At 35.2% G+C, this 68,678-nt stretch overlaps 2 protein-coding genes and 1 long non-coding RNA gene across 3 annotated transcripts; 1 reads left to right on the top strand and 2 right to left on the bottom strand.

The window, feature by feature from the left end:
- Window positions 1-9,179: 9,179 nt before the first annotated feature.
- LOC138321704 (probable serine/threonine-protein kinase drkC) lies at window positions 9,180-43,519 on the top strand. The gene is made up of 14 exons (XM_069265601.1): window positions 9,180-9,590; window positions 14,704-14,842; window positions 16,407-16,543; window positions 17,313-17,421; window positions 17,790-17,850; window positions 20,810-20,956; window positions 21,505-21,700; window positions 22,118-22,264; window positions 31,325-31,478; window positions 32,743-32,853; window positions 33,033-33,102; window positions 33,508-33,695; window positions 34,700-34,828; window positions 34,940-43,519. Exons 1-14 carry the CDS (start codon window positions 9,325-9,327, stop codon window positions 35,048-35,050), a joined length of 1,965 nt encoding a protein of 654 aa, XP_069121702.1. The 5' UTR covers window positions 9,180-9,324; the 3' UTR covers window positions 35,051-43,519.
- LOC138321753 (YEATS domain-containing protein 4-like) lies at window positions 43,520-55,767 on the bottom strand. Its single transcript, XM_069265696.1, has 8 exons — window positions 55,710-55,767; window positions 54,623-54,691; window positions 54,236-54,355; window positions 53,159-53,225; window positions 52,129-52,223; window positions 47,005-47,097; window positions 44,883-44,970; window positions 43,520-44,159 (listed from the first exon to the last, which is right to left on the bottom strand). The coding sequence occupies exons 2-8, from the start codon at window positions 54,659-54,661 to the stop codon at window positions 43,978-43,980; spliced, it is 684 nt and encodes a 227-aa protein (XP_069121797.1). The 5' UTR covers window positions 54,662-54,691; window positions 55,710-55,767; the 3' UTR covers window positions 43,520-43,977.
- Window positions 55,768-59,358: 3,591 nt separating this feature from the next.
- Window positions 59,359-62,680, bottom strand: LOC138310138 (uncharacterized). Its single transcript, XR_011206360.1, has 3 exons — window positions 62,447-62,680; window positions 60,552-60,656; window positions 59,359-60,270 (listed from the first exon to the last, which is right to left on the bottom strand). It is a non-coding gene; the product is annotated as an uncharacterized lncRNA (long non-coding RNA).
- Window positions 62,681-68,678: the final 5,998 nt, after the last annotated feature.

Here is a 68,678-nt window from a genome sequence, read left to right as displayed (position 1 = left end):
CTTGTAACCTGTCCGTGCTATGTACTCTGCCTTGTTTTTCAAATGTTTCCCTTTCGCTTCACTTTACTTCCTTTTCTCTTCTGTCTTTACGATTCAACCCACCTTACAAGATGCGCAATCATATTACCGCTGGTAGACCTCCTATTCACATTAACCGTCTTTATTTTTCAACCCCCATGACAGGTAACGATGTATGTGCATGGAGGGCTGCCATCGGATGTTTCTATTGTAAAATATCTTGCATATCAATCACCTTTGTTTTTAAGAAAAATCTTCCGAATATTTTCAAAATGTTTCTTTCCAAACTCATTTGTGTCCATTTAATATATGTTTTGCTTCTGCAGTTGTCCCACTGCATTCTTAATCCATATAATTCGTTAGCAATTATTTTACTAATAGCTGGGGATATTCATCCAAATCCAGGTCCTGACTCTGATAGCAGTTTATCTGTTAGTGCTCTGAGTATCCTAAATTTGAATATCCGCAGTCTGCGGAATAAAGTGAATTATTTGAATTCATTGGTAGACGATATTGATATTTTATGTGTTACGGAAACACATCTTGATGACTCTATTCCAAATTCTGACATCCGAATAGATGGTTTCTCTGAACCTTTTCGAAAGGATAGAAATATGTTTGGTGGCGGTGTCGCTATGTATATCTCAGAATCCCTTTTCGCCAAGCGAAGACTCGACCTTGAATCTGATAACACTGAATTAATATGGTTACAGTTAAAATGCAAAAATATTCTCTATCTAATTTGCAACTTATACAGACCCCCTAGTAATGATAGTACTGACCTGTGGCAGCATCTGCGATATTCGATTGATGCTGCATTTGAAGAAACTTCATATGTAATTATCACAGGCGATTTAAATGTTGATTTTTCTGTAAATGTCAGAGGTGATTTAGGTTATATTCTGACAAATTATAATTTATTAAATGTAATTACCGAGTCTACCAGGCAGTCTGCTACGTCTTCCACACTTCTTGACCCTGTTATAGTTAGTGATTTGGTTGATGTCATTTTTTCTGATGTTGTAAATATTGAGCGAGCAGTTAGTGACCATGATGCAGCATTTGTAATAATTAAAATTCCAGTAAAAGTTAACCACTTTTATAAAAGAAAGGTGTGGCAGTACGAGCATGCTAATGTTGAGGAACTAAAGACCATATTAAGCAGTATCCCGTGGTTTGATATTTTGAACAATATGCCAAATGTTAATCAAATGTGTAGTTTTTTTACTGAAACATTTCTTGATGCTATAAGTAAATGTATTCCTTGCAGAGAAATTCTGGTCAGAGATACAGACAAACCGTGGATGAATAGCCTCCTCAGACTCTATATGAGAAAAAGAGATAGACTTAAAAAAATATTTTTTAACCATAGGACAGATCGAAATAGGAGTAATTATAAGCATATGAGAAATAAAGTGAATAACATGATAAAAAGGGCAAAAGAAATTTTCTACGATAATATCGATACAGTGATAGATAATAACAATAACAATCCCAAGATATATTGGAAACTTCTTAGAAATATACTTAAAGGACAGAAGAACACAGAGATATCCCCGTTATTGGACTGTACCACTAACGAAATGATATATGATAACGACAGTAAATGTGAAATTTTAAATAATTATTTTAGCTCTGTTTCCAACTTACCGGCAAATGAATTAGATAAAGATTTACCATTATTTGATAGTCGTACTGGCTCTGTTTTATCCGAAATAAATATTGCTCCCAGTGAAATCTTAGACATCTTAGATATATTAAATGTTAAAAAAGCGTCAGGCCCTGACGGTATAAGTCATAAAATGTTGAAGTTGGCCTCAAATGAAGTTTGTGTGCCTCTGTCTATGATATTTAATTTTTCCCTTTCGTCTGGTGTATATCCTGACGCATGGAAAATTGCTCATGTTATGCCTATTTTTAAATCTAATGACCCCAGCATTGTGTCTAATTACAGACCAATATCTCTTCTAAGCTGTATAGGTAAATTATTTGAGCGTGTAGTACATAAATACATCTATAATTTCATGATTGATAATGACTTAATCTATAAATACCAGGCAGGATTTTTATCCATGCATTCTACCTCACATCAGCTTATTGAAATCTACCACTCAATAATTACCTCCTTAGAAAAGTATGAACATTCCATTTTAATATTTTGTGATTTTTCGAAGGCTTTTGACAGGGTATGGCATAAGGGTCTCATACATAAGCTGAACAATTACGGTATATCAGGTCAACTTCTTCGATGGATAAGTAACTACTTGAGTAACAGAAAACAAGCGGTTTTTGTAAAACAATCATTATCTTCTTTTAAAACAATACTTGCTGGTGTTCCTCAAGGTTCTGTACTTGGACCCTTGTTTTTCCTGATATACATAAATGATATCTGTTGTAATCTTGCTTCTCTAACTAGGCTTTTTGCAGACGATACATCACTCTCTTACTCATCCTCGAACTTACTTCTAATCGAGAACGAAGCACAATCGGACTTAAGGAAACTAGAAATTTGGTCGAAAGATTGGTTGATGAAATTCAATCCCATTAAAACAGAGGCTCTAGTCATATCTAATCGTCAGTTACCGTATAACCCGTCCCTTACTTTTGATGACACTCCCATTCATTTTACTAATAATCACAAACACCTCGGTGTTATTATAACTAACGACTGTAAGTGGAATATCCATATAGAATATATCACAAGTAAAGTAACTAAATACATAGCAACCCTACGCAAACTTAAACTAATTCTAAAAAGAAATAACTTGGAAAAACTGTATCTCACTTATATAAGACCTTTGCTTGAGTATGCGTGTGAAGTATGGGACAACTGCGGAGTAAATAATTCTTTAAAACTTGAAAATATTCAGTTAGAAGCGGCAAGGATTGTTACAGGGCTTCCAGTTTTTACTAAAACTGAGTTTTTATACCGCGAAACCGGTTGGCTGCCACTTTCTAAGAGACGTGAAGCTCGTAAACTTTCGATGTTATATTCAATAGTCCATGGTATGGCACCAAGTTTCCTCATAGATATATTGCCTGATGATGTTGGTAATTTAACCCCTTATAACTTACGAAATGCATATCAAATAAGAGAACACTACTATCGGTTACAATTATCTCAAAGTTCATTTTTTCCCTCTACTATACATCTTTGGAATGTTTTAGACCATAACATTAGAAATTCTCCTTCCATAAATTCTTTTAAACTCAATATGATGAAATCCCTGAAAACAAATTCAAACTTTAATTTTCCTTTTGCAACATATGGACCAAGAAAACTTAATATCCTCCATTGTCGTCTAAGAAACCGAGCAAGTTCCCTAAAATATGACCTTTTTAGAGCAAATCTTACCGATTCTGCATATTGTCAGTGTGGACATCCCTGTGAGGACAGCTATCACTTCTTTATTGTTTGCCCTTTGTATGCCAATCATCGAGCACTTCTCAACACTGATTTATCGTGGTACGAAGGCGCCATTAACATTGATATTCTATGCAAAGGTGATCTTAACATTTCAATCATTAATAACATGAAAATTGCAAAAGCTGTACAGCAATTCCTGGTAAGAACGGGTAGATTTGATTGATCGACTCTCTCTCTCTTCATCTATCTTTTTCTCTCTTTCTATCTCTCTCTCTTTCACACTCTCTCTCCCCCTCTCTCTTTCGCTCTCTTACTTATTTCCTATATCATTACAAGTTGTCAAGATTTTTTTTCCCATTTTTCATCGCTTGTTTTACATATTATAATAGTATCACACGAATACTAATAGTAGGGACTAATCTCTATCTTTCTCCCTCTCTCTTACTAGTTTAATGTTCTTGGTGTTTTATGTGAATTCATACTATTTTGTTCCATGTAATCACGTGACTATTCATTTATGTATGTTTATATTTTCTATATTTCAGGAGAAGTCGCATATAAGTTGGTAAAACTTAATGACTTATCCTTTTGTCATTTCATGTCAATAAAATATGTTTAAACTAAATGTGTAATGGCGATTGAACATTTTCACATACATTTGACTACAGTGGGCTTTTCTGGCATGTCACAGTAGAACCAGCCATCTAATTTCAATAAGAACTTGTTTGTTTTCGAAATATGTGCAAGTTTTAATGTACTCTTAGACTGAATTGTCCCTTTAAAATATTATTCAATCTATACGTTGACAAAAATTCACCTTTTATTTTCAAAATGGCAGCTGTGGTCAGGATCTTCTCGGGATCATTCATTTTATATAGTGTTATATCAATGGAAACAATATCATTTATATCAGGAAAAAATACAACAAAAATCAAAGTGGAGCTAAAATTAATCCCTGTATTTTTCACTTTATAGGAACAATTCAGTCTAAGAGAATATTAACAGTTGCACATACATCGGAAACAAAATAATTCTAATTGAAATTAGATTAGTTGGTTTATTGTGATGTGCCATATAAAGTGTTCCAACTCGCTCGCTGTCCGCCATTACACATTATGGTCGGACTTCTTTTATGCCGAACTCTTGCCCTTGCTCTTGGAGTAATGTAACTTTTGTCTAGAAATATTCAAGTCGTCCCTACCTTAATCAGTAAATTTTCTTGTCTAAAAATTCATTTCATCAACTTCTCGGTGGTTATGTATTTCGTTTTTGAACGTACGTGACACTGATTCGGGTATTGGTATAGCATACATATTTACCTTCTAAGTCGTATTGCCATACCATTTGGAATTTCAATGGTATCAATTAAAATACTTTTTAGAACGATTATATGGAATTGTCTCAATATTTTATGCTATATGTTTCATAAAAAATGATGAACATTGAATCGCTCTATGCCATATCTTGCTTAGTGGTTATGTAACAGAATTAGCATGACTGAATTTTCCCTTTAAAAATTTAGAATCTGATTTAATTGAAATCGATTCCAGGCAAATTAGATCAGTAGTAAATATCTATAAGCAGTTCAGTTTTGAATAATAAAAGGCTGTGGCGGCCACCTTGGATGGTCGGAAAAAATGAAACCGGTCGACACATCTACAGGTCGCCAGAAATGACCTGGCAAAATTTCATGACGATCCGACTTACAGTTTTCGAGAAAATGGTCGGTTTGCGGCGGAAAAAGAAGAGCCAGAAGAATAAGAAACGGAGTAAACACAATAAATTCTTAAACAACTAAATAATATTCATTTGCGTGAAAATTTTTTTAAAAGGGAATAGATGTTTATTTTGTTCAGATTGTGAGGGTATAATGATAATGGAACACCTGTCGCCGGGTTACATAAAATTTACACGTACTCCATTATCATTATACGCTCATATCCACAACGAATAAAAAAATGTCTGCGGTTAAAGTTATATGTGGCGTATTTTCCATACTCACGAATCGAGATAAGCTTTTTATATGTTTTTTCATCATCAAAATTACTAACAATTTGAATATTACAGTACTTTCAATGCGTTGGTTTTAATTTTACAAATACAAACAAGAACAGAAAATGATTTTTTAGCAGTACTGCCAAATTATTAAATGTACATCTCTATCTATAGTGAAGCGAAATGAGTACCTACGGTCAGACCACGAAGCCAAATTGTGGTCTACAATTTCATTTCACATTTTTCAGTGTTATTAGTAATTGTAAAGTGATTTCTGCAGAAAAGTTTCCATCTACATACCTAAGGCATAAACACAACAATTTTACAGTACATAATTTCTGTGTTGTAATTAACGTTTATAATTAGCATGCAAAAAAAATCGCCCAGTTATATAGTATATATATAAGTATATATCAGTATATATATATAACTTTAATATTTCAGAAAGCATACGTCAGAATAAGGATTGAAATAGTAAAAAAAAATAGCATTAGTGTTGTGAGTTCTGCATGCAAACATAAATCACAGACGTAATTGAAGAAACTTTTCCCTATCAAAGCTAGTGTCTTTGGATTCTTATGTATACTTTCAAAATGTATATTAATTTAGTTCATCCCTTGAATCAAGGAGGTCAATGAACAAACAATAGGCTTTGTGAAACATCTGTGATATTTCAATACAAATGATCTGGTAGAAGAAGAGCATATCTCATCCAATAACGGTTGAAGTTCGAAAAATTATCTTAGAGCGAAATGGTAGATATCAATGCTCGTATTTGTTTTCAAATCAAACATGTCAATGTGCTGCATCCTTTTGATTGAATTCTTGATCATAGCTGTCGTATACAGGGAGACCGGCCATTTTTAACACGGAGAAATGTTTGAAGTCTTTACACGTAAGGAATACTGCAGCCAAGATCATTGAAACAATTGAAATGAGTTTCATTTAGTGGCCGAACAAAATCCAATACGTGAATTACATAGGCTGTTCCGTATTCATCGATCTCAGGCAGAACTTATAATTCATCAATGTGTGATTCTAGAACTTTAGGTCCGTCTGCATTCGATGTCTTCTTCAATGGCCCATCGTCATATCAGACAGCGAAGGTGGTAGGGTAGCTAATTCTTATGTTAGTTCAGAGCTTATGTCACGTTGCATCGAACAGCCACAGTCGACGAAAACACATTCTCTGAGTCAGACATAAACGTGTCTCTGCATCCTGCTTTCAAAGTAAAAATAGATAGTAATCGTCATTATATCAAATTCTACCAGAGGGTTGGGGGTATAACACCATATGGACCGAAACAAATGCTCTTATTTTTGTATTTGATATGTAGTTTCTTTGACAATCTCTGATAAGCATGTTATAACAAAAACAGCATTAGTCATAAGACGTCACCCTGAAGAAATCAACGTTTGGGCAATGAAGTTTGACAAGGAATATTAACTCGATGTTTCTAAAAATAGAAACAACGAGTTGATATGCTTTATATCGAACTACACGTAACCAATGAGAAAATGGAATATCAGAACAGATTTTCAAAACAAAATCAGGCAGTCGAAAATGGATTTTTAAAGCCTAGATTTAGCCAATCATGTAACTAGCAGTAAACTCCTGGTGACAAGACTAAACAACTACAAAAACTACACAGCTCCTTCAAATGCCTTCGGTTAATAGTTTATGTGTCGCCTGCAACGCAAGGGCGACACTTAGGTATCACTATGTCGGCGTCGGCGTCGTCGGCGTCGTCGGCGTCCGGGAAACGGTTTCCGTGCGATAACTGAAGTATTTATTGTCCGATTTCAACCAAATTTGGGATATAGCTTTATATCAATGAGATCTTTGATGAGTTCGATAATGGTCAAAATCCGTCAATATTTGCAAGGGTTACTGGACTTTAAAATCGTCAAAACAGAAAAATCCATGGTTTCCGCTCGATAACTTAAATATTTATTTGTCCAATTTCAACCAAATTTCATAAATTGTTTTATATCAATGAGTTCTCGGATGAGTGCGATAATGGTCAAAATCCGTCAATATTTGCAAGAGTTACGGAACTTTAAAATCGTCAAAACAGAAAAATCCATGGTTTCCACTCGATAACTTAAATATTTATCGTCCAATTTCAACCAAATTTCATAAATTGTTTTATATCAATGAGATCTTGGATGAGTTCGATAATGGTCAATCTTGTGTTTGTATGAAAAATATCTATTCTAAAGCTTAAAACGCAGTGTTGGTAAACATATTAACCGCCTTATGTTTACCGACTAGAAAGAAATCCCTTTCATGCAATATCAAGTAACGTTAAATCAGGAGATCTAGAACTACTTGTTCACAGCAGGTCGTAAGCAGCTTAGAAACGATCAGATTGATACATGTCGATTTCATCTTGATATAAATAGAGAATACATGCAAGTGTTGGGAAATATAAGCTGTATTTTGTCGAGGATTAAGAAATAAGGATGTGGCGAGCCTGCAACTTTTTTTCTTTCTGTAGAAACATTTGTAAACATTTCTTTGCTTCATTTGTGTGCCAACAAATATTCAAGCATATACATGTCTAAGTTTAATGCTATAAAGAGGCTCCAACGCCGACAGAGCACAAACGATACTCATCATTTGAACAATAACCGATGTTTAATCGTTTATATATGTGTCTAATTATCACAAACAAAAATAATGTAAAATAATTCAATTTGCTTCTGGTGCACGCGCAATCAGTACTTCATTCCACATATAGGACACAGTACTAGTGTCATGCATTTTTTTCTGGACGCAATTAATTATATTTTTAATATTTTTATCCTGATGTAAAATTAGAAGCTCAACCTTTTTAATGGTGGTACATTAATGGTGTGAAGTAAGTAACTTTTGTAAATGAAGAAAAATACTATTTCGTCTGCTTCTGTTTTTGTTAGAGAAAAAATACCATTTGCCAGCGATGAAGCACATATAATAGTACATTTCCTTAACCAATCTAACGGCACAAATAGAGAGGGCAACTGACCTTTTCGTGTTTCAATGAATTGCATTATGAAATGGCCAAGAGTTAATTATTACATAGGGACACTACACCAACATACCGCATCCTCCCGAAACACACAGTATACACTATACGTAACAGAGGCTTTCTAGTATGTACATTTATAAGCGTAGCTCTTCTATAGTAATTCATACAATACTACATTAAAGACAATTAACTCTAGTCCGCTAAATCTGCCTATATCACCAGGCTTTTATCATTAAAAGAAAATAAAAAAAATGTAATAATATAGGCAGGTTTAACTGACTAAATCACCTCCTCCAGAAATAGGGAAAAAAAGAATTTATTGTTATATAATGTCAGAATAGTCCTTTGTCGCTACTTTATGATTTATGAATGTACAAATGCACAGTACACGTAGCCAGAAACATATAAACATATATGTTTCTGATGTAGCTGCCAATGTATTCTTTGCACAATTACTTGTAACACGCCACAGGTTTACGACGCGCGCAAAAAAAAAAAAAAAAAAAAACCTAAAAATTTCAGTTTTTTTTTTTTTTTTTTTTTTTGTGCGCGTCGTAAACCTGTGAACACGCGTACGTCATTTCTCACTTTTTTCGTTTTCCTGGAATCGTGATATCTACAAAAAAAAAAGTTATATTCGACTGACCATAAGCACAGGAGTTTCTGGATTTTTTCATATTTTTATAATAATTTATGTTATTGACAGAACGTGTCATAACATATCCAGTATACCTGATTAGTTAACGAGTGTCCGGAAGACTGAGGTCCGGTTTCTATTTTTCTATTATAGTCGCACTGGGTTGTCAGATTACACTACGCTATATACTGGTCATGAGAACGAAGAATGATATCCTGAGGTTGCAACAAACAGATCCGACATGACAATATTCATACGTAATAATAACCGCTTACTTGAGCTGTATATATTGCATGACTGAGTTGCAGATTTGCGATTTGACGGAGCGTCAGAACGTCTTAAAACTGGGTCAGCAAGCAGCTGGCAGCGATATGGCGAACTGGGTCAACTTGAGTTTGTGCGTTTTTACTTTTTTCTCGGGTGTTTGTGCACTTGTCAGTCAACCCAGAGAACTGACTGTGAGCCAGCTGAGTTCTTGTTCTGTCTCGATAGAGGGACGTGGGATAATTAACTTAGAACCTTTGGATAATATTAAAGACGATCCGTCAAAACGACCGAGGTGAGTATAACAAGTTACAATCGATGTGTGATCAGCTGTTTGCTTGTTTAGTGCTTCCGACCTCAATACTTTCGTCAAGGCCGTTTTCAATTGACACTGTAACTTTATGCGTATATGATATCTTGATTTTTTTCAGTTTGAAAGGTACCGTTATCAATCCAGAAACATATATTAAATATGTTTGTATGTTTTAGATCAAGCATCGATTTCATCTTTTAAAGATGCTCCACCGCCGATGTACCATAAACGATACTCATCATTTGAACTATAATTGGTGTTTAATCGTGTATACTGTATGTATGTCTAATTAACACAAAAAATAATATGAAGTGATTTATTTTGCTTTTGGTGCATGCGCAATCAGTGTTTCATTCCATATAGGATATAGTGCCACAGAATTTTTACGGATGCAAAAAATTATTTTTGATATTTTTATCTTGAAGTGAAATGAGAAGCTCAAACTTTTCAATGGTGGTAATGGTTTAAAGTAAGTAACTTTTGTAACCGAATAAAAATACTTAATCGCCTGCTCCTGTATTTGATAGAGAAAAAATGCCGTTTGTCAGCGGTGGAGCATCTTTAAACAATAACATTTGAATCTCGCTTGGATAAGCATTGGGGGCAGCCTGAATGCTACTTTAATCATGAGATAGATAATAATGAACTTATTAATAGTCGGGATGTATAGTATGATTAGCGATCTGGATATATAGCCATTATGCCTGCGTCCAGTATTATTATTATTATTATCAATACTTAATTTAATTAGGTTTCTTTCCAGGTATTTTAAAGGCCCACTACCTTTCCAAACGACTTTTAATTTTAAAAATAAGAATGTAAAACGAGATTGATAATTTTGTAGAGCCGCAGAAGTTACTAGCTTAATTATCGTTAATACTGCACTCATCATCATCTTCAGAAAATTTTAATTTAAATAAATAAAATGTTAATTTTGATAACGCAGGTTGTTGGATGTTTCCTGCCGTCGTCCTAAATACTGGGTGGTAGTTGACTATCATTGCGCCATATGTTTGTTGTTACATCATCTTAAGTCATAGATATAAGGCCTTTTATCATATTATTGATGATTTTAAGAAACTCTTAAATTTTGCTCCGGAAAGGTAGTGGGCCTTTAAAATGAATAGTCGGGCAAAGAAAACCAGTCTAAATGCGTTCATTGGCCTTCCAAAAGTTCTCACATATTAATACGACAGTCAAGTTCTGCTTACGTTTCCCAGTTCTGACCATTGAAATAACGAAAAGTTGAAAGCATTGAAAGCGAGGCTGTGTGGAAATGTAACCACCGACATAGTCAGATGGGAGGAGGACGTTTTAGGATTCTTATACTTTAAATTAATTTCTTCGTACGCAGACAGATTTTGACGAGAGATTTTATTTTTCTATTTCATAAGAAATTATACTGGATACATTCACACCATTTTTACCGACTTTAGCCATCCTTGCCCGACTGTTCACTTTAACTATAAACTATCTTTTATAATCCTTGATTATCTTTTATATAAACTTTATTTATTTTACATCAATTACGAAACAAGTTATACAACTTATGCAAATCACTCTCGATGGCCCGGATGTAAGCGCGCGATTGATGAGGAATCTTGATTATCTTTTTATCATATGGCTAGTGCTCGGTGCATATTGATTGCCTGTATGCATATTTGTTAAGATTTCTCTACACTTCGTAGACCAAATTTAAACCACATGCATTTTAAATTATTATTAACGATTGACTCATGATCATAGATTACAAATTCAAATAGCTTTAAAGTAAAACGTGTTAAATTTCTGTTTACTAAGACTCAGGTCGGGGAACAGTAGGCCTAGGGTGACCTCATAGATAACTAAAGGTACATTGATTGTCAAGTTCTACATAAACATGTACATAATCAAAAAATTAGACTTTTCTTTCATATTATATTGTCATCATGAGGCTGTTCATGAGTAGATTGGTTATTCATTAATATTAATTATAAATATGAACAATATATTTGCCTATGAACATGTAAAAAAATGAGGCCACAAAATTTAAAACGGACAAATTATATTATATATATATATATTGTAACAACTACCAAAAAAGCTACATACAAATTAAATGTTTTAAAAATTGCTCAGAAGAAATTTAAGATGCTCTACCGCCGACAGAGCATAAATGATATTTATTATTTGAACAACAATACGTGTTTAATCGTGTATTTAATGTCTAATTAACACAAAAATTAAAGGGACAATTCGCTCAGGCTAATTCTTTTACGTAACCAAGAAGCAAAATGTGGCATATATGTATTGTTCTATATTTCTTATGAAACATATAACACAAAATATTGGCAAATTCCATGTCATTGCTTAGTATTTTAATTGATACCGTTGTAATTACAAATCGTTGATCAATACGATTAAGCAGGTACAATATGTACGCTGTACCCATACCCGAGCCAAAGTCACGCACGTTAAACAAATGAACTACATAACCACTGAGGAGGTGATAGAATGACTTTTTAGGCAAGACAATTTACCTAAAAAGGTAAACACGCTGCTGTCAGAGCGATTTGAGCAGTTCTAGACAAAAGTTGCTTTACTCTACAAGCAAGGGATAGGGTTCGGCATACAAGATGTTCGACCACAATGTGTAATGGCGGACAGCGAGCGAGTTTGAACATTTCACACGCATTTCACCACCATAGGCTTTTGTGGCATATCACAGTAAAACCTACTCATCTAATTTCCATTAGAACTGTTTTTTTCTGATATATGTACAAATTTTAATGTTCTCTTATACTGAATTGTCCCTTTAATATAAAATCATTTGTTTTGCCTTTGGTGCATGTGCAATCAGTATTTCATTCCATATAGGATATAGTAGTGCCACAGAATTTTTTCGGGATGCAATTAATTATTTTTCATATTTTTAACTTGAAGTAAAATTAGAAGATCAAAATTTCCAATGGTGGTAATGGTGTAAAGTGTGTAACTTTTGTGACTGAAGAAAAATGCTAAATCGTCTGCTGCTGTTTTTGATAGTGAAAAAAATACCTATTGTCGACGGTGAAACATCTTTAATTAAAATACTGGTACTAGCATATCTTTCACTTTCTTGTAAACAGAATGATTTTGAACAAAGTATGATAAAACTGGTATGATAAAACTGGTTTTATTGAGGTACTTATAAATTCATTTGAAGTAAATAAAACTGCAACATTGTACAACAAATGCAAGATTATAAATACAACATTTTGTAAAAATATTAATTTGCAACAATGTTGTATGTTGTATTTATATATGCTATGAACACATTGATTCTACTACATGTATATAGTATAATACAAATAATATTGCTTTTAAAATTATTAAAATAAATATATTACAAAAATAGAATGAATGACATTTTTTTTGCTTTCCCTGTAGTTATATAAATATGACTCATATCACTGATATGTACATCATTTACATTAATAGCTGAGCCTACAGTATATCATCATATTTAATATGTAGGAATATCTGTATTGGTCTTCAGTAGCACATATATAGTAGCTAGTTTATATGAAGTCATGGTCCTGATCAGTAACCTTAAAAATTAAGTTTAAAAGATGATTTTATGAAATTAACTCTGGTACATGGGTTCTTTAGAATATATAGTAATTTGTTTCTTATTAAGTTCGATTCCCCCAACAGAGTTATTCTTCTTCTTCTTCTTCTGGTTTTCAAATTAGGCTCTGTGGAGATTAGGGTAACTTTATGTGACGGCACCCGTCACAATTTGATCTTGTTTGATATCCTTTAGATAGAGTCGTGTAAAGATAACTTGGTATATATATATAGTCAACAGAAATTCTGAAGCAAAGCTCAGTACATGTGAAATAGAAGTGTTTACACACAATATATATGCTTTTATTCTTGAATTTATTATTTATGAAAGGACTAGAAGAGAGAAAGAAATTAACAACTTCACTCAAGTATTCATTTGTGAAACATCTCAAAAAACAAACAAAGTTGCAACAACAGTTTCTATAAAGATGAGGTGAATAAATTTGAATTTACTGACAGTAAATGAAATTCTCGGTCACGATCGATTTTTCACAACAGATTCACATTTGTGTCCTTGGTATATACATAGTGAGGTGTTTACAACAGGTCTTGTGTACACAGTTGTCCAGTAAATTTATTTATGGACACCAATAAAGTTAACAACTCCATTTCACTAGAGGCTTTTACAGTGCTAGATTAAAAAACCTAAATCATTTTATCATCTTTGATGTATCATATATAACAATATTTGCAGGTTTTCTGAACAGGCAGTTATAGGTTGGATTATAAAATGATCGATTTTCAGCATGTAGAAAAATAATGACCTAGATATTTTAAAATGAAGAAAATCTGACTGTTACATCTATTGATTTCTGAAGTTTTTATGTGGTGTTTGTATTGCTGGATAAGTCCTTATAGTCAGTTATACACATTGACTAAACAAATGTCACACACACATAAGTCTTATAGGGATCTGAAGATTAAAGCAATGACTTAAAAGTGCAATACCTATACCAATATTATTATACAATGTACAGATTTTATGGAGGTTTTTACACATGCATCATTACAATTACTAAATAAAAGATAAAGTATACTGTATTCGACCCAATAAGTACCCAGGGCGTTTAAAAAATTGAAAAAAATGAAAAAAGGTGCTTAATAAGATGAATTTATTGCAAACCTATAGTTTTGTGTAGTCTTGGTCCTTATTTATATTGAAATTGAAGGCCTCAAAAACGGGAAGGGGGGCTTATAGGGACATGGGCGCTTATTGGGTCGAATATGTACTCCAATTGCAACTGTACAACTTTATAGACTAATATAGAATTCTTCCATGGATAAGAGCCATATACCACCTAGCTGCCGCATATTTAGATAACTATATTAACTTACTTTACTATGATTAAAGTCAGTGACAGCATTGAATTGATGAGGTTTGACTGTATGTAACTAGGTATAGGTAAAGTATATGAGAGTATTCAGTATTTTGACTGTATGTAACTAGGTATAGGTAAAGTAAATGAGAGTATTTAAGTATTTATGGCCATTTTACTTTTCATTACAGATTCTATGTTGTATATCAGAATCAAGACGACTTTTACAGATTGACCTACAACTACACCTTTAATCCTTGTACCCACTTTAATGAACCTGACGATCCACACCAAGTCCATGGATTCGGAGATAAATGTATCCATGTTGCTGTAAGTTGCTTTGACTTAAATCCATAAAACTATGAAGTCCTAATTTGTCACTGTAGCATGCTGGTATGAAGGACATATATAAGTTTGTTAAAAATATTAACCAATAACCACCTTGACTTTTTATAAAGGTCACAGCTGGCCAAATATGATTTAAACTTTAAACAAATTATAATTGTGTCAATAATGGTCCCAGAGACCTGTGTTGTTGGGCTTAAAGCATATGTTTGCCATGGGTTGAAGGTGATACCAAGTTGGTTGAAATGAAAGACTTTGACTTTCGTTGAAGGTCACAGGGGTCACATATGGCAAAATCCTAAGGCAAGTTCCTTGTTGATAATGAGTCAAATTATTGAAGCAGCCTGTAGACATAATATTGCACCAGTAAACAGTCTGTGATGCTAATTTTTTTCGGTCCTAGTCATTTGGACTGGTAAACTAAAAATTTTACTTGTCTAACTAGTTAACCACTAGTCCAAGTTAAATATACAGCCATTTTGTTTCAGCACTTCATGATCAGTTCACAATTTTTTACCAAAATCGCAGTCTGCATCGATGCTTTCATGAATACAAATTCTCGCAAAATGATGCATCCATACTGAAAAAAATTGCATAAAGAATGCACTCAAGATGTGTTGAAAAATGCAATTGACCACCGCTCTTGTAAATGTAGCATTTAACAATATTAATCGAATGGGGAGCCACTAGTCCAATCGGACTAGTTGGTTACAATTGGCACTAGACCGGCTGTAAAATTACTAGTGCTTAAAGTCGCAGACGGAGTAAACGTCCTTTCCCCTCCTTGCTTATGACCAATGAAGTTGAAAAAAACAAACTGTACTCAAGATTTACTGATTACCATCAATGCATTAATCTTAAAACAGGTTCAATAAAAATGAATATTTTTTGTCCTAATTTACAAAAAAAAAAAAATTACTTATAAGAAAACCTACATTTCTAATCTCCTCTGTATAAAAGCATGGTTAGCACCATCCTCGATACTCCAGGGGTTCCGATCACTTACGATCTCTTCAACCCTGGACTATCTCATAGTAAAACTGGAGGCAACAGAACAGTACAGGTAATTTAGCCATTTGATGTACATCAAAAGAGTCGTATAACAGTACACTGTAGTCGACTGTGTGGTTTGACGTTTGGCGTCACGCTCTCTGTAGTCTTCAGAGGAAATCTTTGCTGGCTTGTGATTGGTCAAATGTTTTCTGCTGAGCTGCCTTCAATTTTACTATGAGATAGTCCAGGGGTGTAGAGATCGTAAGTGATTGGAACCCCTGGAATATCGAGGATGGGTTCACACAGAAATGGAAAGAGAGGTAACACCATTTCCTCGTGGCCCCAAATAGCCAATTTTTATACAATTGCTGTTGTGTATAAAAGACATTGTTTACCCATTGGCTGGTCTTTATAGACAGGTTTGCCTTGTATTGTTACAGATATATACAGTTGTATCAACATTTGATTTTTTTACAATTGCTGACTGATGTTGATAAACATTCCATTTCACTGACATTATTTTGTATCTCTGTAATTTAATGTGTTTTTTTTTCAGTTGTGCAAGTTTAACAAGGATGCAAAAAGATATTACTACTATCCCTATGGACTTCAGAAATCAGCCAAATTTTCAGCCAAAGTTTTGGAAAATAAATCTGATTCCGTCCAAGTTTTCCTTTCTTTTACTGGAAGTGGGTATGTCTTGTTCAATATGGCTATGACTATTTTTAAGGAGTATATTTTCTTATTCTTAAAAGTGATTTTTTTTACCATTTTAATGAGTTCAATAAAACAAGTTAGTGAAATTCATTGGTGATTTGATGTATTTTCATGAGTTTCATGTAATACATTGTAAATTGATGATTTGATATACCATATATTTCAAGGAGTTTCATGTAATTATTTTAAGGCCTTGCACTACTATACCATACCTTTACAAAGCAAAATGTAAAAGTTTCTTAAAAACATTAATAGCATAAGAAAATACATATGGATGGCCTAAGATGAGGTATCACCACCAAATGTATGTAAGATTTCCTGTGTAACATAGGATAACTGTGGAGATTAATTTCCCTGTTTTGCCGTCTGGCGCAGGGATTAGTCAACTACCCCGTGGTATTTTAAAAGTACAACAGCGGGAAACATATAAGACTACTCATATATTTTATTTATAAGACTACTCATATATTTTATTTGTTCAGAAAATGTTGCTGAGTGTAGTATTAACAGTAAGGTAATAACTTCTGCAACTGTTACAAAATTACCAATCTACCTTGTCATTTCCATTTTAAAATTAAATGCAGTTTTGGAAAGGTATTAGGCCTTAACAGAGGCAATTACATTATTGACTTAAAATCTTGCTAATTTTATTTATGTATTGTATAGTCACAATGTAAGTATATGTATTGGTTGATACTTTTGTGTCATATGACATTTAAGACAGCAGAGATTTTGCTGCTTTAAGGTCAGTGGAGATGAAAGTGACAAACATTCAGCTGAAATGTAATCGATCTCTCGTAGACCCAGGAGATGCTGTCTTCTCCATACAAAAGGATGATGAAAGGTTTGGCATTGTAAGTGCATGAAATTATGTATTATAATCAGTATTTTAAGGTTAAAATATTTGTATGGCTCATTATCTGGTAATGGCAATGAAAAGAATAACAGATTGAATTCTTTTTGGCATAATATAATCTGGGCACTGATGCCATGCAGCTGATATTGTGTAAAATGTAAATTCAAGAACAATTTGCTCCTGATTTGTAGCACCTACAAAGTTTATATACATTTGTACATACCGGTATGTATAGAGGTTTGAGTGATATGCTGGAGGTTGATTTCCCCATATTTCACTTGCAAGCAATCAAGATATTTTGGCAAAGATTTAACATTATTAGTGTCATAATTGTCCTATCAAGGTCATTGTATTTTGTATTTGTAGACAGCAGAACTTAAGCACCTATGTTGTTGTCCAGATGCCTGTGTTAATGGTTTGCCAACAGGTAAGGATACACCATATAATACTAGCACACATGTTTTTTCAGGTTGTTTTAGGCATATATAGTTTATATCAGTAATTTAGCTTAATTAAATAACACTAGACAAATGCTATTTTCACCAGTACTGGTCTTCCTATTTAATGAATATAGCAGATTAAATACAGAAAGCAGTCAAGGTGATCATCATGTTACGGTATATACATGTAGATCTTGAGATAGCGTCACAATGTATAATAGTGTAATACACATGCAGTTTTGTACATATTCATGATATAGCTGTTTGACATGGTTGAATTGGGCTTGTTACAAAGTTGTTGCAATATTTCAGTTCAGTGACGTAGGAAGATGAAACGTAATGGGGGGGGGCAAAGGTCCTCAGGATTTGTAAAAAAAAAAACCCCCCCCCGCCATCGCACCTTCAGGAGGAGATTAATTTAACTCCCAATATATGCTTTACCGTAAAAAACTTGTGTAATTTGCGCACTTTTTTTGTGCAAAAATTCAAGTTGGGGGAGGATAGATTTTAAATTTTACGGGGGGAAAAAATCTGTCCATTCTGAGGGACTGACGATCTATGAATGTTGAGGTACCGCTCTGTGTATGGTAGCCATATATGATAAAAGGTATTAAAGATTGTAAAAACAATGCCTCACCTATTAAAGTGGATTATCTAAGGCTAATTAAAGTGTTAAGTTATGAACTTATGATCACATTGTCTTGTTTCCATTTGCCCTGAGATTTCAATGGCGACTGACTGAGAGCATGGCTTCTACTGACAGCAAGCGATGTATACCCCGTGCACCTCGTAGTATAATGGGACAGCCACAATCAGTGACTTTGGCCGGGTCAATCTAGTTTACCTGTATTTTTTTAGGGGAGAGAGACTGTAGAGAAAGTCTGTAGAGAGTGTGTGTGTGTGTATACACAAACATACGTATACCCCAGCTGCAGGCCGTGTGCAAAAAGTCAAAACACACGTGGGATTTATAAGATGCCTAAACTGACCTATATTTAGGACTTTTAATAAGTGGTTTGCAATTTGATACTGCAGAATTAACAAGCTACAAGGTTAGTGTGACATATTCAACCGTATTGATAAATATAATTTAGCCATCAGCTTTGCACATGAAACCTTACGTAGGGCCCAGCTGTAGGCCGTGTGCAAAAAGTCAAAACACACGTGGAATTTATAAGATGCCTAAAACTGACCTATAATTAGGACTTTCAATAAGTGGTTTGCAATTTTATTACTGCAGAATTAACAAGCTACAAGGTTAGTGACATATTAAACTGTATTGATAAATATAATTAGCCATCAGCTTGGATCTGGTACCGTACAGGTAGTGAGTTTACTCGCAATGTGATTGTTGCAAGCTAACATACGTATCCGCTAGCCGATTGTTGTTGATTGTTAATGATCTCAAACACACTAATTACTTATTGTGACAATTTTAAACAAATAGATTCAAATATTTTTAAATGTTCCTGATTACTATTCATGTGTAATATCTCAAAACATTGACATGTGCACGGAGTACGGCGGACTGGACCGCCGATGTTTTAGACATCTGCAAGATATTTTAGTTTCAGGTTAAGGTGGCCAATAAAAGAAAACAAACACGATGCGGTTTTAATATGTTATTTTTTTCTTAATACAACACTTCTTTGTGCAAGTTGTCAAGCATTTTAGGGGCATATTTTGCATTGAAATTGTCACCTTCATACATCGATTTTGGGACTCCCTGGACATCGTTTTTTCCCAAAATTTTTGATGCGCAAAATATACTGATAGTAGATTTTTTTCAGCATTTTCAGCCCTAAAAAGTACCTGCGCAAATTACACTGGTGCGCAAATTATACAAGTTTTTACGGTATGTACATTTTTCATATATAATTAAATTTCATCCTTGTACACATTTATAGACAGTGGGGTTGCTAAAAGGAAATTAACGAATAATTAACGAAGATTTTGGTGTTTTAGGGGTCTGAGGGTGACCCCCGGGAAAAATATTGTAATTTAGAATGGCTGAGATGAGTTTTACAATGTATTTTTGATGATTTTGCGAGCACCCGAAAGCGTGAGATTTTGGTGTTTTGGGGGGGGGGGGGGGTGTCCGTTGGTCCCCCGAAAAAAAAAAAGATTTAGAATGGCTTAGACGAGTTTTACGATGCATTTTGATAAATTTGCGAGCGCCCAAAGGCACAAGAATTTGGTGTTGGGGGGTCCAGGGGTCTCCCCCCGGGAAAAAAAATTACCGATTTAGAATGGCTGAGATGAGTTTTAGGATGTATTTTAATGATTATAAAGCGTTCTTAACATGGTAATTTTTCGATTTAAAGCTACCTGCATTTAGAAATGATAATTGTGTTATCATAACATTATGTAACCCTACTCGATCTGAATATACTGCTTCACACCATCGGCACATTGTTGTGTAACATAAAAAAATGAATTAATTGTCCCCCCCCCCCCCCCCCCATTGGATTGGATCATGGTAATTTTTCTAGCCTTATTAAGCACTTGTCACCTTGGCTGACCAGTTGTTATTATTTAATTAAAAATCATTATCTTACGTCAGGTGAAAAAAATAGCCCTTCCAGAGTGTGACCATCCTTCAATTCTCATCACTTCCTTAATTGGGCTCTCTTTCCTCACTCCACCAAACTCCTCCATCCAAAATTTTTTTCCTCAATTATTTCCTCCTTTTTTCTACTCTTATCTCTCTGTAATCATTTCCAAGCTTTCCCTCATCTTTCTCCTTGCCCTTAGGTTATATAAAATATCCCTCAATCATCCCATTCTAATTCTCCCCTCTGTCATCTCCCAATGTCTTGCCATATCTCCCCCTAATATTCCCAAAACTTTAGTTTTCCCTTATCTCCTTATTTTCCCCTTTTCTCTCATCATTTCTCCACAAATAGATCTGTTGATAAAGATTGGTAATGATGTGTTTTGTTACAGCACTGCCCCCGGAGTCTCCATCATCTGGCAGCTCCAAACTGTTAGTGATCGTAGTGGTGAACGTCGGAGTACTATTTTTAGCCTGTGGGGTGGGCATCATGTGTTATATGAAAGGAACCCACCTCCAGTTCTACTCCAAGTTACCAGGTACATGTAACATTTATCTTAAGGTCATCGCTGAACTTCAAGTCAACATTTATCTCAACGACAGCATTGATCAGAAGGTCACTGTTGATCTTAAGGTCACTGTTGATCTTAAGGTTACTAGATCTCAAGGTCACTGTTGATTTCAAGGTCACTGTTGATTTCAAGGTCGCTGATGATCTCAAAGTCACTGTTTATCTCAAGGTGTTTAATATATATACATTTTGTATTAACACTTCTCTGGACATATTTTCATTTTTTTTTCAATTTCTTAGTTAGGAGAAAATGCTTGTAGTGATTAAACTTGTAGTATATCTGAATGAAATTATGGTACATTTAATGTGTAGAGCAGTTATCACATATTGTAGGTCATTTTTACCTTCAACCAAAGGTCAGTTGTCGAACATGTTTTCAAACATTTACTGGTAACTGTGTATGCAAAGCTAATACATATATCATAGCTTGCTCTGGTACCTTTCAACTGTTGAAAATTAGAAACAAAATTTGTGTATAAAGACAAATTTGTAGTTTGAACCTTATTTCCGTTTCAGGTGTACAGCAGCCTGCTACCATTCAGTACCATATGGGGAGTATTGAGCAGAAAATGGACGGCAAGCTGGGTGATGGAGCACGACCTTCAGCATACAGGGACTACGAAGTGGAGAGTTCCAAAGTGGAGAAGAAGTTCCTGATACCCGTGCTGGAGGACTGTGTTATACATAGTCAAGAGTTAGAACTGGCTCAGAGGTATACACAGTATCTATAGAACAAGCAGAAAAAAATCCAACAAAGAGTTTTTTTATATATTCTTATTTCTTTTAAATTTTGAAGAAATGGTCGCAAAATATACCCACATACAGGGGAATGAATGATGACAAACAATTAATTAATTTATAAATCCATTATTCAGGTACCATGTAATTATATAAATACTGGTAAGTCTATGTTGATTTAGATCCAGTTTCTATTAATATATATATATTTCATCTAAAAAAATAGTACCTCTTAAAAACATTTGCATTAAAAAAACATATTATTTTTAACTTCAAAAAGCTCTTATTCTAAACCTATTTTAGTACATGTAGACCTGTAATGTGTTGTTTTGTATCTGGTACAGTAGGTATTGGACATTACTTTAGAGGATTTTTACCTATTACCTTACAGACTTGGAGGGGGAGTATATGGTGACACACATGTTGGACACTGGAATGATACAAAGGTCGCTGTCAGTCGAATTACAATCAACATCCACGCCAACCAGGTCAACACAGAGATGTTGAAATTTCTGAGGGACGAGGTTTGGTTTTTGAGGTAAGTTATACAGGTGGATGTGTCTATATATAGGCTCTCGTTAGGTGGATGTGTCTATATATAGGTACTTGTTAGATGGATGTGTCTATATATAGGTACTCATTAGGTGGATGTTTCTATATATAGGCACTAGTTAGATGGATGTGTCTATATATAGGCACTCGTTAGATGGATTTGTCTATATATAGGCACTCGTTAGGTGGATGTGATGTGTCGATATATATATAGGTACTTGTTAGATGGATGTGTCTATATATAGGTACTCATTAGGTGGATGTTTCTATATATAGGCACTTGTGAGGTGGATGTGTCTATATACAGGCACTCGTTAGGTTAATGTGTCTATATATAGGCATCTTGTGGATGTGGATGTGTCTATATATAGGCACTCGTTAGGTTAATGTGTCTATATATAGAATCTTGTGAGGTGGATGTGTCTGTATATAGGCACTCGTTAGGTGGATGTGTCTACATATAGGCACTCGTTAGATGGATGTGTCTATATATAGGTACTCATTAGGTTGATGTGTCTATTTAAAGGTCTCCCAAAACACCCACCTCTCACAACATACACGCAACACACTGCATACATAAGAGTCCGTCCTTATATGACCATAGCTGTTAATAGGACCTTAATTAATCAAACAAACAAACTAAAAATAGGTACTCATTAGGTGGAAGTGTCTATATATAGGCTCTCATTATGTGGATATGTCTATATATAGGCATTATGTGGATATGTCTATATATAGGTACTCAATAGGTTGATGTGTCTATATATAGGTACTCATTAGGTGGATGTGTCTATACAGTATATAGGTACTTGTTAGGTGGATGTGTCTATATATAGGTACTCGTTAGGTGATGTGTCTATATATAGGTACTTGTTAGGTGGATGTGTCTATATATAGGTATGCCTTAGGTTGATGTGTCTATATATAGGTATTTTTTAGGTGGATGTGTCTATATATAGGCTCTCGTTAGGTGGAAATGTCTATATATTGGCACTCGTCAGGTGGGTGTGTCTAAATATAGGTACTTAATAGGTCGATGTGACTATATATAGGTATCTCGTTAGGTGGATGTGTGTATATATAGGCACTTGTTAGGTGGATGTGTCTATATATAGGTACTTGTTAGGTGGGTGTGTCTATTTATAGGCACTCGTTATGGATGTGTCTATATATAGGTACTCATTAGGTGGATGTGTCTATATATAGGCACTCGTTAGTTTGATGTATTTATATATAGGTACTCATTAGGCGGATGTGTCTATGTATAGGTACTCGTTAGGTGAATGTGTCTATATATAGGTACTCGTTAGATGGATGTGTCTATATATAGGTACTGGTTAGGTGGATATGTTTATATATACGTACTCGTTAGGTGGATGTGTCTATATAAAGGCACTCATTGGGTGGATGTGTCTATATATAGTTACTCATTAGGTGGTTGTGTCTATATATAGGTACTTTTTAGGTGGATGTGTCTATATATAGGCACTCGTTAGATGGATGTGTCTATATATAGGTACTCATTAGATGGATGTGTCTATATATAGGCACTCGTTAGGTGGAAATGTCTATATATAGGCACTCGTTAGGTGGATGTGTCTATATAAAGGCACTCGTTAGATGGATGTGTCTATGTATAGGTACTCATTAGATGGATGTGTCTATATATAGGCACTCGTTAGGTGGATGTGTCTATATATAGTTACTCATTAGGTGGTTGTGTCAATATATAGGTACTTTTTAGGTGGATGTGTCTATATATAGGATCTTGTTAGGTTGATGTGTCTATATATAGATGCTCATTAGATGGATGTGTCTATATATAGGCACTCGTTAGGTGGATGTGTCTATATATAGGCACTCGTTCGGTGGATGTGTCTATATATAGGCTCTTGTTTGGTGGATGTGTCTATATATAGAATCTTGTGAGGTGGATGTGTCTGTATATAGGCACTCGTTAGGTTAATGTGTCTATATATAGAATCTTGTGAGGTGGATGTGTCTATATATAGTTACTCATTAGGTGGTTGTGTCAATATATAGGTACTTTTTAGGTGGATGTGTCTATATATAGGATCTTGTTAGGTTGATGTGTCTATATATAGATGCTCATTAGATGGATGTGTCTATATATAGGCACTCGTTAGGTGGATGTGTCTATATATAGGCACTCGTTCGGTGGATGTGTCTATATATAGGCTCTTGTTGTGGATGTGTCTATATATAGAATCTTGTGAGGTGGATGTGTCTATATATAGGCACTGTTAGGTTAATGTGTCTATATATAGAATCTTGTGAGGTGGATGTGTCTATATATAGGCACTCGTTAGGTTAATGTGTCTATATATAGAATCTTGTGAGGTGGATGTGTCTATATACAGGCACTCGTTAGGTTAATGTGTCTATATATAGAATCTTGTGAGGTGGATGTGTCTATATATAGGCACTCGTTAGGTTAATGTGTCTATATATAGAATCTTGTGAGGTGGATGTGTCTATATATAGGCACTCGTTAGGTTAATGTGTCTATATATAGAATCTTGTGAGGTGGATGTGTCTATATATAGGCACTCGTTAGGTTAATGTCGTTAGGTTAATGTGTCTATATATAGAATCTTGTGAGGTGGATGTGTCTATATATAGGCACTCTACCACTAAAAACCTTTGCTAAAATACTGACTATACTGGGTAATCCATGTGTCAGATGGCTGTCTTTAAGGCCATTTTTGAAGTATGTTACAAGAATGTTAATAATTATATACGTACAGTATACTTTTCATTGTTAAAGCGAATAGTCAGGCAAACAAAGGCTAAAATCGGTAAAAAAGGTGTAAATGTATCCAGTATAATTTCTTATGAAATAGAAAAATATAATCTCCCATCAAAATCGCTCTGTATGCGAAGAAATTAATATATATTATAGGAATCCTAATGTGTCCTCCCGACCGGCTATCAGTGCAGTTCAATCTTAACGCATTCGCAACATCCACCAGCTCTCCCTAGTAAACAAAACATGGCTACCGTAGTTTTGAACCAAAAGGTTTCCACTAAAACAACCAACTAACTCCCTTTAAATGCGAAAGGAAAGGAAATGGAGCAGCGACAATCCCAACATATGACTCTGTAAATACAACTTGTTATAGTGAAGAGAACAGTTCAAACGAGCACGCGGCTCTGGACCGCTACTGTATGTACCTAGGCCTATTACCCGGTACTCCCTGCTCAGCTGACAGTAAGTGAGTCTTCGTATTTTGATCATTATGTAATTAATCCCTAGCATTATTTTTTCATGAATGAGTGGTCACATATGGTCACATGTTTCATACCTGTTCCCCAATCGCGTAAAACGTAAACCTGCGGAAAATAGCGGTTCTTTCGTGGGGCCTCTTTAGGGGTAATGCCCTGTATATTTATAAAATGTACCGTTGTAATGCATGTACAGTTAGAATGTAACCGCTAGTGCATTATCAAGCTAAGATTTGTTTCAATTAATCTATAATATTATGCTACCGCTCAATTCATACAGTTCTGTTGTATATATTTATAGATTTTTAATTTGTATAATTATTGCTCTGTATATGTTGTGGTAGTGTTATACACATACATTGTATGTAGGATTTACATTGTAGGTTAATTGGTAAAATTGTATTGTATATGTTGATATACACATATACATATGTACATGTAGGTTTTAGCTTGTCCTTTAGATATATTTGAGGACACATACAGTATTATTTCTCATCATAATTACTAAATAGTGTTTGTATATTTATTACAACTGTACATGGTTCATGTGTATATGATAAACTTTACATAATTGAAATGTACTGCAGCCATGTATCATTTATTTTCATTCTGAATTTTTGTTGGAACTAAATAATTAATTTTGTATCTTTTTTGAAACAATATTTGATTCTATCAAATGCATCAGTGACACATTTAACATTTAATAGAATATAAAATGTTTTCTCTAAAATAAAAAACCTGTAGAATGAACCTACATTTATTATTCAATTATATATATTTGAAATTGATCATTTCAATTTTTGTTATATTCAACAGATATAAAAAATTGTTGGTTATTTTTTTCCAGGCACCATGCATCATCCCTTGGACCTGTATACAAGTGTATGTATACACATACATACAATAAGCATCATGAAGTCTGAAGAATGTTGAGTTGAGTGCACTTGAAAGTAAACTTTGGACCAGTTGGACCAAAAAAATCATGAACAGAACATTTAAACACTATTAATTTATCTAATGTTCCTTTCAACTGTAATTATTAAATAAAATCATGATGCAAAACTTTTTCATTGTTTAACTTTGTATAAATATTTGTTTATATTAGTCCTCTAGATCCAGTGATTATAATTCTTGCATCCACATGTCTGCATGTCTGCCCATTTGTTTGTCAGGGCTTGTGACATAGCTTTTCAATTACTTTTAAATATAAGGATTTTTTTTTAGCCCACCATCATCAGATGGTGGGCTATTCAATTCGCTTTTCGTCTGTGGTCCGTCGTCTGTCCGTCCTTCTGTCCGTCCGTCCTTCCGTCCGTTAACATTTCTTGTTACCGCTATTTCTGCGAAAGGGGTGAAGGGATCTTTCTCAAATTTCATATCTAGGTTCCTCTAGGGCCCTAGTTGTGCATAGTACATTTTGGGACTGATCGGTGAACAAGATGGCCGCCATCTTGGATTTTGATTGTTAAAGTTTGTTACCGCTATTTCTCAGAAAGTACTGAAGGGATCTCTCTCAAATTTTATATGTAGGTTCCCCTAGGGCCCTAGTTGTTCATATTGCATTTTGGGACGGATCGGTCAACAAGATGGCCGCCAGGCAGCCATCTTGGATTTTGACAATTGAAGTTTGTTACCGCTATTTCTCAGAAAGTACTGAAGCAATCTCTCTCAAATTTCATATGTAGGTTCCCCTAGGGCCCAAGTTGTGCATATTGCATTTTGGGACCGATCGGTCAACAAGATGGCCGACAGGTAGCCATCTTGGATTTTGATAGTTAAAGTTTGTTACCGCTATTTCTCAGAAAGTACTGAAGGGATCTCTTTCAAATTTTATATGTAGGTTCCCCTAGGGCCCTAGTTGTGCATATAGCATTTTGGGACTGATCGGTCAACTAGATGGCCGCCAGGCAGCCATCTTGAATTTTGATAGTTAAAGTTTGTTACCGCTATTTCTCAGAAAGTACTGAAGGGATCTCTTTCAAATTTCATTTGTAGGTTCCCCTAGGGCCTTAGTTGTGCATAATGTATTTTGGGACGGATCGGTCAACAAGATGGCTGCCAGGCCGCCATCTTGGATCTTGATAGTTAAAGCTTGTTACCACTATTTCCCAGAAATAACTGAAGAGGTCTCTCTCAAATTTCATATGAAGGTTCCCCTAGGGCCCTAGTTGTGCATAATGCATTTTAGGACCGATTGGTCAACAAGATGGCCACCAGGCAGCCATCTTGGATTTTGATAGTTAAAGTTTTTTACTGCTATTTCTAAAAGAGTAATGAAGCAATCTGTTCATATTTCATATATGTAGTATGTTTGAAAAAGTTTGAAAAGCAGAGAAAAGATCCCTCTTTCCATTGTCAGATATAGATCATACTTTGGTGGGCGCCAAGATCCCTCTGGGATCTCTTGTTACATATAGCAATATAGATACCCTGGTCTTAGGATTTCTAAATTCTACTTTACAAGAGAGTAGATTCAACATATAAATAAAACCATAAAACTAGCAAGTTATCTGAAATGTTACAAATCTTTTTTTCTGAACCAAATTTCACATTTATTGTCTATGTGTAACTTGTACATAGAACATACATGTATTAATACTAACAGTGACTACAAACACATGCACTAAAATGTAGTATGTAGTACTATATATCTGTTGTGATTTGAGTTCTAAAGAAAAAAATGGTACATATTGTACATGGAAGAAAGAAAGATATTCAGCACCATATGATTTCAACCCTATCACAAGTGTGCTTTGATGTAATTACCCATATCTGAATTCAAAGTTGCTCCAAAATCATCAAGACTAAATAACCAAAAAAAAAAAAGCCATGTAAACCCCAAATAGGCAATGACCAGATCAATGATAAAGCATCCTTCCACTTCCATTTATCTGTAGCTATTTCTTCTGAATTTCATTCCCCACCCAAGTTACAACTTCCCAACCTCATGATTCTTCTGTCTTTCAGCACCCCCCCCCCCCCTACACACACACATACCTGATTGATTGTCATGTTATTTCAGGTTCCTATTTAGGTATTACATGTATTCCTAAAAACCAAAAAGGGTATACACACTGTGTACTCTCAAAGGAGGGGAACCGCTTCATTCAAAAATGGAATTTACTATTTCATCTTAATTTTGAAATTTTCAGTTTAATTATTACTTATATGATATTGGACTATTAAAACAGTATAGAACCCCTCGGCTACAGACAAAGTACTGTTGTACACATTTCTCTTAATTAATTACTTTCCTTCCAACTCAATCATCTTTTTCTCCAGAGCACAAAAAAGAACAAGAAACAACAGAAAAGGAAAGTAATATATATATAGGCCTATATGTTTTCTGTAAATATATATGATAGCATTTTCTGTAAATATATATGATAGCATAGGCCTACATGAATGTGAAGAATTAAATATTATCAATGTTTGAGTGAATTTTCTAAGTTGTAATTCTATAGCAGCTACATGAAATGTACGTTAACGTTTACATGTACATTGTACAATACATATACATTATCAAAGTTTCTTTCCTTCCGGCTAAACATTCCTGTCATCTCTCTACAGAACTCAAAAATTGTTTACAAAAAACAGAGACATAGATAATTGAATTAAATCTCTGCAAAAAACTACACAGAATAATTGAACACATGTTAATGGAAGATATAATGTACATATTGTACATGTATAATGTCTATGTATGAGCTAATTTATTTTTGACAGCTACATGCATGGACGTTGTATGGAACGTTTTCGTGTGGTTTTAAATGGGAAATTATGTTACATTTATTTATTAAACTTCATGATTCGGTTGATGTGAAATACGACGATTGTGATGCGGCAATAATTGCCCCTTGCCGGGCCCCATCTCTGCATCGGCCGAATATTTGTGTCGATTTCCATGTCTAAAGATGCCTTTATCGAAAAATGATTACAAAGCATTGTTATTAATGTAAGAATACTTCATTTGCATCAAATGTATCATCTCAAAACAACAATTTACATACCGCATTAGTGGTTTATCACACGAAACGAAACTGACATGGCTGAGAAACACATGTCCGTGTTGACATTTCCACGCAGCCTCGTTTTCAAAGAGTTTGGTGAATTTATATTTAGAACTGTGCTTAATTTACACGGGGCTTCCCCAAAATTTCAAAGGTCAAAACTGGACACTGTAAGCAGAACTTGACCATCATTATGGTATGCAATGACTTTTGGAAGGCCAAAGAACGCATTTAGACTGGTTTCCTTTGCCCGACTATTCACTTTAATGGAATATTTTGTATAAACTGTATTTGACCCAATAAGTGCCTGTGTCTCTATAAGTACCCCTCCTTTTTGAAGCCTCAATTTCAATTGCTGCGGCATAAATAAAAATCAAAGCTACACAAGACTGTACAGATTTGCAATAATTTTATCTCAATATTACCTATTCATTTTTTTCAATTTTTTAATGCCCTGGGCGCTTTTTGTGTCAAATACAGCATATTTTCTGTATGTGATAGTTACCTGTCAGGGGAAGAACCGTGTACAAGGTTTTGTTTGTTTTTGGTGGAGGAATAGTTTAGCATAAAATTAATCAATACTTACTGATAAGCATGTAACATTACATAATGATATCTGAATTGTTCACTGTTGTAGAAGTCTTTATATAGAGAGGTACCAAGATTATTGTATATTACGTGACAATGAAGATATGTTCTTACATATTGTTACATTACATTATACTTACCAGTTGGACCATTTATCGAACCATGTCCTAATGTATATCGGTCAATAAATGTCACATCATGTTGTCCATGTCAGTATGATATAGCTATCAGCATTCATTCTTCAAAATACACATGATCTCAAAAAAAATTATTATAGATTTACAAGGTGGAATAAAATACACTAATTATGAAAAAAAAGTCATTAAAGGGACAATTCACTCCGGCTAATTATTTTACATAACCAAGAAGCAAAATATAGTATAAATGTATTGTTCTACATTTCTTATGAAACATATAACGTAAAAAATTGACAAATTCCACGACATTGTTAAGTATATTTTAATTTATATCGTTGAAATATCAAATCATTGATCAATACAATTTAGCAGGTACAATACGGACGCTGTACCCATACCTGAGCCAAAGTCACGCACGTTAAACAAATGAACTATATAACCACCGAGAAGGTGATAAAATGATTTTGAGTCAAGACTTTTTACCTAAGAAGGTAAACACACTACTGTCAGAGTGATTTGAGCAGTTCTAGACAAAGAGTTGCATTACTCTACGAGCAAGGGGCAGGGTTCGGCATACAAGAAGTTCGACCACAATATGTAATGGCGGACAGCGAGCAAATTGAACATTTTACACACATGTCAGCACCATGGGCTTTTCAGGCATATCACAGTAAAACCGAATGATTTAATTTCCATTAGAACTGGGGGTTTTCCGATATATGTACAAATTTTAATGTTCTCTTAGACTGAATTGTCCCTTTAAGTTTTACAAAAATCTCCATCCCCTAACCAGTGTTATTAAATAGTAATTGATTACCTAGGGTCTTCCCTGTACACTTATATGGTAGGTCTTGCACTTTATATCTGAAGTGTTAGTTCTGACTATTGGTCAATCTCCAAATTGCATTTAAAGAAAATATTAGACTGTCTTAATTTCTGCTAACATGTATTGAAAGTCAACAAAAGTCAAAAGTAATATGATAAGGACTTTTCTATGAAAACAACTTTGCTAATTGGCAGTAGATAATAAACACATATCAACTGTGTTATTAATTTTTTTTTCAGTCGTCAGCGACATCGTAACATTGTGTCCATGATGGGTCTGTGTGTCGATAACAGACTACCTTACATTATTTCTGAGTTTGTTAATGGAGAGTCTGTCAAATACTTTATACAGCATCGTGGCACCTCTCTCACATGGCCTCTCAGAATTAAAATTGTAAGTATAAATTCTGTATTGATTCAAATATGCATCTAGGCATCATTTTTATCAATGAATAACATATATCAAAATGCTTGAACACATGGTCTTTTTTGCTCTCAAGATCAGATAACCCATTTCATTCTACCAAAATATTTAACCAAAATTCATGAAAAAATGTAGTTTTACAAATACACATGAAAATAACTGTTAACCATTAATCATCCTTTAAGTGACTTAATTTCACATTTTCTTACCTTATTTTTTAGCTCACCTGGCCCGAAGGGCCGGTGGCTCAGCTTATGTCATGGCGCGGCGTCTGTTGTCCGTCCGTCCGTCCGTCCATCAACATTTTCTTTAAATCGCTACTAGTCATAGAGTTCTGCATGGATTGTAACCAAATTTGGCCACAAAATCCTTGGGGGAAGGGGAACAGAACTTGTATAAATTTTGGCTCTGACCCCCCGGAGGCAGGAGGGGTGGGGCCCAATAGGGGAAATAGAGGTAAATCCTATAAATCGCTACTTGTCCTAGAGTTCTGCATGGATTGTAACCAAATTTGGCCACAAACATCCATGGGGGAAGGGGAACAGAACTTGTATAAAGTTTGGCTCTGACCCCCCGGGGGCAGGAGGGGCAGGGCCCAATAGGGGAAATAGAGGTAAATCCTATAAATCACTACTTGTCCTAGAGTTCTGCATGTATTGTAACTAAATTTAGTCACAAACAAAACATCGTTGGGGGAAGGGGAACAGAACTTGTATAAATTTTGGCTCTGATCCCCCAGGGGCAGGAGGGGCGGGGCCCAATAGGGATAATAGAGGTAAATCCTATAAATTGCTACTTGTCCTAGAGTTCTGCATGTATTGTAACTAAATTTAGTCACAAACAAAACATGGTTTGGGGAAGGGGAACAGAACTTGTATAAAGTTTGGCTCTGACCCCTGGGGGGCAGGAGGGGTGGGGTTAAAATGTGGGAATTAGAGGTAAATATTTGAATTCCTTCAGAAAAGAAACAATGAAGCTGTATTTAGAACATTACTTGGCATTACAAACCAGGTGAGCAATACAGGCCCTCTGGGCCTATTGTTTTCATGGAGATTTAATTTCACAATGAAGACTTTTATGTTTGTTTATTACCTGTTTGTGGGGGAAAAAAATACAGAAACTATTTTCCGTGATATTTTTATCGTCTGTAAAATATGTGAATTTTTTTATGGAAAAAAAACCAAACTGATGTTAGTTTATGATTATCGTATTCATGTCCTCTCTCACTGTGTAGTGCCTACAGACATCTGATGGAATGGCCTATCTTCACTCCACAAAGCCAACTATTTTACACAGAGATCTGCGCTGCGCTAATATCTTCATCACGGATAAAAGTATTGTCAAGGTATGATCAGATCTACAAATAGAGTTTTGATTTACATATGTATTTCTATTTTAAAGGAGCTTGTATGAAAAATCAATGTACAAATCTTTATAAATAAGATTAAGAATCTTTGCTATGATGTCTACATCTATAGGTATATTGATCATTTATAATCAGATAATGAAATGTTTCCCCAACAGGTTGGAGATTTTGGCCTGATAAAACTGATACAACCTTTCCGGGAGGCTTGTAAGGCAGACGACTGTTGTTGTAAGTGCTTACATACATATAGCTTTGAAAATGTTTGATATGTGAAATATTATAAGAAGTAGCTTTATATATGTATACATGTATATAATCTTATCTACACTACAAGACTTGTAATAGAAATATTGTGAACACACAAACTACTGTAAATGTAATGCACTCAGATGCAGTCAAATTTTTTCTTACATTCACTCAATTCAGTGGATTCATACCAAAAATACCCTGCTACAAAATTAAGCACATTGCACATGAGTCAGCTCTTCAAAACCAGTGCTAAAATAAAACTACACATTTACATTAATTATATAAGAATGAATGCTGAACTTTACATTCAGAAAGATGTGATCATGTAACATGAATACCAATGTGTGTCAGTCACTTAAAAGCTTTCATTGCCTCGCCCCACAGGTCAGAGTCACCATAGTGCCTGTCCGATGTCTATGCGGTGGACCGCCCCCGAGATACTGCAGAATCCGTCCTCCAAGGAATGCGACGGTATCATCACTACAAGTTCTGATGTGTTCTCCTTCGGGATGGTTATGTTGGAGCTAGTAACCATGGAGGATCCATTTGATGAAGTGGAATCAGAACAGCAGGTACCAAGGATAAGTGTGCTGTGTTTATAGGGTGGTAGCTTCTGACAATGACTGGTCCCATCAAGACTGTGTTGTACATGTAGAATTGTCACATTTTAAAAAAGTTTACCTATATTTTAAAATGATATATACTCAAACAATGGTAGAGGGATAGCACAATGTGACACTTTTGAAATATTATGTTGTATCAGTGTAAAAATAATGTCCGATAACAGAAATGGACTGACCAATCGACTCTCAATCTTGTTATGGGAGTAAGGATATACATACTGTACTCGACCCAATAAGCGCCCCTTCCCCTTTTTGAGGCCTCAATTTCGATTACCCAGACATAAATAAAGACCAAAACTACACAAAACTGAATAGAAAACTGAACAACTTCGTCATATTAGCACCTGTTCATTTTTTCATTTTTTTTTTAAATGCCCTGGGCGCTTATTTGGTTGAATACGGAAATGCATTTTGGTGTCACTTGTATGTAAGTGTACGGCCATGGGTTACTTTCTTATCGGCCAGTCAGAGAAAACTCCCAGACATACTCTAACTATATATTGTACTAAGTGTATCAAATAGAATATACTGAAACAATATTTCTCATAGCTGGCACACAAGCTGAAGCAGGCACAGCACGTTGTGATCATGTACAAGTTTAAAACTAGATTATTTAGAGTTATGCCCTTTAGGCCAACAAAAAAATGTGTTTGTTTAGGGTTACATTGGCAAAAAAGATAGAGTCGGTCGGTCAGGAGGATTTTTTTTTTTTTTTTTTTTTTTTTTTTTTTTTGTATTTTTCACTCTAAAATGATGGCAGGAACCGGAGTGGAAAAGTGGGGAAAAAATTAGGATTGGGGGTAAAAAATTAGGTTCGGTCGGGTAACCCTAAACAGACAAAAAAAATTTGGCCTTATGTAGATTGTCTAGTTTTAAATGTGTCAATACTGGTCGAATTTTGATAAATTATAGAAGCAATATTAAGTTGACAAATAGCTGTAATTTCTGTACAGGTGGCCGACCTGATACAGGAAGGGGCGGAGCCTGAACTACCTCGGGACGTGGAGTTTCTGCCTCAGTATAAAACACTGATGAAGCAATGCTGGAATAGTAACCCTGAACATAGACCCACATTTAAACAGGTAAGAAGTCAGTGAAAAAAAAATATCATGCTGTATATATCATCAATTTGCAGAAGTTGGATAAAATCATAGGCATTTATTTATCTGCTGATTTCCTGTTTTCTTTTTTAGGTTGCAACAAGATTAAAAGAACTAATTCCACAAGCAAGGAATTTTCAGAAAGTCATCACTGCCAAATTTAAAATTCCAAAACCTGTTCCCTCTACAAGTGCTGTTAGCTGAAGGTTGATGATAGAACATAGTATATAAAAAATGAATTCCGTTGTTTTCATAATGTGGAAAACATGTCATGCAAGGCAAAAATACTGCAAGTCTATAGCAAATAAATTATGTGGTACATGTATTTGTAATGTTATTACCATATTCGACCCAATAAGCGCCCTGGGCATTTGAAAAATTGAAAAAATGAAAAGGTGCTTATAAGACGACATTGTTGCAAATCTATGTAGTTTTGTGTAGTTAAGTTTTTATTTATGCCTGGACAATTGAAATCGAGGCCTTGAAAATGGGAAGGGGTGCTTGTAGGTACATGGGCGCTTATAGGGTAGAATACTGTATGCAAATACTTCTCCATTAGATCGGGATAGCTGTACAAGGCACGGTATTCCATACATGTAATCTAGCTGTAACGTTATAAACAGCGTTAAAAAACGTCTGTTTAGGGTTACCCGACTGACCCTCATTTTTGACCCCTGACCCTAATTTTTTTTCCCAATGTCCACGAAAAAAATTAAAAGTCAGGATTTTGATCTCAGACTTCGGTTCCGGTTCTGGCCATTACTTTAGAGTAAGAGACACTTAGTATCAATTTTCCAGCTATAGATGACTTACATTCAGCTCAGTAAGACGTCCTGGATACAGACATGTTCAATGTAGCACAACCATTGCAATTATGCTTATTTGAATGCAACTCCCCTCCCGTTGACTATACATAGTTCAGGGACATATGTAAATATATACATTTTAGTGCAAAACTAAGATAGGATCACCCCTATAAGATATATATATATACAGTGAATTTCCTTATGGTTCCATTGTGTTTTTTCTGTTGTCTGTATATGATATATTGTTTATATATACATACCGGGTAAACAATGAAATTTATTCATTAAATAAGTTCATTATATATACACATCAATTAAAATGGCGTTAATTTTTTTTTTTATGAAAAATATTTATCTATCAAAGTATGACGTAATATACCATTAAGCGGTCCTTTTTCCAAAATGGCATTTTATATTTTCCATATAACACATGATCATGAGTAATATATTAGAGATGTGAAAGAAGACGTAGTTTAATATAACTGTCTTCTCCAGGCAGATGTATTATATATGTTGTAGTATTAATTAACAGATTTTTTTTATATACGAGTACACTGTATAACAGATTAGTCTACAATAGCAGATTGAACCAGAGACAATTAAATCATATTTCAAGGTAAATTGGTGTTTGCCAGAGAAAATTAGATAAGTCTTTTGGCATTTTATCATTCATTACATTGAAGACTCCGTAATTGTGTAGTTTAATGAAGTTTGTTTTTTCCTTGCCAATTTGTGTAATAAATGTTGGTGCTGCTGTAATGTTTCTGCCATAACTAACCAGTATATATGTATTTATCATAAATTTTATAAGACATGTAGCCGATAGACATGAGACTTTGACATCACACATACCGGTAAATACATGTATTTTCTGAAGTTATAATAAACATGTAGTATATTGCCTTGGCCATATATGTAGAAGAGAATATATGATAGACTCTAGATCATTGATTGTGCTCTATATATACCGAGATAATGTAAAAAATGAAAATTTGATATGTATATTCCTCATTGCTTGTGCTCTATACATAATGCAAAATTAAAATTTGCTATGTATATTGATATGAATTAATGTTTATGTAGATAGAGTAAATAGAATTACTATGATAAACAGAATCTTACACTTTTACACACTTTACACAGATTCTCTGCTGAAATATGTTGTTGTATAAAAAACAATTGTGCTGCCTTATAGTGATAATTAAATTAGTTGTTTTGTATGTGGTATAGTTTGGCAGATATAGTACACGTTCTTTGAGGTAATTAATTAATTTAATTACATATGCTACAACTAAATGTAGGTTTGTACTATATATTTTTGAGTATGTGACTAACAAGATCATTTGCTACTTCGGCATCCAAATATCCAATATTTTTGTTATGTCAGTCTTTGAACTGGCCTTTAATCCTTTATACTCCACATGTACCATTTTGCAAAGTAAAGTTCGCCTACCAAAAGGAATATACCAAGTACATTCCTCATGTATCATAAAGCTATAAAAATGTTGATACTGTTTTACATACATGTTGTATATTTTCATAGTGATGGACTTTTGATCCTGCTAATTTTCAATGCCTTTGATTGTTTCATTTCCTCAGATCACTGTTTTAATACATTGTACAGTGTATGGGTATATTCTAGTCTTTTTTCATTTATAGATTATAACATTTGTACATAAAATCAAAGATTTCTTACTGTTACATTCACTTCAGAGAATGTTGATGACCCCATCTGTTAATAGAAAAGCCAAAAACAACACTAAACTCAAATCTATGGCATGGACTTTAACAAGATCTGAATATCTACAATTGTACTTATTCAATCCTGTAATCTTAACTTAAAGTAGTTAAATAGTAATTACTAGCATATATGACATTGTGAACACTGGTGTTGCTGATTTTGATAATTAATAAACTAGGGATAGGTTGAAATTGACATCAAGGAGGTTGGTACTGGTTCACTGTGAATAGGATGGGAAAACAGAATTTACAGAGGCACAAGATTTCTGTACATAGTTCAAACATCCCTCACTCAGGTAACTAATGAAGGCCAATCTTCATGTTATAGGATTTTCTCGGATAATAAAGGTTTTTTATCTACTTATGTGCATTATTTTTAATAATATTGTTCATTTCCAATGAAAAGAACTAAAATAAGATTTTATTCTCCGTTTTATTACATAGCAAATTAATTTTTTGAGTATTTTAGGATTTTTCATGAAGATGATTATACATTTGTAGAGTTATACTTACATGTTCACAATATCATATTCAAATACGGTAGGCAAAATCATATAACGTTTGTATACTTATTTATTGATTTTTGTATGATCTGTTTTAAAAAAGTGTATGCAGATGTTAAATATTTCATTGAATTACATATGTTTATGTATCTGTTAGGTCTTCCATTATTTAGATTACAATGTATCTGTTAGGTCTTCCATTATTTAGATTACAATGTATCTGTTAGGTCTTCCATTATTTAGATTACAATGTATCTGTTAGGTCTTCCATTATTTAGATTACAATGTATCTGTTAGGTCTTACAATATTTAGATTACAATGTATCTGTTAGGTCTTCCATTATTTAGATTACAATGTATCTGTTAGGTCTTCCATTATTTAGATTACAATGTATCTGTTAGGTCTTCCATTATTTAGATTACAATGTATCTGTTAGGTCTTCCATTATTTAGATTACAATGTATCTGTTAGGTCTTACAATACAGAGTATTTATGGAGTAGATTGATACAAATACTGTAATTTGCTTAGGTCAATGTCAATAATTTTTAAAATGTTTTGATTTTATGTATATTATTTTGTTGTTCTTTCCATTAACAGATGGCCTAGTTTCAGCATTCCAAGTTCAAATGAAGGTCATCTAAACAGCAATATCACCCCCCTCCCCCACACCATATTCCACAGAAGGTTGTATATGAAAAACCTTTGAAATGTGTTACAGCTAGACCTACATTCTTTTGTCTAGCATTTAAGTAATAACAAGAGGCTCATTAGCCTTAACAGTTGTCCGACTATTGACACAATACAACACCTCAAAGAATATAGTAGTGGCAAACAATTAAGGAAATACAAAAGAATTCTTTTATTAGAAGTAGTTCCGGTTTGGATATATTTGATGAATTAAACCATGAATGAAGGTCTCTTGATCTCCACCATACTTCAAGTCCAATATCCAATCTCTAGGCCTCTCAAGAAGTTCTTTAAAAGATTTTAGCCTATTTGACCTCAGTGACCTTGTATGAAGGTCAAGGTAATTCATTTGAACAAACTTTGAAGCCCTTCATCCCAGCTTGCCACAGGCCCTACATCAGGTCTCTAGGCCACATAGTTATTCACAATAAGTTGTTAAAAGGTTTAAGCCTATTTGACCCCTGTGACCTTGAATGAAGGTCAATGTTATTAATTTGAACAAACTTTGTAGACTTTCATTCCAACGTGCTGCAGGCCAAATATGAGTCCCCTGGGCCTTTTGGTTCTTGAGAAGTCGTTTAAAGATTTTTGCGTTTTTGACCTCAGTGACCTTGTATGAAGGTCAAGGTAATTCATTTGAACAAACTTTGAAGCCCTTCATCCCAGCTTGCCACAGGCCCTACATCAGGTCTCTAGGCCACATAGTTATTCACAATAAGTTGTTAAAAGGTTTAAGCCTATTTGACCCCTGTGACCTTGAATGAAGGTCAATGTTATTAATTTGAACAAACTTTGTAGACTTTCATTCCAACGTGCTGCAGGCCAAATATGAGTCCCCTGGGCCTTTTGGTTCTTGAGAAGTCGTTTAAAGATTTTTGCGTTTTTGACCCCTGTGACCTTGAATAAAGGTCAAGGTCATTCATTTGAACAAACTTGAAAGCCCTTCATCTGAGCATACTACAGGCCAAATATCAGTATTCTGGGCCTTTCAGTTATTGAGAAGTAGTCGTTTGAATGAAAAGTTTATTCACGGCGCCAGACGATGCAGGATGACAATAGGTTATCCTGACCCTTTTGGTCAAATGACCTAAAAACTTCAGCCAAATGATGAGACAATCTCTTTGTACAGCAATAAATATATGAAACAGATTGTGTGTTCTGTTTACGAATTCATCCCTATTTTAATCTCATATTTTCATTGAGAATGCTGAAATTTTTATATATTTTATAATTGAAGTGCAATCAGCATCTGTTTCCCCCAATACGTTGAATGTTATATTTTAGTGAGTGAGAGGAGTGTGACTGTAAATATATGTCGTATGATTTATTGAAAGCACATCATGTTACATGTAATCAATGCTATTAATTAATGTGTTTTGCTATGATTATTCTCGGCTATTATGATTTATATAAAATTATCTTTAAAACAAATTTTATCCTAAAAAGACTACTATAAACCACTTTATTATTATTGTGGATACATTACTTTGCTTCTACATTTATTTTCAACGTTTACTAATACGTTAAAGGGACATAAACCTTAAATAAGTTATTCTATATGCTTAGATATGGTTTTCAGATGTTGGTTGATGGTTTCATTACAATGAAGCGACAGGTAAATGTGGGGAATATATACATGTATACCTACCCCAACAAGAGGCCCATGGGCCTTAATGGTCATCTGTCTCATAGCACAAACAACAAAGTCACAGTATAAAGTATTGGTTAACAATTAATACAAGAGGCCCATGGGCCTTAACGGTCCTCTGACTCATGGCACAAAATAACAAAGTCACAGTATAAAGTAGTGGTTAATGATTAATATAAGCAATATAAGGAACTCCTTTGTTGAATATGTAAGTTTCTGAAATAGGTAAAGGTCATTTGTTGAACAAACTTGGTAGCCCTTCATCCATATATAGTTGTAACCCATTCAAGGATTAAGGAGGAGTAAGATTTTAAAGCCAAATTTCAGCAAAGCTCCCATTTTGGACCCCCGCGGTTCCATCCCCATGTTTGCATGTTGTTTGCCATCCCTTGAAACCCCTATAGATCAATTTTCTTTGAGATCAGAGACCAAAACCTGAAAACATGAAGTGGGCAAGCGTCCATTTTGGAATACCAAAATCTTTACGAATATGTTTGCATGTTGTCCGCCATCCTTTAAAACCCCTATAGACCCATTTTCAGTAAGATCGGAGACCGAAACCTGAAAACATGAAGTGGGCTAGTGGCCATCTTGGATAACCAAAATCTTTATATAAAATATGATTGTCCTTCCCTAATGATGTTTTACACCAAAAATGGAAAAACGCCACTCAAGAGTTAAAGAGGAGTAGGATTTTAAAGATAAATTTCATTGAAGTTCCCCCCTTCTGAGCCCCACCCCTCTGTCCCCAGGGGTCAGACCTAACTCGTTCATATAAAATGTGATTATCCTTCTCCAATGATGTTTCACACCAAATAAGGATGAAATCCATCCAAGGATGAAGGATGAGTAAGATTTTAAATCTTAAATTAAGAAAATTTGCCCTTTTGGGGCCCCTCCCCTCTGCCCCTAGGGGTCTGACCTATCTCATTATATAAAAAAATGATTGTCTTTCCCCAATGATGTATCATACCAAATATGGATGAAGGAGGAGTAGGATTTTAAAGCTTAAAAAAAGAAAATTTGCCCTTTTCGGGCCCCACCCCTCAGCCCCTAGGGGTCGGACCAAGCTCATTTATATAAAATTTGATTGTCCTTCCCCAATAATGTTTCATACCAAATATGGATGAAGTCCACCCAAGGACATCCTCGATATTCCAGGGGTTCCGATCACTTACGATCTCTACACCCCTGGACTATCTCATAGTAAAACTGGAGGCAACAGAACAGAACAGGTAATTTAGTCATCTGATGTACATCAAAAGAACCATATAACGGTACACTGTGGTTGATGTTTTGTGTGGCTTTGAAGTTAGGCGTCGCTCTCTCTGTAGTCTTCAAAGGAAATCTTTGCTGGCCTGTGATTGGTCAAATGTTTTCAGCTGAGCTGCCTTCAATTTCACTATGAGATAGTCCAGGGGTGTAGAGATCGTAAGTGATCGGAACCCCTGGAATATCGAGGATGACCCAAGGATGAATGAGGAGTAAGATTTTAAAGCTTAAATTAAGAAAATTTGCCCTTTAGGGGCCCAGCCCCTCTGCCCCTAGGGTCGGACCTATCTCATTTATATAAAATTTTATTGTCCTTCCCAAAGGATGTTTCACACCAAATATGGATGTAGTTCACTCAAGGGTTTAGGAGGAGTAGGCTTTTGTATAAATAGTTTTAGGCATGACAACGGACAAAAAACGATGATAATATAGGTCATCCTGACAGGATGACCTTCGGTCAGATGACCTAAAAATGATAAAAATAGACTGTCATATTCTATTTTTGGAACACAAAAAGAAAGCTGGTCAATGGCGAGGTTAAAATGAACAACAAACCTGGTGACACGACAAGGAATATTAGTTTTCTACATTTAAGATTATTTTCTATTTTACGATGGTTGACATATGAAGTATAAACCATATTTGTTAAAGATGCTCCACCACCGACAGAGCACAAATGATATTCATCATTTGAACAATAATTGGTGTTTAATCGTGGATATATATGCCTAATTAACACAAAAAAATAACATAAAATAATTTATTTTGCCTTTGGTGTATGCACAATCATTACTTTATTCTATATAAGATATAGTGCCACAGATTTTTTTCGGGATGCAATTTATTATTTTTCATATTTTTAACTTGAAGTAAAATTAGAAGCTCAAACTTTTCAATGGTGGTAATGGTGTAAAGTAACTTTTTTAATTAAAGAAAAATACAAAATCGTCTGCTCCTGTTTTTGATTGTAAAAAAAAAAAATCATTTGTCAGAGGTGAAGCATCTTTAATATTTGTTTTAAAACAATTTGTATTTAGCCTTATAATGATTTAAGTCAAAAGTCAAACAAGACTCTTCATTCAATGGGGCACCGTACTCCGTTTTGTACGGAATTTGCTTGTGTTCCCTTCACCCTCGTTTTTGATGCACCATTTTGTTTACATTCATTTAATTTGTGCAGTGCATTGTGGAAGGTCACTAAAGTTCAACACTTTATTTTTTTTATTACACTCAGTCTACAAATTCGACGAGGCTAGATCAAAATACAAAAAGATGAAATTTCCATTATAATTATTTTAATTGACCCATTTGCACAAAAACTGATATATTTTACTTAAGGAGGTATCCGACACGTCTTAAATATGTATTTTACTCAAATTTACAATGGTTTATTTAGGTTCATGTCCCTTTAACGATGAAATGATGCAAAAAATTGTATCTCAAAAGATAAAGGTTTAAAGTATCGAAGTACTTATATATGCATATAACTTGTGAACAATGCTTAACAGCTTTGTATGTTATGATATATGTGTATTAAATAGTCCTTACATCACAGGGCTAAGTTTTAGTGGCTTAGCAGAAAATATCAGACATGCCAACATACCTTGTGAATTTGCTCAATATTCTACAAAATTAATGTGTATTACTAATAAGTTATGAACTCAATGAACTGTTTGTTTCTTGTCTCTTCACTTCCATTACTTCTACACTAAAAGTTATAGGAATAATGTATTTACATGTACTACACCCTTGGACATCAGTTTTGTTAAGGGGTTACAGAACCACTTTCTATATAGCTAGTACATCAATGTAATAGGAAGAGAATCCAGCCATGGGCAGAATGGATTTATTTGGTGTCCAAGGGTCATGTAAATATATTAAAATAAATAACCCTAAGATGTTTTCTTGTTACACGTTGGCAAACATGGTAAATTGATAACTTTTGTTGTGAAGGTGTAATTAGTATATATCTAGTATGATATACATGGACTATGCAATAAATACCTATAACAAAATTTGATAATTCTGTTATTTATTTTATTTTGCTGCAATGTATTATTTTACACTTTTTAAATTCAAAGAATTAGTCCTAGTTAAATTCACTCCAGCAGTGATACAAAAATGCCTCTCACATAATTCTTTCATTAACAGACACATTTGACCCAGATAAACTCCAAGTTGGTCTTTGGTAAAACTTGGAATAGTAAATATCGATATTCAAGTATACTTGAATATATATAGTGAGAGATGTGGTCAGAACCAACAAACCACCGAGGATGAAACAGATTCTTCAAGTTGTATGAATTCTAGTAAACAGGTTTAACTGTAATGTCAAAATCCATACAAATGCATATATGCACATTATTCCTGAACAATTGCAACATTTTGCGTATGGTGTAGCTACAGGTCTTTGTGAAGATGACTTTAATATGAAGAAGCACAACTACTCGCACATGTTTCTATAGAAACGTGATCACGTAACACTTTCTATGTCGGGCTGTAAGTCCACATCTTCCACTTTGTTGATGTGTTCCTTTAATTTGTTGATATTTTCCTTTTTCTGTTTCAAGCGTTCATTAAGTTCTTGTATCTCATAGCGGATCTTTTTATTGGCTGCCTTGATGTTATTCAACGTCTTTTCTTTTCGTTCATCAACTTAAACAAGAGAAACACCAGAGAATAAATTGTCCTTGCAAACGACGTCACAATCAATACCTAAACCCATGAGCAGATAATCTGTGGTATGTAAATACAGAATATATGTGTAAAGATAAAATGATTCAATATTACAAAAGAATTTTATCACATAGTCCGTCTAAAATCAAGGGATTTCGCCCGTCTAATATTTTTGCATATATCACTAGTGTAATATGACCTAGAACGATTTTCATTGGCTGGAAATCCTTGTGACATCAGACAGACACAATAAAATGATATCAGGAAAAACTATATGACGTCAGGATTATGAGAACGGCAGGACAAAATAGCAGTCTCCACTGGATTTTCAGAATACCTTTTGACATGAAATTCTTTGTTCTGTAGGTATTTGTAGTTATGTGATAAAGATATCTTAAATTTGTGTCCATTTCAAATGAGATTTTATGAAACTTGTCTCGAAGTTTCATAAAATCTCATATGAAATGAACACTCATGTAAGATTCTATATATATTTATATACGAATGATTTCTCTTGAGAAATACACTGTTATGGAATAACAGCATGCTGATTTGACTACCAATTAAATATGAACTTCAATTTTAATGACTTAATCTTCCATATTCGAAAGATCTGCCCCATTTCTAACAATTCCTATCAATATCAGTGCACATAGAGTTGTGATTTTATTACCATAAAGACATAACATAGTGGATACCTACAATCAGTCTCGTGTTTGTATGTCCCTAACGACATTGGTCGAGTATTTGTCAGGGCATGGTTCATCATGGCCGTAGGATCCTGGAAAACCTGCAACAATAAATTGTGGTTTATCAGTTTAAAGTCCTATTAACAGCCTGGGCCATGTAAGAACATGCAGGTTTTTTGGTGGAGGAAAGCTGGAGTACCAAGAGAAAAACCACTGCCAACCGGTCAGTTCCTGGCAACTGCCCCGCGTGGGATTCGAACTCGTAACCCAGAGGTGGAGGGCTTGTGGTAACAATGTGGAGACATTTAATCAATCGGCCAGCATGGCCCCAATTTATTAAACAACATTTATAGTAGGACCATTAGGAATTAAGATTACTTGACTCTTTCATATGATCAGTGTTCTCCCCAGGCCCTTTCCGCGTAACGGTCCCGTTATGTGGAAATTTTGAGCCGTTGCACGGAAATTTCGTCCGTAACGCACTTTCGGCCTCCCGTTGCACATCAATAAATCAGATCCCCATTTTCTCTAAGGAGGTCTACTGAATATAACCCTCATAATAAATCCCTCCTGCTACCTGACAAGTAGTATTCTTATAAATTTATGATGTCTGTCATGCCGCTATGCCATGTGATTAGGCCCATTTTTACGACCGTGAATTGTTGATTACTTGTGATCCGCAGGGCTGCCCTGCCAGATTTATATATTGTACTGTTAAATTACATTGATAAGTAACCAAAAGAGGTATGACTACTCCCTAACCAACACCTTACTTGTTCTATTAAGCAGTCTGGGGATATAGGTCAGCTAAAGAGAGGAGAAATCACTGATCAAATCACTTTCAATCATGTGAGCTCGCAACGTTTTAAGTACAGCACATCGGCAGTTTAGGAAACAACTGACACCTTTTCAACAGATATTTTGATTATAGCTAGTGAGCATCATCCCAAAAACAAACACTGCCTGCAATTGTAAATGATGTACTCACATTTTTAATGTCAAAATAGGCATATACCACTGAAAGACACCACAAACTTTGCAACCGAAATGGCCGCCACTTTGGTGTTAGGTAATTGTAAATGATGGAGCCAGATGGGTATAAGAAATCCGGATTTGAAAAAAATTCCAAAATTTGTTATTTGTAAATTTTAAGCATAATTGGATGGTAATAAACATGTCATAAAATTGTATAGATATGGGTTAAAAAAAAATTAATTTAATTTTCATGCAGTGTTTTACCAATAATTTTTTTTAGCTCTCTCAAAAGTTACATTTACAGTACCATACTGTATACATAAATAGGCCTATTTGTACAGTTGGTTTTAAATATTTTAAATACACAAATAGTGATGGAATTGGGTGCATAATCTCATAACTATCTAGAACTGTGAAACACATTAAAATTATTTTAATTTAAAAATTTTAATAGATTCTATTTCTTAAATTTTTTAATGCAATTAATCTGAATTCAGTAAATGTGACAGTTAGATATAAATGTTATTACATTTTGTTATTTTTATTTTAGTTATAACACTAGGCCATAATACTTAAATTGTGGCACAAAAAAGATTATTCGCGCTGTGCCGCGCAATTTACAACGGGAAAAAAATTACCATAGCGTAGTGAAAAATTCCTGAGGAGAACAATGTTTGATGATATGAATAACATAGACAAAATATCTTGATTTGAGCTCAGGTATTAAAAAATTCTTTCCTAGTCAAAATAATTGGGAAACATTTTGCCTGTGTAGAGATAATTTTCCTGATTGTCACAAAATGTAGTACCATATTCGACCCAATAAGTACGCACATCACTATGAGTGCCCCTCCCCTTTTTCAGACTTCAATTTCACTTACTTTGAATTTAAGGCAGACTGAATATATGAAAACTTTGTTGGTTTTCTTACTGATTTCTTTCAAAAATTGATTTATGGCTTATTTTACAGAATAATTTTATGAAATGCAAGTCAAAATTTGTTTCTATTATGCGCCACCTGATTTGCTCCAATTTTTTTAAGTGCCCTGGGCACTTATTGGATCAAATACAGTAAAACCTTATGTGTACAATCAGCAGCATTAAAACTTTTCAATATAACTTATTTCTTCTTGTTTCACACTCCTCTTAGATATACATACCAATTCATCATAGTATTCTACCACTAAAGATTTCTTTCCCAACATGATGTCCGTCTCACTCTGGAACAGCTTCAGCAGGTGGTAAACTGTCACCTAAAACAATAGATATACAGTAGGTGTTGGACTCTTTATATCTTCATAACATGAGAGATTTATTATTCAGTAAGATATGTACAGGTTATGCTATTTCTCTAAAAGTTCCTATATTCATAACAAATTCCATAGTCATGCTCACACTTGATAATTTCAGGGACCTGTACCTTTTGATTTAGGAAATAGTTCATTTTTCTTTCTATTAAAATATGTATTTCAAAAGCTCTATTTCTTTATTTGGGTAAATATTCACATGAAATTGGGAAAATAAAGATAAAGTTTTCCACCCTTTATTTAACCCCAAAACATCACTGAAGAGTCAGATGTGAAATTCTTTCCTCTTCGTAATAACTTGATGGCCAAGGCCGAGTGAGACATGGGGAGAACAGGTAGTATGAAATGTAGTAAACCTGACCAGCTGAGTCCAAGTGAGATATGGGGAGAGCAGGTAGTATAAAATGTAGTAAACCTGACCTTCTGAGTCCAAGTGAGATATGGGGAGAGCAGGTTGTATGAAATGTAGTAAACCTGACCAGCTGAGTCCAGGCGAGATACGGAGAGCAGGTAGTATACAAGAGATCCCAGAGGGATCTTGGCACCCACCAAAGAAAGATCTATGTCTGACAATGGAAAGAGGGATCTTTTCCCTGCTTTTCAAACTTTTTCAAACACATGACATATAAAATTTGAGACAGATCGCTATAGTACTTTCTAAGATATAGTGGTAACAAACTTCAACAATGAAATCTAAGATGGCGGCCGGTTGGCCATCTTGTTTACCGATCAGTCCCGAAAGGCATTATGCATAAGTCCTAAGAGGTACTATGCACAACTAGGGTACAAGGGGAACCTACACATAAAATTTGAGAAAGATCCCTTCAGTACTTTCTGAGAAATAGCGGTAACAAACTTTAACAATCAAAATCCAATATGGCCGTCGGTCGGCCATCTTGTTTACCGATCGGTCCCAATTAACAATATGCACAACTAGGGTCCTTGGGGAACCTTCATATGAAATTTGAGAACGATACCTTCAGTACTTTTTGAGAAATAGCGGTAACAAACTTTAACTATCAAAATCCAAGCCATTTTGTTGACTGATCGGTTCCAAAATGCAATATGCACAACTAGGGCCCTAGGAAAACCTATATATGAAATTTGAGAAAGATCCCTACAGTACTTTTTGAGTAATAGCGGTAACAAACTTTAACTGTCAAAATCCAAGATGGCCACCTGTCGGCCATCTTGTTCACCGATCGGTCCCAAAATGTAATATGCACAACTAGGGTCCTAGGGGAACCTGTATATGAAATTTGAGAAAGATCCCTTCAGTACTTTTTGAGAAATAGCGGTAACAAACTTTAACTATCAAAATCCAAGATGGCCACCTGTCGGCCATCTTGTTCACCAATCGGTCCCAAAATGCAATATGCACAACAAGGGTCCTAGGGGAACCTACATATGAAATTTGAGAAAGATCCCTTCAGTACTTTCTGAGAAATAGCGGTAACAAACTTTAACTATCAAAATCCAAGATGGCCGCCTATCGGCCATCTTGTTGACCGATCGGTCCCAAAATGCAATATGCACAACTAGGGCCCTAGGGGAACCTATATATGAAATTTGAGAAAGATCCCTTCAGTACTTTTTGAGAAATAGCGGTAACAAACTTTAACTATCAAAATCCAAGATGGCTGCCTGTCGGCCATCTTGTTGACCGATCAGTCCCAAAATGCAATATGCACAACTATGGCCCTAGGGGAACCTATATATGAAATTTGAGAAAGATCCCTGCAGTACTTTTTGAGAAATAGCGGTAACAAACTTTAACTATCAAAATCCAAGATGGCTGCCTGTCGGCCATCTTGTTGACCGATCAGTCCCAAAATGCAATATGCACAACTAGGGCCCTAGGGGAACCTATATATGAAATTTGAGAAAGATCCCTTCAGCACTTCTTGAGAAATAGCGGTAACAAACTTTAACTATCAAAATCCAAGATGGCCGCCTGTCGGCCATCTTGTTGACCGATCGGTCCCAAAATGCAATATGCACAACTAGAGTCCTAGGGAAACCTACATATGAAATTTGAGAAAGATCCCTTCAGCACTTTCTGAGAATTAGCGGTAACAAGAATTGTTAACGGACGGACGGAAGGACGGACGGACGGACGGACGGACGGACCACGGACGAAAGGCGATTTGAATAGCCCACCATCTGATGATGGTGGGCTAAAAATGTAGTAAACCTGACCAGCTGAGTCCAAGTGAGAAATGAGGAGAGCAGGTAGTATACAAGAGATCCCAGAGGGATCTTGGCGCCCACCAAAGAATGATCTATGTCTGACAATGGAAAGAGGGATCTTTTCCCTGCTTTTCAAACTTTTTCAAACCCACTATATATAAAATTTGAGACAGATCGCTATAGTACTTTCTAAGAAATAGTGATAACAAACTTTAAGAATCAAAATCCAAGATGGCCGCCTGTCGGCCATCTTGTTGACCGATCGGTCCTAAAATGCAATATGCACAACTAGGGCCCTAGGGGAAGCTACATATGAAATTTGAGAAAGATCCCTTCAGCACTTTCTGAGAAATAGCGGTAACAAACTTTAAGTATCAAAATCCAAGATGGCCGCCTGTCGGCCATCTTGTCGACCGATTGGTCCCAAAATGCAATATGCACAACTAGGGTCCTAGGGGAACCTGTATATGAAATTTGAGAAAGATCCCTTCTGCACTTTTTGAGAAATAGCGGTAACAAACTTCAACTATCAAAATCCAAGATGGCCGCCTGTCGGCCATCTTGTTGACCGATCGGTCCCAAAATGCAATATGCACAACTAGGGTCCTAGGGGAAGCTACATATGAAATTTGAGAAAGATCCCTTCAGCACTTTCTGAGAAATAGCGGTAACAAACTTCAACTATCAAAATCCAAGATGGCCGCCTGTCGGCCATCTTGTTGGATGATCGGTCCCAAAATGCAATATGCACAACTAGGGTCCTAGGGGAAGCTACATATGAAATTTGAGAAAGATCCCTTCAGCACTTTCTGAGAAATAGCGGTAACAAGAATTGTTAACGGACAGACGGAAGGACGGACGGAAGGACGGACGGACCACGGACGAAAGGTGATTTGAATAGCCCACCATCTGATGATGGTGAGCTAAAAATGTAGTAAACCTGACCAGCTGAGTCCAAGTGAGAAATGGGGAGAGCAAGTAGTATAAAATGTAGTAAACCTGACCTGCTAAGTTCAAGTGAGAAACGGGGAGAGCAGGTAGTATAAAATGTAGTAAACCTGACCTGCTGAGTCCAAGTGAGAAATGAGGAGAGCAGGTAGTATAAAATGTAGTAAACCTGACCTGCTGAGTCCAAGTGAGATATGGGGAGAGCAGGTAGTATAAAATGTAGTAAACCTGACCTGCTGAGTCCAAGTGAGATATGGGGAGAGCAGGTAGTATACAAGAGATCCCAGAGGGATCTTGGCGCCCACCTAAGAACGATCTTTGTCTGACAAAAGAAAGAGGGATCTTTTCTCTGCTTTTCAAGCTTTTACTACATATTACTACACATGAAATTTCAGAAAGATTTGACTGCTTTCTGAGATATATAACGGTAACAAACTTTAATTATCAAAATCCTTGATAGCTACCTGTCGGCCATCTTGTTCACCGATCGGTCCTAAAATGCAATATGCACAACTACACCCCTAGAAGAACCTGCACATACAATTTGAGACAGATCCCTTCAGGATATTCTTAGACAAAGCGGAAAAAAACTTCAATTGTCAAAATCCAAGATGGCGCTCTGTCGGCCATCTTGTTCACTGATCGGTACCAAAATGCAATTTGCATAACCAGGGACCTAGGGGAACCTGCACATGAAATTTGAGACAGATCCCTTCAGTACTTTCTAAGAAACAGTGGTAACAAGCTTCAATTATCAAAATCCAAGATGGCGTCCTGTCGGCCATCTTGTTCATCAATGGGTCTGAAAATGCAATATGCACAACTAGACCCCTAGGGGAACCTGCACATGCAATTTGATACAGATCCCTTGAGTACTTTCTGACAAATAGTGGTAACAAGCTTTAACTATCAAAATCCAAGATGGCGGCCTGTCGGCCATCTTGTTAATCAATCGGTCCCAAAATGCAATATGCACAACTAGACCCCTAGGGATATCTGCACATGCAATTTGAGACAGATCCCTTCAGTACTTTCTGAGAAATAGCTGTAACAAAGTTCAATTGTCAAAATCCAAGATGGCGGCCTGTCGGCCATCTTGTTCATCGATCGGTCCCAAAATGCAATATGCACAACTAGGCCCCTAGGGGAACCTGCACATGCAATTTGAGACAGATCCCTTCAGTACTTTCTGAGAAATAGCGGTAACAAACTTCAATTGTCAAAATCCAAGATGGCTGCCTGTCGGCCATCTTGTTAACAGATTGGTCCCAAAATGCAATATGCACAACTAGGCCCCTAGGGAAACTTACATGTGAAATTTGAGAAAGATCCCTTCAGTACATTCTGAGAAATAGCGGTAACAAACTTTAACTATCAAAATCCAAGATGGCTGCCTGGCGGCCATTTTGTTGACCGATTGGTCCCAAAATACAATATGCACAACTATAGCCCTAGGGGAACCTGCATATGAAATTTGAGAAACATCCCTTCAGCACTTTCTGAAAAATAGCGGTAACAAGAATTGTTAACGGACGGAAGGACGGAAGGACGGAAGGAAGGACGGACGGACGGACGGACGGACGGACGGACGGAGGACGGACGGACGGAAGCGGACGGAAGGACGGACGGACGGACGGACGGACGGACGGACGGAAGGACGGACGACGGACCACGGACAAAAAGCGATTTGAATAGCCCACCATCTGATGATGGTGGGCTAAAAATGTAGTAAACCTGACCAGCTGAGTCCAAGTGAGTTATGGGGAGAGCAGGTAGTATGAAATGTAGTAAACCTGACCTGCTGAGTTCAAGTGAGACTGAGTACCTTGTTATACTTACTGGTCTTTCATTTGGGTCCACAAAGTAGATTTTAATGATGACTTCAAACTCTCCCCATCCAGTCTCTGTAACTTCATATGGAGGCTTTGTCACCACTGGAAGTCAAAATGATGCTTCATTACTACTCGGTATATGTACTGCTGATGGAGTTTTTAGTGATTTCATTAAGTGTACTCAGTCAAGAAAACTGTTACTGTAAGTACATGTACATTGTATACTGAATACAACTACAGGATTCATACCATAATAAGCACCCATCTCCTTATAAGCATTTTTGTTTTTCTTTCTTTGTGTGACTTCTAAAGACAAGAGCTCCCAAAGGGATCTTGGCGCACACCAAAGAATGATCTATATAAGACAAATGAATGAGGGATCTTTTCTCTGCTTTTCAAACTTCAACTATCAAAATCCAAGAAGGCAGTCTGTCAGCCATCTTGTTGGCCAACCGCTCCAACAATGCATTTATGCAAATCACATTTGAAATTTGAGAATGAGACCTACAGAACTTTCTAAGAAATAGTGGAAACAAACTTTTAATTACCAAAATCAAAGATGGCTGCCAGTCGACCATTTTATTGACCAATTGGTCACAAAATGTAATATGAACAACTAGGTCCCTAGGGGAACCTACAATATACATATGAAATTTGAGAATGATCCCCTCAGTACTTTCTAAAAGTGCATTTTGGGACCGATTGGTCAACAAGATGGCTGACAGGCCATGCCACCATCTTGGATTTTGATAGATGAAGCTTGAAAAGTAGATCAATCTTTGGTTGGCCCCGAGATCCCTCTGGGATCTCTTGTTAAATAGTATTTGTATATATTCAGTGTATCTACCAAATCTTTGTATTGGCATTATATTGGCTATAATACATATATATAGTGTACAATCAAAATTAATACTTTGAAATTGGCCACTTTATTATGCACAAAATCAATCATGGTAAATTGGATAGCCACAACTACCAATTTGTTTCCTTGTTTATAAGTGTCCTTCCAATTTTCTAAATGGATTACAATAACTTACCTCTATTATGGTTTGGGTAACTGTCATGAAGTTTAAAGTGAATTTTCTTTATGTAGCCTGACAGATCCTATGAAAACATAAATACATGAGCAACTTTTATATTTTACAATTCATATACATTTACTGTAATTTTGAGAGGGTTGAAAAAGACACAAATGGAAGATCTTTGGACAAAAAATTGGTTTCTAGCCAAAGATAATGTTATTGAACTATCCTGCATCATTTTTCAAAATCTTCACCTCAAAAGATGATATCACAATCACTGGAAGGTGGGACTAAATAGTTCTTTACCATCATTTTGGGATCTCGAAACTCAGCCTGTATTATAGTTGTTGATTATAATAAGTGGGCTTGGGCCTAAAGCAAGGGCACCATGTATATCACTAAAAAATAATGCAAAAACTTCATTATGTCCGACAATGTCAGAGCTAGTATAGACTATAGCTGCAGAATTCTTAGACAAATGAATATATCTGTAGATTTCTGATACCAGTATTCCATTAGTTTTTTAGGTTACATTTTTTGAAGAATTATAATTTATTCCTGACAAAGTTGTCAAATAATCATAGCTGCTGATAGGAAAGATTAATAAAATCGGTTCGGTTGAGATTATGTTACAAAATCTTAGCCCTCCACTGAGATAACCCGATCTTGTTCACTTTCAGGTAATAGATTTTTTTTCTCACACCTCTAAGATACAAAAAAAAAAATCTATATATAGAAGTTCAGAGAGTCAAATTATCCCATCTTGGGCCTTTGGTACATGATACTGTTTCAATAATTAAAAACAACAACCAAACAATGCATGGTACATTACTGAATGCACATATTTCTAATAACATGGATAATTTGAAGCAGGTGATATCACCGATTTGAGAGTATATGATGTCACAAGCATAGACTGTTACATGAATGGGGTAAAATTCCGCCAAAAATCATGTACAGGTTCCTCAGACAGATCAAACGAGATAGAAAAATCTAGTCCTGGGTATCATGTGAGATTTCCCTGTCCGAGATGCGAGAAAACAGTATTAATTAAAATAATTTACTCTTCACAGAAGCTTATAATCATAATACCTCATTCTTATAAGGTTTTACATAAACTGTCCACTGATGGGTGTGTCCATCCTCTTCCCTTTTCTTCCCAAAGTAACGAGCGATGTTACCGTACACAAATGGCTTTATCACTGTTGTACCCTGAAATATTTTCCACATAAATATACAAAAGTATTTGTAGTGAATGATTGTTTAGATATGTTCAATTTCTTGGCTATGTTGCTTGTCTTTTTTATATTTTTCTTTTTATGTTTTTCATTCTATCTACATATAGGTGTATATATTTAATAATGTGGTCTATTTATTTTAATTTCATTCAGATTTTATTCTTGTGCTAAGTACATTTTGAGCCAATGGTGAATTAAAATATATTATTTATTAGCTTAATAAGTTTGATAAAATACAAACCTTTATACGACCACCTGCATCAGATGTAACCTCTGCCATATTCAGCCATCAAAATGTCTGCATCAAATGCTAAAAAATGTAAGTTGAAAGTAAGTTTTCTTATAGGGGGTGCCATATGAAATTTGAAGTTATATGTGCTGTACTCATAGTCATACTCATGAATCAGGGAGAGCTTTTAAAGGCCCACTACCTTTCCAAAACGGCTTTTAATTTTTAAAATGGGAAAGTAAAACGAGATCGATATTTTTGTATAGTCTCTAAAGTTATTAACTTACTGTTAATACTACACGTGTCATCACATTCTGAACAATTTGATTAAAATAAATAAAATGTTAATTTTCATAACGCGGGTCGTCTTATGTTCCCGCCGTCGTCCTAAATACCGTGCGGTAGTTGACTATCACTGCGCCAGACGGCAAAACAGCGAAATAACTCTCCACTGTTATCAAACATTACGCAGGAAATCTTGCATATGTTTGGTGTTGTAACCTCATCTTAGGCCATTGGTATATATTTTCTGATGTTATTAATGTTTTTAAGAAACCTTTATGTTTTCCTCCGGAAAGGTAGTGGGCCTTTAATGTTATTCACCACAAAATTTAAATATTACTGTAACAGAGCTAGCACATGAACTTTTTAAGCTTTGTACTTACAATGCAAATGCTTTCATTTTACAGTCAAATACGAACTTAAACTTGGCAGTGCCGTCTGATTACTTCTGATAATCATAAGAACATTGGCTTCGTCTTGTTGTGGTTTTTTTTAGCCAAAACGACGACTACGTAAGACTACATGTAATAACGTCATGCATGTCAAACGTGTCTCGTGGTCTCACAAGTAGCTACTGTTGTAGCGGAAAAGATATCATTTCCTCTAGGGCCTACAGTTACATCAGTACTGATGTACATTGTAGCTATCTCACAAGGGAACTGGTCCTATCTACTGTAATGTATTTGCTGGTCACCTATCAGGATAGTAAGGGTTTTCTATGATGTTCTTTGTGATGTGTCGTCAGATATTTCATTTATCACGTGAGACCTTCAGCCCAATATTTCAATATTTGTTAGAGAATACAACAAAAACAAACCTTTCATGTGCGCCAATTCTACCGGAAGTGTATTATCGGACAATAATAAAGGATCCAAATATATCCGGAATGTGAAAAAATACGTTTGCCGTAAATAAACGTTACTAAGACAAAAAAAGTCTAGTTTATCTATGGACAAAAACATATGAATATATTTGCTTCCAAATCGATTGATGAATATCTATATTTAATTTATATATCATAAATTTATCACTGCTGGAGAAGCTGAAATTACCAACATTGGCATATAGAAGAATACGAGGAGACATGATAGAACTCTTCAAAATTTTAGATGGAATATATGACTCCGAATGTTGTAACATTTTATCTTTATGGAAAGATGCAACGGACCGCGAGAGCAGCAGGGGGCATAGGAGGAAGCTATTCCATACAAGATCAAACTATGAGATTAGGAGAAACTTTTTTTCACTAAGAGCTACTAAGATATGGAACGATCTACCAGAGAATGTAGTGATGGCGCCAAATATAAACTCCTTCAAAAATGCGTTAGACAAACATTGGAAAGAACAAGAACTCTTATACAACTACAAAGCCTTTATACATCATTAATTTATTATTATTACCGGATAAAAATGTATTAACTGTAAACTCTATATTTTGTATGAGTCTGGTATAGAGGACTTTACATATAAGTCCTGAACCAGAAATAAACTTATCTTATCTTATCTTATCTTATCTTAAATACAAAAATGGAATTCTGATGTGTTTTGTTGTCGATCAGGGTGATCATGAGTCAATAAAAAGTATAAATTTATACCATAATAAATGCATGCTACATAACAAATAATAATTTCATAATCTATAATGTACAACTATCGCTTATATTAAAATATGTTTTACAAATAACGCTTTATCGGAATTAGAACTATACATATTAGATGTATATGGCAAAGAAGTAATTCTAACAGTGTAGACAAAAGCTTGTCGAATTTTCGAGGCGATCTACCCCTTTGTTAAGACACAAGAAGAACAAATCAAATTTCATGTTAAGGACGGTCACGGACGTACACAAAAACATAAACAATGCACACATTTAGAATCTATGCGTATTGTCTGAATGATCCCTTCGGTCAGTCTTTGTCCACACTACTTATATATATATATATATATACATGTGCTTACACTTACATTTGTATATACTCCACACTAAAGAATTACTTCTTTGTCCTATAATTACTAGTTGATATTGACCCATATTAGATATTTTATATACATTGTATATCTTAGATTCACATTAATTAATATTTAACGCATTTTGACTTTCAATTCCTTTAAATCGTGCTTTTTTTTATAAATTTTATAAGAATACACTGTACAAAATGTATATGAAGCCGTGTTTATGCCACGTGATATTTTATTGAGATAGACTCAAATTTATATTTGTTTGGCAAGACTTTATAATGTAGATCTATAAAAACATGAAAAATTTTACTATTCACTCATAATTATGCTATCCTATACTTATTGTGTTTTGAGCTTTTAACATGCATTTGATTGATTGGACCGAAATGAGAGACGATGACCAAGAGGAATATTTACATTCATTACTTGTTGGAAACGGTTCGGCTTTTTTTTAGATGTAAAATGGATATATAGAATAGATGTTTTTCTCCAAACAAATATGTGTGATTTTGTATTTTATCTTACTTACAGGTGTGAAGACAAAAGAAGCATGACAACTCAAACTGCATGCAATTTCGGTATATGTTTATTTCTTAAACTGTCCATGTCATCTTCACAACCATTGATACAATGTATATAAAACTTTAATCTCACTGCTGGAAGCAGATCAACATGAAAGGTTGATCAGCAAATTGAAATTATATGGGTTTTCAATTGATTTAGGAAGATGGATAGAAGACTTTTTGTTTAATAGAAGCAAGTTGCCGTAAAAAGTCACACATCTCAATGGAAGACAGTCACTAGCGGGATACCATAAGGCAGTGTTGTAATAAATGACTTACCAAATATTGTTGATTCCAATGCACAACTGTTTGCTGATGATACAAAAGTGCATAAGGACACCAGAGTGAAAGGAAATCTCCAACTGGACCTAGACCATCTTTAATATTGGTCAGATAAACGACTTTGGGAAATAGTAAAAGTCCTAGTAGCCTTCATTTAGGTATTGATGGTCATAGAACAGCAGTAATTTTGAACGAAGAAACAGAAGAGAAAGACCTTGAAATAATTGTCGATAATAAATTAAGCTTTAAAACTCATATGCAAGCCACTGTAAACAAAGCGAACCTAGCTCTTGGAGCCATCAGAAGAACATACACACACTTGGATAAAAAATTATTTTGTCTACTCTATAAAGCCTTAGTTCGACCCCACTTAAAATATGGAGTGTGCAGATGGAAACCATATAAGCAACAAGACATTGAATTTTTAGAAAGCGTTCAGTGGCAGGCTACCAAATTACTGCCTAGATTGAGGAATTATTCATACGAAGAAAGATTTTGATGTCTTAAGCTTCCGTCCCTAGTATATAGGGCAATAGATCCATGGGATGGAGGCGTTAATTACAACTTCATTTCTTCTCTACAAAAGGGACGCAACGGGTGCTTATAGCGGGAGGGGCGCTAATTACGGCGAATACAGTGATACAATAAAAAATACTTGGTTGAGTAAGTGGATCGAGAATGACTTAAGTTCAAATATGGATCCCTAAAACGCAATGATTTATCTGGTACTGATGTTTTGTTATTGAAATTGTATTAAAACAGTTTCAACAAAACATGGCTTTATAAATTAAATAATACAATTACCAATTACGTAACAGATTCCACATGAGTTATCTAACTAGTACAGTACATTAAACGTTTGCAACCTCTCAATATTCTCACTATCTGTGTGTATATATATATATATAGGTTTCATAAAAGATCGTACAATATCCCATTAAGGGTTACGTTCTAGTGAACTTTTAAATTGACCAATTAAATTGTTACTTTCGGAAAAGTACATTTAAAGAGGAAGAAGTACTTTGTATGAGCTGTTGGAATCATTTTCACCTGTAAAGATCTCGCCCAAACACCACAAGATTGCTCAGTAAATGTACACGAAGTTGGACATTTGTAAGTGGAGAAAATGCAAAGGTAACATGACGGCCATTGGAATGTTGTCAGTTACTCTATCATGCTCTATGAAAGTAGCAATTTCGACACTCTGTCTGTCGTTCTATTCACACAGGACTGTCTCATAGTAAAACTGAAGGCAGTTCAGCAGAAAAAGACTGACCAACCAAAGGCCCGCAACAGAGATTTCCTTTGGAGATGACAGGAGGGAGAACGACCCCCAACTTCAAAGCATTACACAGTTAACCATATAGTGTACCATTATTCAGTTATTTTGATGTATATCAATGACAATCGCAGCAGGTCTGTGATTAGTTTGTTTTCTCGTGAACTGCCCTTAGTTGTACTATGAACTTATCCAGGGGTGTATATAACGACAGTGAAAGTAACTCCTGGAGTATCTAGGATGCATTTAAGTAGATATTATTACATATGAGTCAAAATATGTATGTACAAGCGTGTTTTGTCAGTAAACTGTTAGTAGTCCGCTACGTATAGGTAACAAAACAAAACAAAAACTTGAGAGAAAAAAAACCACCACACACACCTTTTAGGAAAATAACAACTTTTAATTTCTAATATTGGAGAGAATCTTAAAGGAAGAAATTGATATATATTAATATAAACACATCTTATTCGTATGTACCAATAGTATATCATCAGTGAAATAGAATGTATGACCTAAAACGCAGAGTGTTGGATGTGTGAGAGAGGTAACCTTTTGGAACGTCAGGGTTCAAAGCATGCCAAAATATCTGTCTCTTCTAAAATGTCCACGATACATTTTGACTTCAAATTCATTCTTTTGAATTGGCTTCGCTTTTGTAGGTATGTGATAAAAAGTACCTAAAAATTGTGATTGTTATTGAAAATTATGGTAATCAGCTCTATATTTTAATTTTTGCTCTTCAAAGTTAGCACAAATAATTGATTTCTACTCAGACATGCTAAATAAAAGTTCATATGAAAAGAACACTCATTTTAAAAGATCATATGCTGAATCTATATATCTTAAGTCCACTTTATCCCTTTTAATACTGCAGGTTTAGTGGAATGCTGTGGAATATGTCAGTTATGTACATATATATGTGTCTAGTGGTAAATGGTGGATTATTGAGGCAAGTGTTGCATTTTTATTTCTAAAAGTTTTACAATAAAAAAACAAATGATTACCTCATATTAAAAAAAGTAATAATATAGGCAGGTTAGTGGCTAATTTCAGGATGAATTATGTCATATTTTGCTTTGTGGTTATCGCTGCATTGTCCCTTCGTGGTTACGTAACAGAATTAGTGTCACTGAATTGTCCCTTTAAGAAGATCTTAATTTGTTTAAAAGTACACGATTTCATCTTGTTCCGATTTTCCTGTTTGGCACGAATGCACACTTAATCGGCCTCCATAGCAGGGCAATGGCCTGTGTAATCTGACGTGAACATAACTGCCATCACCAAGCTTAAACTGAAATATAGATCAACCGAAACTTTTATTCATGATGAAAACAGCCAACACTATGCTATAATGAACTTATAAATTGTATTTTGTTTTAGGATTTTGTTCAGAAAAAACAAAACCTTCATGCATTTTGAATGAGTGAATAGTCATACAACTTAAATCAAAGATACCTGCACATTATAAAACATATGATGTATGTTGATAAGTTCATGTTCGTTCAGCGCATTTTTAAAAGGTTTCTTTAATATTCAGAACAGCAGAAAAACTTATCTACAAAGAATATTTACCTTTATAAAGTAATTAACTCCTTGCACCACTTGTTGTTTACATGCCACTAACTGACATCCTTCAAAGTTCTCGCCACATGTATCCCCTGCTGTTGCCTGAACCAGCTGTAAAACAATAGATTCTAAAGTGGCACGACAGAATCAGCGGGACAATGGTGTTACATATATATATAACCATTGTTAGATCTGCTCAAGTCAAATAAACGCTTGACTGCTTTACTCCTTCTCACTGGAGAAAGATTTTCAGTAATTTCTGAGTCAAAAAGTTAGCAAACTTCAGTAGTGGATTTAAAACCTCCAGAAATGGAATATGCATGATACTTTATATAAGTACCACTAGGAACCAATATTGAAATTAGAGAATAATGCTTTCAGTACTTCAGACAATGCAAACGTCAAAATCTAAGATGGCTGTGCATAAAATGAAACTAGAAATTGCCATTGGACAATTTGACGGGTTTTTCACCAACAAAGAATTTCGGCCAAAGCCATTCATATTAACAAACTTGGTAGCCCTTTATCTCAATATGTTACAGGTCGAATTTCATGTGTCTAGGCCCTTCAAAGCTTGACAAGAAGTAGTATAAAGAGTTTAGAATTTATGGTCCCTTTGACCTCGAATATAGGCCAAGGTCAATCATAGTTACAAACTTGATAGCCATTTATGTCAGCATGCTACAGGCCTAATATGAGGCGTCTAGGCCTTCTAGAACTTCACAAGAAGTAATTTGAAGATTTAGGGTATTTTGGTCCATGTGACCTTAAATGAAAATAAAGATCATTCATATTAACAAACTTGATAGCCATTTATGTTTAAATGTTACAGACCTCACTTCACTATAGAAGCATTTGGAGATTTTAGAAATTTTGGTCCATGTGACCTACGATTAAGGTCAATGCCATTCATATTAACAAACTTGATAGCCATTCATGCTACAGGTCCCATATCAGATCTCTAGGCCATCTAGAACTTCACAGGAAGCCATTTGAAGATCAGAGTATTTTGGCCCCTGTGACCTTGAACATAGGCCAAGATCAATCATATCAACAAACTTAAGAGCCATTTATATCAGCATGCTACAGGCCTAATATGAGGCCTCTAGGATTTCTAGAACTTCACAAGATGTCATTTGAATATTTTGGGACGTTTGGCCCATGTGACCTTAAATGAAAGTCAAGGTCATTCATATGAATAAATAAACTTAGTAGGCATTTATGTCAGCATCCTATATGCCTAATATGAGGCTTCTAGATCTTCTAGAACTTCACAGGAAGTATTTTGAAGATTTTAGGATGTGTGGCCCATGTGACTTTGAATGAATATCAAGGTCATTCACATCAATAAAGTTGATAGCCATTTATGTCAGCATGCTTCATACTTGATATTAGGTCTCTGGGTCTTCTAGAATTTGAAAAGAACATTTTTTAATTATTTTTTTTCTCGAAATATTACACTTTTGAGCATTGACCCTTATTTCTAACCTGAATGTGGCCATATTTTATTCTTGACCAACATTAAAATGCTGCTGTCACACCTTTTACTCACACCCTACAATATGGTGACACGCGTTCATTTCATTTTGCATATCTTTTTTACATTTCGGAGATCCTTTGTATACAACTTTCTGTACATAATAATATTAAATCATAATAATAGTAAAAGAAAAAAATAACAGGTCTTTTTACTCATAAGTGAAATGCCCTAATTATATATGCTCATACGTAGCTCAATATGACCAAATAGAACCAGTACTAGTTGACCGATATGGGCGATAAACATCCCTAAATTTCAGATAGGTAGCTATAGAGAGTCAGTGATAGCCGTTTTTAATTTGGCCCCACCCAGCTAAGACACAACCATTTGTACGATTTTGAATTGAAATTAAAATACGTACGCATTCCAGCTCTTCAATTTCATCAGGACTTAGCTCTTTGTCATTCAAGCCTCCACACATCATATTGCTACCACAGTTATGTTAATTTGGACGCAGCTGAAGAAAATAAAAACTCAAAGTTGCTTCTTGCAGATTCGAAAACCGGTTCGAAACATAAAAGTGAGAGCTAGCTATATACGACACAGTACGTTATAAAAGTGTGCATCCAACCACACAGCCCCTCGCTACTACAGTCTAAAGATCTATGCATTCGTCACACTTTGATAGCATAGTGTTGTATAGTCATAATTCGATTTCCCCACAGTTGTGAGTTTGTAGTGATACGATACAGACCAAGTTATAATAGACTTTTCCACCAACTGAGCGAATGTGAGAATGAGCTGAGAATGTGAACTCAGACGGGGGTCGTCTCAAAAGTTAATCGTGTGATATAAAGTTTGATAGATGTCTGTATGTGTGCTATCCCAACCGCATTGCAATTGTTAACACTAATACGTTTTAAATGTATTGACAAATCATCAATGTAAATTTATACGTTATAGTGTAATAATATAATTTGGCCACGTTAGTTTATTTGTTCGTTTACTTACACAATTTATGAATCAATAGGCTTATACGGCAGTCAGTAGATGTAATACAAATTAAATTGCAAAACGGCTAGTAATTTTAACCGCTAGTGACTATGAAAGATAGGTCTAAAATATTAGCTATTTAATATCGCACATAACATATATATATTTCACAAATGTTTAAATCGATGTTACAAGGAGACCTACTGGCTGTTATAACTGTGATCACTGCGGGGAGACCTACTATAGCTTTATATAAGTTATAACTGTGATCGCTAACAGGGAGACCTACTAGCTATATATAAGTTATAACTGTGATCACTACAGGGAGACCTACTAGCTATATATAAGTTATAACTGTGATCACTACAGGGAGACCTACTAGCTGTATATTAGTTATAACTGTGATCACTACAGGGAGACCTACTAGCTGTATATTAGTTATAACTGTGATCACTACGGGAGACCTACTAGCTTTATATAAGTTATAACTGTGATCACTACAGGGAGACCTACTAGCTGTATATAGTTATAACTGTGATCACTGCGGGGAGACCTACTAGCTATATATAAGTTATAACTGTGATCACTGCGGGGCCGAGACATACTAGCTATATATAAGTTATAACTGTGATCACTGCGGGGCCGAGACATACTAGCTATATATAAGTTATAACTGTGATCACTGCGGGGAGACCTACTAGCTGTATATAAGTTATAACTGTGATCACTACAGGGAGACCTACTAGCTATATATAAGTTATAACTGTGATCACTACAGGGAGACCTACTAGCTTTATATAAGTTATAACTGTGATCACTACAGGGAGACCTACTAGCTGTATATAAGTTATAACTGTGATCACTACAGGGAGACCTACTAGCTGTATATAAGTTATAACTGTGATCACTACAGGGAGACCTACTAGCTGTATATCAGTTATAACTGTGATCACTACAGGGAGACCTACTAGCTGTATATAAGTTATAACTGTGATCACTACAGGGAGACCTACTAGCTATATATAAGTTATAACTGTGATCACTACAGGGAGACCTACTAGCTGTATATAAGTTATAACTGTGATCACTACAGGGAGACCTACTAGCTATATATAAGTTATAACTGTGATCACTACAGGGAGACCTACTAGCTATATATAAGTTATAACTGTGATCACTACAGGGAGACCTACTAGCTATATATAAGTTATAACTGTGATCACTACAGGGAGACCTACTACTATATATATAAGTTATAACTGTGATCACTACAGGGAGACCTACTAGCTGTATATAAGTTATAACTGTGATCACTACAGGGAGACCTACTAGCTATATATAAGTTATAACTGTGATCACTACAGGGAGACCTACTAGCTATATATAAGTTATAACTGTGATCACTACAGGGAGACCTACTAGCTATATATAAGTTATAACTGTGATCACTGCGGGGAGACCTACTAGCTATATATAAGTTATAACTGTGATCACTGCGGGGCCGAGACATACTAGCTATATATAAGTTATAACTGTGATCACTGCGGGGAGACCTACTAGCTATATATAAGTTATAACTGTGATCACTGCGGGGCCGAGACATACTAGCTATATATAAGTTATAACTGTGATCACTACAGGGAGACCTACTAGCTTTATATAAGTTATAACTGTGATCACTGCGGGGCCGAGACATACTAGCTATATATAAGTTATAACTGTGATCACTACAGGGAGACCTACTAGCTTTATATAAGTTATAAACTGTGATCACTGCGGGAGACCTACTAGCTATATATAAGTTATAACTGTGATCACTACGGGAGACCTACTAGCTATATATAAGTTATAACTGTGATCACTGCGGGGAGACCTACTAGCTATATATAAGTTATAACTGTGATCACTGCGGGGAGACCTACTAGCTATATATAAGTTATAACTGTGATCACTACGGGGAGACCTACTAGCTATATATAAGTTATAACTGTGATCACTACAGGGAGACCTACTAGCTTTATATAAGTTATAACTGTGATCACTACAGGGAGACCTACTAGCTGTATATAAGTTATAACTGTGATCACTACAGGGAGACCTACTAGCTGTATATAGTTATAACTGTGATCACTGCGGGGCCGAGACATACTAGCTTATATAAGTTATAACTGTGATCACTACAGGGAGACCTACTAGCTTTATATAAGTTATAACTGTGATCACTACAGGGAGACCTACTAGCTGTATATAAGTTATAACTGTGATCACTACAGGGAGAGACCTACTAGCTTTATATAAGTTATAACTGTGATCACTACAGGGAGACCTACTATAGCTTTATATAAGTTATAACTGTGATCACTACAGGGAGACCTACTAGCTTTATATAAGTTATAACTGAGATCACTACAGGGAGACCTACTAGCTTTATATAAGTTATAACTGTGATCACTACAGGGAGACCTACTAGCTTTATATAAGTTATAACTGTGATCACTACAGGGAGACCTACTAGCTTTATATAAGTTATAACTGTGATCACTACAGGGAGACCTACTAGCTTTATATAAGTTATAACTGTGATCACTACAGGGAGACCTACTAGCTGTATATAAGTTATAACTGTGATCACTACAGGGAGACCTACTAGCTTATATATAAGTTATAACTGTGATCACTACAGGGAGACCTACTAGCTGTATATAAGTTATAACTGTGATCACTACAGGGAGACCTACTAGCTTTATATAAGTTATAACTGTGATCACTACAGGGAGACCTACTAGCTTTATATAAGTTATAACTGTGATCACTACAGGGAGACCTACTAGCTATATACCAGTTATAACTGTGATCACTACAGGGAGACCTACTAGCTTTATATAAGTTATAACTGTGATCACTACAGGGAGACCTACTAGCTGTATATTAGTTATAACTGTGATCACTACAGGGAGACCTACTAGCTTTATATAAGTTATAACTGTGATCACTACAGGGAGACCTACTAGCTTTATATAAGTTATAACTGAGATCACTACAGGGAGACCTACTAGCTTTATATTAGTTATAACTGTGATCACTACAGGGAGACCTTCTAGCTTTATATAAGTTATAACTGTGATCACTACAGGGAGACCTACTATAGCTTTATATAAGTTATAACTGTGATCACTACAGGGAGACCTACTAGCTGTATATCAGTTATAACTGTGATCACTACAGGGAGACCTACTAGCTGTATATCAGTTATAACTGAGATCACTACAGGGAGACCTACTAGCTGTATATCAGTTATAACTGTGATCACTACAGGGAGACCTACTAGCTGTATATCAGTTATAACTGTGATCACTACAGGGAGACCTACTAGCTGTATATCAGTTATAACTGTGATCACTACAGGGAGACCTACTAGCTGTATATATCAGTTATAACTGTGATCACTACAGGGAGACCTACTAGCTGTATATCAGTTATAACTGTGATCACTACAGGGAGACCTACTAGCTGTATATCAGTTATAACTGTGATCACTACAGGGAGACCTACTAGCTGTATATCAGTTATAACTGTGATCACTACAGGGAGACCTACTAGCTGTATATCAGTTATAACTGTGATCACTACAGGGAGACCTACTAGCTGTATATTAGTTATAACTGTGATCACTACAGGGAGACCTACTAGCTGTATATCAGTTATAACTGTCACTACAGGGAGACCTACTAGCTGTATATTCAGTTATAACTGAGATCACTACAGGGAGACCTACTAGCTGTATATCAGTTATAACTGAGATCACTACAGGGAGACCTACTAGCTGTATATCAGTTATAACTGTGATCACTACAGGGAGACCTACTAGCTGTATATCAGTTATAACTGTGATCACTACAGGGAGACCTACTAGCTGTATATCAGTTATAACTGAGATCACTACAGGGAGACCTACTAGCTGTATATCAGTTATAACTGTGATCACTACAGGGAGACCTACTAGCTGTATATCAGTTATAACTGAGATCACTACAGGGAGACCTACTAGCTGTATATCAGTTATAACTGTGATCACTACAGGGAGACCTACTAGCTGTATATCAGTTATAACTGTGATCACTACAGGGAGACCTACTAGCTGTATATCAGTTATAACTGAGATCACTACAGGGAGACCTACTAGCTGTATATCAGTTATAACTGTGATCACTACAGGGAGACCTACTAGCTGTATATCAGTTATAACTGTGATCACTACAGGGAGACCTACTAGCTGTATATAAGTTATAACTGAGATCACTACAGGGAGACCTACTAGCTGTATATCAGTTATAACTGAGATCACTACAGGGAGACCTACTAGCTGTATATCAGTTATAACTGTGATCACTACAGGGAGACCTACTAGCTGTATATCAGTTATAACTGTGATCACTACAGGGAGACCTACTAGCTGTATATCAGTTATAACTGAGATCACTACAGGGAGACCTACTAGCTGTATATCAGTTATAACTGAGATCACTACAGGGAGACCTACTAGCTGTATATAGTTATAACTGGATCACTACAGGGAGACCTACTAGCTGTATATCAGTTATAATGATCACTACAGGGAGACCTACTAGCTGTATATCAGTTATAACTGTGATCACTACAGGGAGACCTACTAGCTGTATATCAGTTATAACTGAGATCACTACAGGGAGACCTACTAGCTGTATATCAGTTATAACTGAGATCACTACAGGGAGACCTACTAGCTGTATATCAGTTATAACTGTGATCACTACAGGGAGACCTACTAGCTGTATATCAGTTATAACTGTGATCACTACAGGGAGACCTACTAGCTGTATATCAGTTATAACTGAGATCACTACAGGGAGACCTACTAGCTGTATATCAGTTATAACTGTGATCACTACAGGGAGACCTACTAGCTGTATATCAGTTATAACTGAGATCACTACAGGGAGACCTACTAGCTGTATATCAGTTATAACTGTGATCACTACAGGGAGACCTACTAGCTGTATATCCAGTTATAACTGTGATCACTACAGGGAGACCTACTAGCTGTATATCAGTTATAACTGAGATCACTACAGGGAGACCTACTAGCTGTATATCAGTTATAACTGTGATCACTACAGGGAGACCTACTAGCTGTATATCAGTTATAACTGAGATCACTACAGGGAGACCTACTAGCTGTATATCAGTTATAACTGTGATCACTACAGGGAGACCTACTAGCTGTATATCAGTTATAACTGTGATCACTACAGGGAGACCTACTAGCTGTATATTAGTTATAACTGTGATCACTACAGGGAGACCTACTAGCTGTATATCAGTTATAACTGAGATCACTACAGGGAGACCTACTAGCTGTATATCAGTTATAACTGAGATCACTACAGGGAGACCTACTAGCTGTATATCAGTTATAACTGTGATCACTACAGGGAGACCTACTAGCTGTATATCAGTTATAACTGTGATCACAACAGGGAGACCTACTAGCTGTATATCAGTTATAACTGTGATCACTACAGGGAGACCTACTAGCTGTATATCAGTTATAACTGTGATCACTACAGGGAGACCTACTAGCTGTATATCAGTTATAACTGTGATCACTACAGGGAGACCTA

Source organism: Argopecten irradians, chromosome 1, assembly GCF_041381155.1.
Source record: "Argopecten irradians isolate NY chromosome 1, Ai_NY, whole genome shotgun sequence".
In the NCBI taxonomy this organism is placed as follows: Eukaryota; Metazoa; Mollusca; class Bivalvia; order Pectinida; family Pectinidae; genus Argopecten; species Argopecten irradians.
The sequence above is the reverse complement of the archived record's forward strand: the minus strand, read 5'-3'. Positions and strand labels throughout refer to the sequence as shown.

Excerpts from the sequence above, each read along its gene's own strand:
- LOC138321704 (XM_069265601.1), top strand. The coding sequence starts at position 9,325 with ATGACTGAGTTGCAGATTTGCGATTTGACGGAGCGTCAGAACGTCTTA. Across the intron at positions 31,479-32,742 it reads GGCCTCTCAGAATTAAAATT|TGCCTACAGACATCTGATGG; the intron begins GTAAGTATAAAT and ends CTCACTGTGTAG. Across the intron at positions 34,829-34,939 it reads ATAGACCCACATTTAAACAG|GTTGCAACAAGATTAAAAGA; the intron begins GTAAGAAGTCAG and ends TTTCTTTTTTAG.
- LOC138321753 (XM_069265696.1), bottom strand. The coding sequence starts at position 54,661 with ATGGCAGAGGTTACATCTGATGCAGGTGGTCGTATAAAG. Across the intron at positions 54,356-54,622 it reads ATGCAGGTGGTCGTATAAAG|GGTACAACAGTGATAAAGCC; the intron begins GTTTGTATTTTA and ends AAAATATTTCAG. Across the intron at positions 52,224-53,158 it reads TTACCCAAACCATAATAGAG|TGGTGACAAAGCCTCCATAT; the intron begins GTAAGTTATTGT and ends TTTGACTTCCAG.